At 41.6% G+C, this 70,720-nt stretch overlaps 6 protein-coding genes across 7 annotated transcripts in view; 3 read left to right on the forward strand and 3 right to left on the reverse strand.

Moving 5' to 3' along the window:
- Window positions 1-914: 914 nt before the first annotated feature.
- Window positions 915-10,388, forward strand: LOC139376753 (ras-related C3 botulinum toxin substrate 1). Its single transcript, XM_071119650.1, has 6 exons — window positions 915-1,258; window positions 3,331-3,402; window positions 3,650-3,767; window positions 6,465-6,527; window positions 8,102-8,261; window positions 8,591-10,388. The coding sequence occupies exons 1-6, from the start codon at window positions 1,224-1,226 to the stop codon at window positions 8,719-8,721; spliced, it is 579 nt and encodes a 192-aa protein (XP_070975751.1). The 5' UTR covers window positions 915-1,223; the 3' UTR covers window positions 8,722-10,388.
- Window positions 10,297-15,285, reverse strand: LOC139376752 (crystallin, mu). Its single transcript, XM_071119649.1, has 8 exons — window positions 14,784-15,285; window positions 14,557-14,707; window positions 14,332-14,394; window positions 14,102-14,203; window positions 13,769-13,952; window positions 10,931-11,052; window positions 10,687-10,771; window positions 10,297-10,595 (listed from the first exon to the last, which is right to left on the reverse strand). The coding sequence occupies exons 1-8, from the start codon at window positions 14,948-14,950 to the stop codon at window positions 10,531-10,533; spliced, it is 939 nt and encodes a 312-aa protein (XP_070975750.1). The 5' UTR covers window positions 14,951-15,285; the 3' UTR covers window positions 10,297-10,530.
- Window positions 15,286-16,109: 824 nt separating this feature from the next.
- Window positions 16,110-17,354, reverse strand: LOC139376756 (NHP2-like protein 1). The gene is made up of 3 exons (XM_071119654.1): window positions 17,114-17,354; window positions 16,826-16,946; window positions 16,110-16,555 (listed from the first exon to the last, which is right to left on the reverse strand). The coding sequence occupies exons 1-3, from the start codon at window positions 17,114-17,116 to the stop codon at window positions 16,293-16,295; spliced, it is 387 nt and encodes a 128-aa protein (XP_070975755.1). The 5' UTR covers window positions 17,117-17,354; the 3' UTR covers window positions 16,110-16,292.
- Window positions 17,355-17,527: 173 nt separating this feature from the next.
- Window positions 17,528-26,435, forward strand: LOC139376755 (ubiquinol-cytochrome c reductase core protein 2b). Its single transcript, XM_071119653.1, has 14 exons — window positions 17,528-17,666; window positions 19,344-19,424; window positions 22,098-22,247; window positions 22,381-22,445; window positions 23,589-23,645; window positions 23,751-23,875; window positions 24,036-24,133; window positions 24,296-24,353; window positions 24,487-24,582; window positions 24,747-24,946; window positions 25,152-25,232; window positions 25,491-25,564; window positions 25,674-25,827; window positions 26,064-26,435. Exons 1-14 carry the CDS (start codon window positions 17,634-17,636, stop codon window positions 26,145-26,147), a joined length of 1,356 nt encoding a protein of 451 aa, XP_070975754.1. The 5' UTR covers window positions 17,528-17,633; the 3' UTR covers window positions 26,148-26,435.
- Window positions 26,436-42,258: 15,823 nt separating this feature from the next.
- On the forward strand, window positions 42,259-52,610 carry LOC139375655 (uncharacterized protein C16orf52 homolog B-like). Of its 2 annotated transcripts, none has more exons than XM_071117460.1 (3): window positions 42,259-43,136; window positions 50,539-50,751; window positions 51,766-52,610. In XM_071117460.1, the coding sequence occupies exons 1-3, from the start codon at window positions 43,031-43,033 to the stop codon at window positions 51,948-51,950; spliced, it is 504 nt and encodes a 167-aa protein (XP_070973561.1). In that variant the 5' UTR covers window positions 42,259-43,030; the 3' UTR covers window positions 51,951-52,610. The 2 variants fall into 2 exon arrangements, with proteins under 2 accessions (XP_070973561.1, XP_070973560.1); XM_071117459.1 differs by having other exon boundaries at window positions 42,274-43,145.
- Window positions 52,611-58,114: 5,504 nt separating this feature from the next.
- The window catches only part of LOC139375656 (transmembrane protein 235-like), a 13,772-nt gene continuing 1,166 nt past the window's right edge, over window positions 58,115-70,720 (reverse strand). The window contains exon 4 of the mRNA XM_071117461.1: window positions 58,115-58,368. Within this exon, the coding sequence (XP_070973562.1) occupies window positions 58,115-58,368 (254 nt within the window). The remainder of the gene's footprint in view (window positions 58,369-70,720) is intronic.

Raw genomic sequence — 70,720 nt, forward strand, 5'->3', positions numbered from 1 at the left:
TTGAATTTTCATTCATTTTAGAGAATTTGGCAGTGTGTCCAACCAGCCTCACAACTGCAGACCAAGTGCAACCACGCCAGCCCAGGACCTCCACAGTTCTGCATACTCACGAGACCCATTGAGCATGTTTGTGATGCTCTGGATTGATGTGTACGACAGCGTGTCCCAGTTCCCATCAATATCCAGCAACTTCGCACAGCCCTTGAAGAGGAGTGAGACAACATTACACAGGCCACAATCAACAGCCTGATCAATTCTATGCGAAGGGAATGTGTCGCCTAATGAATTTATTTCAATTGACTGATAACTCAGTAGAATCTTTCAAATTGTTGCATATTGCCTTTATATTTTTGTTTTTTGTTCAGTGTACATGGGCATGGGGAGACAGGGTTTGAGTTACCATGAAGACACTGATTAATTAAAGATGAACTCAAGCCACTTTAATAGTTTTGTTGAGAAGGGGATAATGGGGGAGGGGTGGGGGGTGGGGGGGACAGGGGCGGGAGAGAGAGAGAGCTCAAAATTACAGCTTAACTGGTTTTATACTGTCTTACTCAGATGTCTTACAACATGGATCCACAGTCAGCAGGGGATAAACTCCCTTTTAATCTGTTCATTTAGATAAGATGCAAATTTTCATCTATATAAATGTGGATAAACACATCCTTTTTCTTAGGATAAAACACAGGACAACTATGACAAAGTTCCGGAGTGATGTAATCATAACACCCAAGGTATTGCATCTGGACTTGTCTTGACTGTCTCGTCTCATGCCTGCCTCCCTGAAATCTTTACAATATTAAATGATGAGGAAATACTGCCCTCTAACGTTAAGGACCTAAAGGTGGCTGTAGAAATATTAAATGTACCGCTAGGTGGCGTCTCTTGACAGTCCTTTGAAAATTCCTCTATCCAATCTACAGTAAACGGAAATGACTTGCATGGAATGGGAGTTACAGCTTCCGTTGTCTGAGGGCGTTTTTTCAAGTTTAGCACCAGAGATTTTCTGGGTGGTGGCTGCTTGTTTTACAAGTTTAGAATTCCACCAAGTTATTGTTGAGGACACTGATTTGAAGGAATTATACTAATTTCCAAACTTTTGTAACTTGGGCCCTCTAATCGAGGCTTCAAACCTTGTTTTTCCCCGTTGGGGCAACTAACGAGTGGTTTACCAGCTAACCGATCAGCTCAAATTTTATCTAGCTAGCTGAGAGAGGCGTCAGATGCAGGCCATCAAGTGTGTTGTAGTGGGGGACGGGTAAGTTTAACCTACATTTGTCTAGTTAGCTATGTTTATAAAATGTCTTACAATATAAGTTATGATGTAGAATATAAATTATAATATCAAAATTGTTTCTAGTAGCCCTTAGTTTGCTTGGTACTTTGCTAGCTAACTGGTGACAACTGTTGTCACTGTTTCCAGCTTGCTAACGACACATTTGTCTGTAAACTTGTGGCATGTTGTAATTTAGCTTAGCTAGCGTAATTGCTACCTACTGCTAACTGTTCAGCATTCTCGTTTGCTGTTTATGGTTACGCAGCTATATGCACTATTTTCTCAGACAGGGATATGCAAAAAAACACATTTCCAATTCACACATCCGTATCAATACGCACCCACCTTAGCTATTAAATTGTGCTTAGCAAGCTAGCAATCCTTTAGGGTGGGTTGCCCAAACATGGTTTAAATGAATCTTAGATTAGACCTCATTTAGATTTTGTATATCTAGGTTTATAGCTAGCAACTTTGCCTAATTTCAGTTTGTGACAAAACAAGCAAGTGTAGTGTAGAGAATCATTGTACCATATTAACAGCTGTGAATATATATTTTACATAACCAGAAATTCTGTATTTTCAGCTGGTTGAAGCTGGTGAACAAAACAAAGTGAAAGACAAATGTCATTTAAGAATGGGCAGCATACAAATAGTGCACACAGAACATATTTTTAGACTTGCTTACAATGAGAATGACATCTATAACTCACATCTATGTACATTTGGTCAGATCGCCCAAGAGGTTACATACTGCAACTAACTTTTTGGGAGACCTGACCAAATGTACGTAGTAGATATGTGAGTTGTACATCTGTCATTTGCACGGTTTGCCAATATATCCTCCAAACACCGGCTTCTTGGGCGTTATCACTTAATTAAATAACTATACTATGATTAGTGACACGTGTCATAATACATTCAACATAGCAATATGTTCTAATTTTATTCATATGGAAACAAACCAGCACTGGTCATTGCTAGTTTGCTAGATAGCTAGCAAAGTGAGTTTTCGAGCTTTTTGAAATTTGTGAAATTAGTTAATGTTACCTGGCTAGTTGAGTTTTACAAACATAAGCCGCAGGGGCTGAAATTGGTAATCGCTCTGAAAACACAGCACATACACTGACATGATAAACTTAAACATCCTCCAGTGGCAGTTTAGATTTAATCCCTAACCTACTTTTACATTTGACTTTAAAACAGTGGAGCAACATGATTACATTTGATTTTTGTTTATAAAAGGATTACATTTAACTAGGATTAATTTAAGCCTACTGAGTGGCGCAGTGGTCTAAGGCACTGCATCGCAGTGCTAGCTGTGCCATTAGAGATTCTGGGTTCGAGTCCATGTTCTTTTGCCAGCCGGCCGCGACCCGGAGACCCATGGGGCGGCGCACAATTGGCCCAGTGTCGTCCAGGTTAGGGGAGGGTTTGTCCACCAGGGATGTCCTTGTCCCATTGCGCACTAGCGGCTACTGTGGCAGGCCGGGCACGCTGACACGGTCGCCAGGTGTTACTGTTTCCCTCGACACACTGGTGCGGCTGACTTCCGGGTTAAGTGGGCATTGTGTCAAGAAGCAGTGCGGCTTTGTTGGGTTGTTTCGGAGGACGCGTGGCTCTCTGCCTTCGCCTATCCCGAGTCCATACGGGAGTTTTAGTGACGAGACCAGACTGTAACAGCCAATTGGATAACACAACATTTTGGGGAAATAGGGAGTAATTTAAAACTAGGTTTCAAGTTTGGTGCAACAAGATTTATAGATAAACTGGGTTAAATCAAGGTTTAAGAGTATCCATGATGGTGCAACCCAACCTAAATGTCTGCTGCATGTTCTTATTGAGCTACACCACCCAATCTTATTTAGGACATTGTGATTGGGACTCAAATGTGTCATTCTGCAGACATTTTTCAGTTGAACTCATTGTCTTAAGTTTGCCAGTTACACCCCATTCAAGTTCTCCTTTCAGTTTTGAAATTGACAAAAACAAAACTGAAGCCAGGTGGCTTATTTCTCCTCTTCATTCCTCCATCTCTTTATGCTTCTCTCCTCCAGAGCTGTGGGTAAAACATGCCTGCTCATCAGCTACACCACCAACGCGTTCCCCGGGGAATACATCCCCACAGTGTAAGTACACTCTCACTCTATCCCCCCACTCCCTCATCGTAGCATGTGCCCCACACGAGAAACATAGAATGCCAACATTAACATTCAGAACTGTTATATTTTATAGTCAGATGTGGGGGTTTTTCTCCTGATGATCAGGAAATTCTATATTTGGCCTGTCGAATCATTGAAATTAACTCGTTGCCTTTATTTCTTGGTGGTGTGCTGATCACATCCATTGATGTCAATGTGGTGTATCTCTCTCTAGCTTTGACAACTACTCTGCCAATGTGATGGTAGATGGGAAACCAGTGAATCTGGGTCTATGGGATACAGCAGGACAGGAAGACTACGACAGACTCAGACCACTGTCCTATCCACAGACGGTAAAACAACAGGATAAATGTACTGTGTCCTCTAGGTCACTAGTGTCAGCAATGAAGACAGTCAAGCGACTTTACTGCGTCTCAAAGTATCAAACAAATTTTCAGATGTTTCTATGGGTACAGCCAAACAACGGAAGTGATGTGACTTTCGCTTTACTTCCTTACTGCAGTGTGCCAGTTCGCCGGTTGCAAACTTGGTGCGGTAAATTATTTGGAGTCAATTTATAGAGCATAAAAGTAAAGTAAACAAGTTTAATTTTGTATTTATTTCCTTCAAGTTCGCTAACGTTAGCTAGACCTACTAGTTGTACTGTTGTGATAACGTTAGTTGTGTCAGAGTTAAGGGCCATCCACAAAGCCAATAACGATAAACTATAGGCTACATAACTATAAAACCTTGGTGAGCATCCACACTAGGGGAAGGTTTATCGTTCTACAGTCCTACAGATGTCAATCAACTGATCAACGCATCGTGCTGCCTATTAAAAAATGGTAACTCGACCATTCAGTAATTTCAGGGTGTGTTCGTTGTCATGGTGACAACTGCAAATAATACTTCAATGTACATGTAGGCCTAATAAAAAATAATATAGTAACTCATATTTTAAATGTAGCAATTCATCAACAAACGCTGTTGAGCCTGCATATTTTTTACAGTATGTCATTGGCATGTTCCTCAAGTAGTTTGCAAGTGATTTATGATTTTCTAATGGTTGTCAATTCCTTTCGGTTGTCTTTTTCACTGTGCTCATCTGTCTGTCCTATGCAACTATTTGCATGCGTCAGTGTAACAATGTTATCATAACCGGCCGAATGTGATAACCCCAACGCGCTTTCTCGCCTCAACTGTAGGCCTGTTTTACATTCAGCAATTGAATGTTATAGGCTGTTAAGCCCAGTATAAAAAAAATATCAAGATAAATATTCTAGAGCTTTTTTCCCTGGAAGAGGAATGGCTATCATGGAGAAGCTTGCGTAGTCTATAGCCTAAACAGCTGGAAAAGACAGGCTAGTGATGTCTGATGTGTAGCTGAAGTAAGAAGCTAGATATTAGGCTATTCATTAGCTAAATATTAGGGCTGTAGGCTAAATAATAACCAGTCAAAGTGCAAGAAAAATAAGTTAACAGATTATGAAATGTCAGATCTGTGGGTTCCTCCAGGCTACGCTCTGTTCCCCGCGAATGCAAAGCTCCACTATTGATTAGGGCTACATTTTTAGACAAGACAATTATTCTACCTGTGCTACAACAGTGCAATGAGGAATTCATTTTTGTTACCAAGTCAGTACACAATTGTCTATAAGGCTGTAAACTACAGTGAAATAGGCTAGTTTGAATAAACGCTCAAACGTCCTGTTTTGTTTCATGCCGAAATAACTGCATACAGCCTATGCCTGATTATGCAACCATTTGGATCAGTTGGGGTACATTCTCGACAATTTAGAATGGCTAGAAAGGTACATTAGCAGGCGACTCATATGGTGTATTTTGGCAGGATGTAGCCTATCGGTGTTAAGATGGGCCTACAAGGAAAATATGGGCTTCTCCTTTCCCACTCCCTGTGTGTTCTTAATGCTGTAGCTTATTTTACATTCAGCGAGCAAGTGTGCATCTCTCTTCCAATAGACCATTTTCTTTACTAATAGCCTAAGTTAGAAGCCCTTAATTCATCAGCTCAATGTTAGGCTTCATACTGCAGTGAATATATCCAGTCAATTTACACAGTGAAAGAAAACACAGTTCTAAGAAATGGAAATCATAGGTAGCCTACACTGTGCGGCCCCGAGGCTGAGCTCCCAGTCCCCGGGCACGCAGCTCGAAAAGCTACTCTATGGATTCTGTTTTTTTTAGGGACCAGAAATGTATCCAACCTAGGCTACAACAATGTAATTAATAATTTTCTTGTTTTCAAGTGAGTATAAAACTCTAGACTGCAAACTGCTGTGAATTGCCATTGTTATTTCAATAATCGCTCAAAAGCCTGGCGTTTTTCATGCATATTCATTTAGAAAAATAACTGCATCTAGCCTGCCTTATTGGGCAATCATTTGGATCGGTTATGGGTCTTTTCTCTGCAGTTTAGCCTACAAGGTCCAGGCACATTAGCAGGTCAGTAATATGGTGTATTTTGTCAGGATGTATTGGCTAACAGAAACATGCTAATGCGGGGATTTCTAGTGGCGCGCATATGGATTATCATAATAGGTGAGCACAGAAGAAGTTGTTTTAAAATTGCTGTCAGCTCTGCATAAAGAATCAATCCCTACAACATTGTGAATAATATAACAAGATAATCAGGGCGTTAGGGAAAGGCGTATTGAGCGTTTCTTATGACTCAGAGGTCTGTATGAGGAGGAGAGTACAGCCTGCTTTCCACAGTACTGAAACAATGTCTGGAGCAGACATTAAGGAAGTGAAAGAGTGCTCTGTTTGCCCCACATTCTGGGCTCTGACTCCTCCCGGCAATTGAGTGTTCAGGGAAACTTTGTCCTCCTAGATAACAGTAAAGTTGTATCGCAGTGAATTGAGGATGTTCATGAACTCTGTTGTCTGTGTCATGTATGTTTTTGTTGTACCATTCATAGCTACAAAACATTAATCTCCATAAATTGTAAGTGTCAATTTTTCGTGTTTGATCTTGTAATGCTGTACTCGTATGACCAAATAAATAATGCTGGTTGTTTCCTCCCCAACAGGATGTGTTTTTGATCTGTTTCTCTCTCGTGAGTCCTGCCTCCTTTGAAAACGTCCGTGCCAAGGTGAGTCATAGTCTCCGCTTTGTTTCTGTTAAGTATTAAGTTAACAGAAAAACTCATCTTGAAAATAAAAGAGAGCCGCACACTCTAGGAGCTCAGATGCAAAAATGTAATTACCGACGTTTCGACAACAAAGCTGTCTTCATCAGGGTATAATCACAAACACTGCGGGATGACTCGTTTATATAGTGTCAAAAGACACAGGTGTCTGTAATCATGGCCAAGAGTGGCCTAATATCATTGGTTAATTCTCAAATATAAAAATGTCATACAAAGAACAGCATACAAACAACAAATGGATAGCATACGATCATAGATGAATTTGACTACACAAGCTTACAAACAATTACAATGGCAAAGTCACAATAATCACAAGAATGGCTTCAGATCAAAGTCTACGTTGAGACCGAAGGGCGCAAGGGTCTTTAAGTTAAAGATCGAGGCAGCCTCTCGTTTTAACAATAAATTATCAAGGTCACCCCCTCTCCTAGGGAGGGTGACATGTTCGATGCCAATATAACGCAGAGACGAAATCGAGTGGCCTGCCTCCAAGAAGTGGGCCGCAACTGGATAAGTAAAGTTTTTACACCTAATGGTGCTACGATGCTCTGCGATACGTACTTTTAATTCGCGCTTTGTTTTACCCACATCATTTTTACCAGAAGGACAAGTTATAAGATAAATAACTGCCTTAGTGGAGCACGTAATAACACCTTTTATTGGGATCGATTTCTCTGTTTGTGGGTGTTTGAAGGATCTACATTTATAAGTGCCATTACATTGAGCACAGCCATTACATTTGTAATTTCCATCCAGTAGGGGCGCAAATAGACGTTGTTCAGGAATATCTTGGAGTGGTAAATCAGTGTATCAATTGGTCTCTGAGATTTCTGCCCCGCGAGAATACGACCAAGGGAAGGTCCGAAAACACATTACCGAGACTACCATCGGATTTTAGGATGTGCCAATGTTTGTGAACAATCCCTCAATTTGTTCAGGGCACTTTGAATAGCGGGTAGTTAGAACACAAGAATGTGTCTTTTTGCGAGACTGACCTTGAAAAAGGTTTTGTTTTGAATTTTCTCAAAGGCAATATTAATCTGATCATTCTTGTAGCCCCTCTCCTTGAACTTTCTTTGCGTCTCAGCCATATTTCTGTCGAAATCGGATTGTTTTTTGCAAATTCTTTTGATTCGATAGAATTGGCTGTAGGGCAAACTGTTTTTCAAGGGAAGTGGGTGACAACTATCAGCCCTCAACAAACTGTTACGATCAGCAGGCTTCCTGTAAAGATCAGTGTATAGAACATTATCTTCACACAAGATCAGAAGATCAAGAAAACTGATTTGACGTGTGTCAGATTGCATTACATCTCAGATGCTCAGAACAGGAGTTAAGAAAAGCATAAAATGCCTGGAGCTGTATTAACTTAAGTATTAAGTTATCAACATGGTCATTGCTTGACAGGGTGGATTTTATCCACATTCTCAAAACAACTGATGTACTTGATAGATAGGCCTCTAGTCTACAGTAACATCCTGATCCTATCCTGACTGTCTTGGCCCTGTCCTCCATAGTGGTACCCAGAGGTGAGACACCACTGCCCCAACACCCCAATCATCCTGGTGGGCACCAAGCTGGATCTGAGAGATGACAAGGACACCATCGAGAAGCTGAAGGAGAAGAAACTCACCCCCATTACCTACCCCCAGGGTCTGGCCATGGCAAAAGAGATTGGTTAGTATGCTAATAGTACTTTAGTGTCCTGTCCAGGGGGTGTACTTGTACATCAAGCTGCATCACGCTACAAAAACATCAGATAACAAATAACAGATATGAGCTGTTCTGGCTCGGACAAGGCTTACTTCTTAGTAATACTTGAGGGCCCGGTATCCCGGACGTAGAGCGAACTTTTTACTGGACAACACAGCAAGGTCAATGGAGTTTCTCCATAGCTTCATTTGCAACCGGATGGGGTAGTCTTAGCTATTATTCAATTCAGGATTTGAATGAATGAAATCCCTGTTTGCTGTGACGTTGAATGCCGGCCTGTCTCCCCTCTACAGGAGCAGTAAAGTACCTGGAATGCTCAGCCTTGACACAGCGTGGCCTTAAGACAGTGTTTGACGAAGCCATCCGGGCGGTCTTGTGTCCCCCGCCCGTCAAGAAGAGGAAGAGAAAGTGTTCACTACTCTAAACGCCGCAGACAGGAAGTAGGAAGTCACACTGCAGTCTGAGCTCACCTATTGGTTGGGGGGAGGAAGAAGAGGGTGGGGGAGTGTCTTAAGAGGGAAGATTCTACAGATGTCATTTTTTTCTCTCTCGGATTGTAATTAGTACATAGTACTTAAATATGATTTTTATTATACAAATCCTAGAATTAGAGCTTTGTGAAATTCCTGCTGCCTTCTAAAAAGAACTTTTTTTTTCATGTTCTTGGAAGATACTAATTGCTCTTTTCAATTTCAGTCTCTTTCCACTCTTCTCGAGTCCATATTGTTTGTTTACAGACTTCAATTGTGTAGAATTGAGGTGTTGCCAAAATTCCTACCACGTATAACGGTCATCACTTTCTTGTAGCACCATGTACACTAAATGTAATGATTTCTTCTTGTTTTTTTCTTTTGTACCATATGTGCGACCATAATTAGCAAAATCTTAAAATATCCTTTAAATGGTTCAAGAGAAATTGAAGTAAACTCTTAAAAAAACAAAAAAAAAGTGTTGTAGTGTCTTCTATGTTCTATAATCATACTCTATGTAGATCAAGTAAATTTAGATCAATTGTTTCTCGTCAGGTAGATTTTATCTATCCATCCAATACATCGTCAAAATAACTGTCAATAATGGATAATAGCGATCACTTTATACCTAGGTGGATTAAATGCTTATTAGATCAATCTAAATATCAACTTACAGTACTTGCCCCTTGATCTGATAAAATAGTATTTTACATTCTACAGGTGTCTATACAGATGCACCTGAACAGGTGAATAGGAGAACCTGTTAGAGAGTGGATGGAGAATGGTTCTTTATCAGACCAATTTAGATGGATCCCTCTTGTTGGATTAAACAACGGTTTCACAAACTGTGTTTTCTGTACATAAACACAAAATACATCCATTGTACGAGTATTGTCAGTAATGGAACTGTACTGTGTAGTCTGCCAGATGTACACTCCAAACACCTGCGTGTGCCAACCTTTTTGTTATAGGCCTTCTTTGTTATAAGGTAGAATTCAACCTCATTCCCTTTAAGAACGTATTCTGTCAGCAGATGCCATCTATCCAGTCCTTTACAGAAGGTCTAGTTCTTGTGTGAAGAATCTGGACTTTGTTTGCTACTCGAAACAACATAGTTGTGAACTCATTTTAACATTAAGCTTTATCATCACTAACATCATGATGCTATGTAAACATTACCTTGGTGTTTTGTCATCAGAGCTGCCTATTACTAGTCTGGGTACCAGTCTTTCTAGCTAACATTCCACTCCTTGCCACTCCTTTCATTTGGCCAATGGCAGGAATGTAATAGCTGAACAGGGACTACATCCAGGCTAACCTATTACTGTATCACTAAAAACTGAGCAATTTAAAATAATTCAGAAGTTGTAACTGACCATGTTGTCTTTGTCTTATTGTAGCTTCTAATTGCTGTATTTAAAATATACAGTAGTTCACCTACCAGTGAATTTTCAAAGTACTCTTTTTAATTTGAACTGAGTGAGGCTGTTCTGAGCTGTTAACAGCACAATGAAAGAAATTATACCTGATTTTTCTTTGGCTAAATGTGGTTTTATTTTGACAATAGTAGTTTTAATCTGCTGATTTTTTTTTTAAAGCCAATAAATTCATTTAAAATCTCTGCCTGTCATTTTTTACTTTCTGTTGTGCAGATGTAGGAATAACACAGTAACTCCCACTATCTTTCCACCAACTCCCTTTAATATAGAACTGGTGGGAATGTAAGTGATCACATCCATGGCCATCCCATTATCCTCAGGTCTTCAGTGTTTGTTCTTCCACTGTTCAAACACAAGCTTGGCAGAGACTGCATCTTGAATCCCCATTCCTGTGTATACAAACAGGGTCAATAAAACTATGGAAAAAGTACAATGAAGGAACATGTTACAGGATTTGAATAGAGGATAAAGACAATCTACCAAGGGATTTGAACACAGTGGTCTTCTCTCTAAGGGCAGGTCTTGTTCCATTGAGAACCTCTCCAAGCTCTGCAAACACTTTGGCCTGGAGATTAAGTATTCATTAGCACACCAAATCATGTTAAACATGTTTATCCTTTAATTGGGATTACCCACTTGTATAACTTCCATAAACCAAGATTGCATTCAGTAGGCACAGCCAGAAGAAACCCATATACAGAGTACTAATAGTCTCACAACATACCCCAGACAGGATGATGTCACCTGACTCTGCCACAGCTCCCTCTCTGCTGTCTACATACACCTCAGCCTGCCTCATCAACACATCATCCAGCTCCCTCCAGTCTGGCCTGCAGGCTCCCACAGCTGATGCGCGCACACACACACACACACAACAATGATACATTACATTAAGAACAAAGAGAGATGTCCTGTCTTTCTGATGTCCAGCACAAGCGACATGACTCAATTCATTATTTTAGGAGATTTGAACTGGGGCGTGCATACATCTGTATCGGACTCTTTTAAATAACTCTGAATCTCGCTCTAATTAATGCGCCGACAAGACCGAATCCCAGAGCACCTAACAAATCAACGCTATTGGACATTATTCTAACGAATACCCCTCACAAGTACACATCAACTGGGATATTCTGCAATGTCTGTGATCACTGTGCAATTGCTTGTGTTAGAAATACAAAAATGACCAAAGCCAAATCCCATTATATTTTTAAAAGACATTTTAGACAGTTTGATGAGCAAGCGTTCTTACATGATCTGTACCATAATATTGACAGAGTAAGTCTGATTCCCGATGTTGACACTGCCTGGGACTATTTGTATATGAAATTTGTGTCGATTTGCGATAAACATGCCCCTGTGAAGAAATTTAGAATCAGTGGAAGGGACAATCCCTGGTTTTCAGATAACTTGGCAGAATTTATTAGAAAGAGAAATGTCTTTTGGGCTCAAGCTAGACATACAAATGCTCCTGTTGACTGGGCCTCCTTCAGAGCACAAAGAAACAAATGCACAGGATTGATCAGGAAGTCCAAATCAGATTACTATCTAAATGCAGTCACAGAGAACCTAAACAACCCTACCAAGTTCTGGAAGCTAATCAAATCAGTATCAGGTTCTAATGTATCCTCTGGCCTTCCTGCCCATTTAATGATGGATTCTAATGAAGTGAAAGATAAAGCCGATATTGTAGGGTTTTTTAACAAGCACTTCATATCTGCTGGTTCAGTGTTTGATAATGGTGGGGCCCAGGCCTCTAATGTAAGCTCTGTTACAGTAAACTATGATATAGGCCCTCACGTGAACCATTTTAACGTTGAGCCTGTTTCTTATACTGAGGTCTATAAAACACTAGAGGCAATAGACACTAAAAAGTCTGCAGGTTCAGACAACCTTGACCCCTACCTCTTAAAGATAGTAGCTGGTATTATTACTGAACCTGTGGCTCACATGTTCAACTTGACCAATTCCATACCAGCATTTGAAAAGCGGCTTATGTCCCCCACTGCTAAAGAGTGGAGATCCCTCAGATGCCAATAACAATCGTCCTATCTCCAAACTCCCTATCATGGCCAAAGTCTATGAATCCCTAGTGAACTCACAGTTAAAAAGCATCTTAATTGAAAAGAACATACTGAGCGGGGTTCAGTCTGGCTTTAGATCGGGGCACAGCACCACAACTGCAGCTATGGCTGTGGCAAATTACATAATAAATGCACTTGATAAAAAGCAACATTGTGCTGCTCTGCTTGTGGATTTATCAAAGGCCTTTGATTCAGTTGACCATGAATTGTTGCTAGCTAGACTCATAAACACTGGTCTCAGTGAAGGGGCAGTAAATAGGTTTAGGAACTATCTTTCTGACAGAACACAACGTGTATAACTGACAATCACAAGGCTGGCATTCTTGAGATTAATAGAGGTGTGCCCCAGGGTTCCATTTTATTTCCTGTGTTGTTCTCAATGTTTATTAATGATTTGGGAAATGGGATGCAACCAGCAAAGTTACATCTATATGCAGATGATACAGTCATATATTCATGTGCTCCTTCTCTGGTTAAGGCTGTTGAAGAGCTCCAGACTGCTTTTCAGTCACTGCAGGCCTGCCTTTATGGCCTCAAACTGGTCTTGAAAGAAAATTCAATTCATGACCTTTACCAGAGCTAGAACTCTGCCAGAGAACGTTAGCATTGTCACATCTGGTGGCTTATCCATTGAAAAGGTGTCATCCTACAAATACCATGGTATTTAGTTGGATGACAAGTTGTCCTTCAAAGTTCATGTGGATAATATTGTGACAAAGCTTATTTTGAAATTGGGTTTTTATTTTCGTAATAAGGCTTGCTTCCCGCTTATGGCTAGAAAGAAGCTTGTTCAGGCCACTTTTCTCTCTGTAATTGATTATGGTGACTTGTTGTATATGCATGCAGCCTCCTCCGTCTTACAGAGACTGGACTCTGTTTATCATGCATCCTTGCACTTTATTACAAATGCCAAGTCACTCACCCACCATTGCACATTGTACCAAATGGTAGGTTGGTACACTTTACTTTATATGTGCAGAAAGATACATTTGTATGTGTTCACCTACAAAGCCGTTTTGGGTAAACTCCCTCTTTACCTCTGTAGTGTGGTCTCCTTCACCACTAGCAGTTACCATACCCGGTCTGCTAGGTGGTTGCTACTTAAGGTCCCCAGGACATTCACAGTATTAGGCAAGACTGCCTTCTCTTCTTATGCACCAGAGGCATGGAATAGTCTATAACCCATGCTTCATCTAGATATGTTAGTGCCACTGAATTCATTTAAAATAATGATGGGAGACTGTTACGGAGGAGTGTAAATGCTTTTTTTAGGCTGGATCATGTTGTTGTATGTTTTAATTCTGAAATGTTTTGATTGTTGCTGCCTTTTTGGCCAGGCCTCCCTTGAAAAAGAGACTCTGGGTCTCAATGGGCTTTTCCTGGTTAAATAAATGTTAAATAAAAAATTAAATATACAGTATGTTATCTTCACACATCAAAGTCTTAAGGCATGGCACTATCATCTTCAGTTTCCTCACCTGCTACATGGGCACCTGGCTTGACCCACTGACCAAAGAGCACTGGTTCACTGGCCCCAGTCACAGTGACTATGACGTCTGCACCGTTCACTGCCTCCTCCACTGACTCCCATACTGTAACGTGACCCTGGGTGGACTGGGCAAACCTCTCCGCCGTCTCTTTCCTCCTGCTCCACACGCGGACCTGTAATGACGTGATCCCTCAATGGTCTTTCATATTTTCTCATGACCCACAAGATATTTCTAACCAGAACCCAGTTTTATGTCTGGAGGATATAGCCACAACACACCAGCTCTAATCACCCATTCAGAAACACGGAATCACTCTGGTACCTCTTTAATGGAGAAGGTTTCTGTGAAGACGTTGTAGTGGCTGAGGGCCTGATGGCCAGCTCCCAGTATGGTCAACACCTCCGACTTGGCTGGCATCAACAGCTGGACAGTTCCAAGGGGGGTTCCAAACATTCCAAAGTTAGAACAGCATAATGTTATTGACAGGTAGTGAGGAATCACCAATAAAGAGAGTATGCATGCCCGCCTAGGCCACAAAGAGAGGGCCTTACTTTGGCAGAAATAGCAGACACTGCTGCTGTCCTTTTGGCTGTGATGACCTCCCCATCCATGATCTGCAGATGTCAACCACACTGAGACAGATGTTATTACTGAATTGACCTCTATTATAACCAGCTGTGCTAAATCCTTGAAGTATTTAACTTTACTTGTATTGCTAATCACAAATGATAAATAACATCTAATGGCCACTGTTCAATGATCATAGGCATACTCACAGCTTTGACATTCCCATACTCAGGATCAAACAGCAACACTGTGGCTTGAGTTGATGGCAGAGTTGACCCACTCTCCCTCTTGTAGAAGCACACCAATTTTGTGCACAGGATGTCTTCATGCACCAAATACGCAGGCATCAGCCCCAGAAATCTGTCCGGAACATTTTTGGAACAGTATTGTTACTAAATTACCGACCAATGATAAATAGGGGAATGAATAAACATACCCATTGTATTTTTGTAACGGGACCGTAGTACGAACGGGCTGGATCACTTCTGCGCTGTCCAGTTTGGAAAACTTCCCCAGTGCAACTTCAAGTCGCGGGATCAAATCTTTATAATGCAACAAACCTTCAACCTCATCTTGTCGTATAAGAACGGGTGGCTCAGCCATGGTGGCTAAAGCTTTTGCTCAACTCAAGCGTACAGACAGTTTATGATCAGTGATGCGAGTCCAAAAGTTCAACTTGGTTGAAATGTGACCTCGGTATTGGGTAAATTATTCCAGCTCAGACGCTGCGTTCAAGACACCAAACGGTTGCGTGAACGCTAGGATATGTTCTAAAAACGCCCTACAAGAAGATCAAATGGGCACATATTGATTCTGCCAAGGTAGTTCTATGAGGTTTCTGTGTTATGCACTATAGCCCATTACCATATATATGATTGAATATTATCTGCTGTTAGCTTGTGTGGATGTATGTATGTGTTATGCAACATAGCTGACTTGAAACATTGTTAACAGTTTCAAGGCCATGGGACTTTCTCATGATGGAAAAATACAGAGAAGCATGAAGACAGGAAGTGTTCAATGAGTTGGGAGGGGGGCACATTCAGAGCGGGGTGTTGCGAGAACAAGCGGTATTTTGTTAGATAACAGGTGCCAGGTGCGAGATAACGGTATGAGCGCATGGATGTTCTTCGCAGCAACAGTTACATCTATCAACAGAAGCGCCAAGAGGCGGGGACCCGCCTGAGCGCCTGCAATAGGCTGAGCAAGTTTAAACCACGCCCAGTCTCTGTGATAGGCCAACAGACGGGTTAGAACTGTCTATCACAGTATACAGAATATTGTTTACATACATCTTGTCAGTTCTCTGTTTTGCCCTGCGAGGTGGGACAGAGCCCGTATATCCGAAAATTGCATTTACCACTTATTGCTTAGCTAATAAAAAATACATAGTATATAATCGGTGACTCATTGTCATATGTATCCTGATACCAGATTCGAATTGACGCAACTCTAACAGTTCGAGGGACCCTTCATATTTTTTATTACCCTTGCTGTTCCGCAACAGACATGTGGTAATTACTCATCATCCAACACAATACTGTATGCAAGATAAATTGGTTGAGAACTCGAGTGATGAACCAACTAGAAAAATAAGTTTATCAATGATCAGATCCTGTTCATAACGAACTAATAATTTTCTAGTTGGTTCAACCCTCCATCAAAAGTACTCATCTAATTTCTCTTGTATAAAGTATTATTTTATACTGTAATAGTCTTATGGCACTTACAAAATTGAACACAATTACATATCACACATTAGTAAAAAGAAATGTTTTATTATCACAAAACAAGAGTAAATTACATAACATAGTATGTCCCTGACAAAATACAATGTATCTTCCAAAGACAATTCAATTCAACTATCCAAGAGAACACACAATTAAATTGCCTGACATAGTCCTTTAGACTATCCAATACTATAGAGAGCAGAGCAGCAACCAGATCAGACCAGCAGTCTCTCAATGGCCATCTGGGTAGACTGGATCTGGGGCTTCAGCTGAGATCCCTCCTTGATGGTGATTGAGGTGGCGATGACGGGGCGGGAGACCCCACAGGCACGCCCCAGGGCCTGCTTAGAGCGCACAAACACGTAGGGGACATTCTTGTCCTCGCAAAGCAGCGGCAGGTGGAGGATGATCTCCAGTGGCTCAGCATCAGCAGCCATCACAATGAACTCAGAGATACCACGGTTCAATGTCTTGGTGGCTGGAAGAGGGCAGACAAGAGTTAAGGGTTAGTGATATATGTCTTTGATAGATTAGAACTCCATAGATAAGTGTTTGAAGTGGTAATCTGAGCAGGATTTGAACCAGCTAATCTGTGGTCAGATATCAAGCACACTCAACCTCATGTACTGTGCAATTGGGCCAGATGTCTTAGAAGCTGGTATAATGATTCTTGCAGTAAGGAGTATATTTCCAGTACATTACTTATATATTATCAAATTGGGTATTCATCAATGTCAGATTCTCTCACCCTCATTGGCCCCTTTCCTCAACTGTTTGTAGTTGGAGGCTTGCTGCACAAGGTCCAGGATGGTTTTGGAAAGTGTGGCGTCGGCCAGGGGGTAGGCCTTGGGATTCACTTCGGCTTCAGTCTGAGAACAAACAAAAACTGTTAGAAGATGTAGAGACTAGATGAGAACGAAATAACGTTATCCTTATCAATTAGGTAACGTTAGCTAGTTACGTTATTACCGGTATTCAGGTAGTTAGCTAACGGTAGCTAGAAATGCTAACTGGAGCGGTCCATTAAAATACTCACCATGCTTGCTTCCGTTTATTTCTGATATTTCTCCTCTCGGCGAATGCTTCACGGAGGACTATACGTCTACGATTGAGGTTTTGGGAAATTCAAAAATAAATCGTTATGTAGCTAAAACAGCTTGTTTCGATTCTCAAAAGCTAGAGGAACTTCAACACGCAGCTACTCTAACAACACGTGTTTAGGACTGAGCGTGGAACGAATGGGGGCTTTGGATGCTAAACTGGGCAGGAAGTGAATTGTTTGACCCGCCCATGTTCTTCTTTTTGCTTCGTTTTGTTACCAGTTATTTCCCATTGATGCATGTTGTGCATTTTCACAAAATGTGGACAATATTTGTAGAATCCTACAGGGTAGATAAAAAGTTGTTTAGCACATTTAAAAACAGTGGTGGTAAATACACTTGTTAGTGCACGTTTTTAAACCCCAGAAGAAGAAGTTGGTGCGCTAGGAATTCTGGGTACGACATTCCCGTGTCAGCCATATTGTTTCATCGTTCTGGTGTAAGGTTAAAGGGGAGATGAAGGGGATTCGCGGAATAAGTCAGTTATCGGTAAGAACTCCTTTACCGTTTTCATAAATTGAATAGTTGATTATTCAGGAGACGTTTTTGATACCCACTTATAGATTGTGGGGCTTGGTTGGCGAGGATCGCAATCGGGCCAGTATCTGAAAGGTTGCTGGAACAAATCCCCGAGGTGACAATGTAAAAATCTGTCCTTCTGCCCCTGAGCAAGGCAGTTAACCCACTGTTCCCGGGGCGCCGAAGACGTGGATGTCGATTATTGCAGCCGCCCGCTCTTTTCTGCCTCAGAGGGGTTGGGTTAAATGCGGAAGGCACATTTCAGTTGAATGCATTAATTTGTACAACTGACTGGGTATCCCCTTTCACCACAAATTGTGATGACACTAGGGTAGCTAACGTAAACATACTAGCGAGGAAGCGAACGTTAACACAATGATGATAAACCCAGCCTAAACGTTTGATAGTGGGTCGAAAATGTGGTTATTAAGCTAACGTTACAATTTGTGGAATATTTGATCTACTCTTTACCCGCTGTCAATGCGTTGTCAAATTTGTCCCTCGCGGTCTGTCCAATCAGAAGATCGGATCATGCAGAGGCTAATCGTTCCGTAGTTTATCAGTCTCACCGGGGGTCGCTATAGGGTTTAACAGCTGTTGGTTTGACATCAAGCCTTCTGTGTGATTCTCCCTTGAAAGTCAAATGTAGTTCATAGCAGGTGGTCATGTGTCCTGGACTGTGCACTATGATGCAAATAGCTGACACACACTGTCGTGTCATTCAATGAATCAGGACATAACGTTATTCAGTTGGCTACAACTTGATGTTTTAAAAGTTCCAATATCAATGAATACCGTAACATTCGCACAAGTTTGCTTTCCTATCTAGCTAATGCATAAGTAAACTTTGCTGTCACGCTCTCACATACATTAACTGGGTTACATAATACCCCCTTTTACAAGTAGGAATTGACTGGGTGACTTTTACTTAAGTCATTTTCTATTAAGGTACTTTTTCCACCAATGGTTAACATTAGTTAATCCAGAGATTCTTACCTTTGCCTCGATTCAGTAGCCTCGTCCAGATCATCATTGGATTTGTAGTTCTTTATGATAGCCACATTTGCAGCTAATTATCATTACATTTTTGGGGGGCAAATACAGGTGAATATATTGATAAGTCACCTTTCCCTGTAATTTAACATTTTGTTTTATGAAAAGGATTTCTCTTAACAAAATTCCCCTGGCCAGAAGATACTATCGTCAATAGGCGCTAAAGGTAGTTAGCGTCTATGAATGAGTTGAACTGGAGACAGAATTTCTAGGTAGCTAATTTCCCCCTTACAGCCATGTTTATCCCGGCTCAAGCTTCATCATGGTCCAGCATGGTGAATAATTCTTTGATTTTGCACGTTCCATGATCCTCCTCCACAGTCCTCCAAAACCAAAACAAACAAGTGACCGGGCTGCACTGTTGAATGGAAACAGAAAAGACGGAATGTGCCTTTTTTCTTAAACATGAAACATTTGAATATTATTATACCACTGTGCCACCATAAGGTCCATCCACATCTGTCCAGTCTGCATTCAACCATCATTCTGTTTCTGATTCTCAATCATCTAATTGTCTCTCTCTATCCAGAGTCCAGACCCACCATAAAACCCTAGTAGGATATTAAGTCACCTTGTATCTTTTCTCTATTACAGACAAGGCTTTACTCAGCCCAGGCTGCCCGTAAGTTGGATGTCGCTGCAGAGCATGTCAAGTTTCAGCCTCAGGATGTGCAGGTCAGTGGGTGTTGACATGTTTCTCTCTCCTCACAAAGACGTTTCTTTGTAGCCACCCGGACAGACCAAGGCCCAGTTTCCCAAACGTATCTTAAGGCTCAGTTCATCGTTAGAACCATTGAAGGAGTATCATGAAATCTCAGAGCTGTTTCCCAAAACCATCGTTATTAACGTTGCACTTGAAAATGCTTGTAATCTAACGCCTGCCTCAGACCACAGCTACGTGCCTAATTAGATGCTTTTTTGCCCTCCCGTGTCACTTTATGCACAGAAGAAACAGAAGATCTCAGCCTAACATAGAATCACATGGTTTATCAGAGTCTCTCTGACCGCTAATAACTTCAGAACAAAGTTCACTACAAATACAAAGTTGCCAATGTTTTTTTTTTTTTTTTTTTGACATTTTACCTTTATTTAACTAAGCAAATTCTTATTTTCAATGACGGCCTAGGAACAGTGGGTTAACTGCCTTGTTCGGGGGCAGAATGACAGAGTTATACCTTGTCAGCTCGGCGATTCGATCTTGCAACCTTTCGGTTACTAGTCCGACGTCCAATGTCTTTCCAATTGATACAAACAAGCAACGTATAAACAGATGCTTCAAATTAAAACTGAGATGATTGCATTAAATCATATTGAAACAGGCTACATTTCATTTTCAATCAATTTGGTTATGTTTTGGTACTTGTGCTCTACTGTCTGTAATTTGTCTCAATATATTACATGATATGTCGCCTAACGTGCACAATGATAGCATTTTTATTGGTCAAGCCGTAGAATAAGCCGCCTCAATATATGCAGCCGTAGGTGGTAGGACTAATATAGGAGCTGCTTCGTCGTCAGTATTGTGGAATAATTATAATGTTACGGTAAGATTTGAATGGAGAATGCTGATCCGAGAGCAGCGCTCCCTTTCTTTTCGATCCTATCAGTATCGGAAACACGTACCAATGGTGCACTTAGCAACTGTTCTCTTGGCGTAGTGTTTTGGGAAACGCAAGTTTTATCTCCGGATGTTGTAGAAAAGATGCATTGTTTAAACACTCAGAAGCCTAAATTCCATCACTATCGGGAAACCGGGCCCAGCCTCTGCCAGGCCTCAAATTCTCCACAGGGGCTGCCCTCATACCAAGATGTTCATGTATGTGGTGGTCTGAGGGAGCTACTTAGGAGGTGGAGATTGTCATCTGTCTTACTCTTAACTCCATTGTATTTACACAGGCCTTTTTTCCTTTGAGATATTGGTCTGCTTTTATTATACCACATAGAATCTCTATGTACTAGGAAAACAGACATGCTATCTTGTGATGGGAATACTACTTATCGTGATGGATTCACGGCTGAATTCCCCCATACTCTTTATAAGGGTGTGTAACAGAGCAATAACCATATTGAAGACTATTTTCTTCTTTCAGTGAAATGTTGTGCTGATTATATTTGTAATAGTTGAAGTAAAACTAGCAAAGTCATTTCAGATTTGTAATGCGATGCTTTCCACCCATTTGTTGCCTTTTATGTGAACATGCTACAACAGAACCTAGAGCTAAGACGTGTTGCACTGCTCTGTTAACATTTTGTGACGTCGTAACTGCATAAAACACATGTTCAGGGCCTTCAGGAAGTATCCATTCCCCTGGACTTTTTCCACATTTTGTTTTGTTACAGCCTGAATTAAAAATGGATTCAATTGAGATGTCACTGGGCTGCATATAACACTCCACAATGTCAAAGTGGAATTATGTCAAGACATTTTTACTAATTAATAAAAAATGAAAAGTTGAAATGTCTTGAGTCTAAGTATTATGTTATGTTATGGCAAACCTAAACCAGTTCACCTAAATCAGTTCAGGAGAAAACATTTGCTTAAGAAGCCACTTCATTTGCAAGGACTCACTCTGTGTGCAATAATAGGCAGGATAGAGAGCGTACTGCTACCAGACATACATCAGCAGAAGAGACTGCCTAGAGTGTAGCCTGTTTTCCAGATGATCAGTGGAGAGAGAGGACAAGACACACCATATGACCACAAGTCACAGCACAGGGGTAACCCCACCAATAATACCTCATACATTAATAATTCATAGAACAACTCAGAGGCAATTTCATAGAGGCACCAGAAAATAACAAGCATAGTTAATTAGATTATTTGTCAATATCTGTATTCCTTATAGAGTGAAAAGGGAGTTGGGTACATTAATGGGAGAGTGTGTTGTTCAAAACAGTTGCTTACCGAGATGACATTGAATGTTCTTGAGAGGCCTAGTTACAGTTTTGACATAAATCGTCTTGAAAAGCTATGGCAAGACTTGAATGGCTGTCTAACAATGATCAATAACCAACATGACAGAGCTTGAAGAAATATAAATATAAACAATTATAATGTGCAATCCAGGTTTGCAAAGCTCTTAGAGACTTACCCAGAAATACTCACAGCTATAATCACTGCCAAAGGTAATTCTAACACTCAGGGGTGTGAATACTTATTTAAATGAGATATTTCTGTATTTCCTTTTCACAAAAAAAAGGTTTTCACTTTGTCGTTGTGTGTAGATGGGGGAGATTTTTGTATTTATTATTCAGGCTGTAACACAGCTAAATGTGGAATAAGTCAAGGGGTATGAATACTTCCTGAAGGCACTGTAGGTGTGATGCTAACTGATATTTCTCCTCCAGGTGACTAAACTGCCCAGCGGTCTGGTGATAGCCTCGTTGGACAACTACTCCCCGGCTTCCAGGATCGGTGTGTTTGTGAAAGCTGGCTGTCGATATGAGTCCCCGGACAACCAGGGGGTCACCCACCTGCTCCGTCTGGCTGCCAACCTGGTACGCCTGGTTCTGGTTCATTAACCCTCCATGAACATGATGTATCCAGGAGCTCGAGTGATTGTTCAATGTACTCAATACTGCTTAGGAACTAGTGATGTGGTTCATCCCAATCTCTGCTGCTCTTTTCCAGACTACCAAAGGTGCTTCAGCCTTCAGGATCTGTCGTGGTGTGGAAGCTGTTGGAGGAAGTCTAGGGTCAGTGTCTGTGATTTAGTGTACATCCTCATACAAACATAAAGAGAACTAAACATACCTTTGATTTAGATTGTTTGGGATACTTAATTAAAGACATGTTCCGTTACTTTGATGACTAACAACGTATTTTTTTAAACCTCCAGCTTTGGGCTGGATGTGTCAATGTGTAGTTCATGCATCATCATCTGAGAATAATTACTGTTTTACCTCAATTTGCCACGAAATCCCTAGTTTGAAAGTGACTGTTTTCTTGAAGCTGTGCCGTGCCATTTTCCCCCAAGTGGGCCAGCTCCCTAGCAGTTTGAGTTCTAGCCAATGATCTTCAGCCCCTCGCATTTGAGTGGCAGCTAGCAAGGGGCCTGCCCAGCATTATCCAATGAGGTTGCAGGATGGGCCTGATTGTTCTGTGGACACAGCAGAGAGAGAGAACAATGCCGCGGTGCACATACGTATGTGACTTTTGGTTCATGAGTACTACTTTCACAACTACTGGCTAAAAAGTATACAAAAGTACCAGAGAATCTCTTTAGCATATTTTCTGACTAGCTGTACCACTGCCATGGATGTCATACTTACACGATATATACGAAAGTATGTGGACATCCCTTCAAATTAGTGGATTCTGATATTTCAGCCACACCTGTTGCTGACAGGTGTATAAAATCGAGCACACAGCCATGCGATCTCCATAGACAAACATTGGCAGTAGAATGGTCTTACTGAAGTGCACAGTGACTTTCAATGTGGCACCGTCATAGGATGCCACCTTTCCAACAAGTCAGTTTGTAAAATTTCTGCCCTGCTAGAGCTGCCCTGGTCAACTGTAAGTGCTGTTATTGTGAAGTGGAAATGTCTAAGAGCAACAACGGCTCAGCCGCGAAGTGGTAGGCCACACAAGCTCATCGCTCAACATCAGTACCTGACCTCACTAATGCTCTTGTGGCTGAATGGAAAGCAAGTCCCCGCAGCAATGTTCCAACATCTAGTAGAACACCTTCCCAGAAGAGACGAGGCTGTTAAAGCAGCAATGGGGGGACCAACTCCATATTAATGCCCACGATTTTAGAAAGAGATGTTCGACGAGCAGGTGTCCATATACTTTTGGTCATGTAGTGTATCTGTGTGTGTGTATTTTCTATGCAGCGTGACGTCATCCAGAGAGAACATGATCTACTCTGTTGACTGTCTCAGAGACCACATGTAAGTGTTGCTTGCCTCACGTATACATATATGTACACAAACATAGATCTAATATATGGTGAATAAATAATTGTTATTCTCATTTCTGTGTGTTGTCTAATGCAGTGACACAGTGATGGAGTACCTGATCAATGTGACCACAGCACCAGAGTTCAGGCCGTGGGAGGTGTCTGACCTCACCTCCAGGGTCAAGATGGACAGGGCCCTGGCTGCACAGTCCCCCCAGATGGGTTAGCACACACATACACACTCAGTCAGTCATGTGGTTGTTTGTTTCTTTATTTGAATGTACTTTCTGTTAACGGCTCTAGATTACATTATGCTGAATGTCAAAAGATTGCAAATTGTCATCACACTGCGTCTGAAGGGCCTTGCGGTTATTTTCCTCAGGTGTGATTGAGGGTCTACATGGAGCTGCTTACAAGAACACGCTGTCCAACTCCCTCTACTGCCCAGACTACATGGTTGGCCACGTCGACGCTGACCATGTAAGACACTCAACATCCTGGTCCCTGCATTATCATCGAGTTGGGACTAATGCTATGGACGTTCATCTTCCTCTCCTGATGCACAACCCAGCATGCTCTACTTCACGAAGTACAGCATTACGTTTATGTTTTTGATTAACCCTCTGATGTTTGCCTCTCCAGATGCACAATTTTATCCAGAACAATTTCACAAGTGCAAGAATGGCTCTGGTTGGGCTTGGTAAGTGTTAAACATGTATATTTAATAAAACATATTTTTTTATCAAATTATTTTTCTCCAGGTAGCTGTGCGTTAATGGTAATATTTAAAAAATATATATTATTGTATTCTTACATGCATTCTATGTGTTCAGGTGTGGACCACGATGTTCTGAAGCAGGTAGGAGAACAGTTCCTCAACATCCGCAGTGGGATGGGCACCGCTGGGACAAAGGCTCAGTACCGAGGCGGTAAGACTCTTATTCCACTATCTGCTAAAAGCATGAAACCTCATTATCCTCTGGCACGGAAAATTCCCTGAATTCTACGTTTCTTGCTGCCTTTCTCTCTCCTCTCTCTCTGCGTCTCCCTCTCTCCTCTCTCTCTGTGTCTCCCTCTCTCCCTTCCTCTCTAGGTGAGGTGAGGGTGCAGAATGGGTCCAGCCTGGTGCACTCTGCAGTGGTGTCTGAGGGGGCGGCGGTGGGCACAGATGAGGTCATGGCCTTCTCTGTACTTCAGCACGTCCTGGGGGCGGGGCCACACATCAAGAGAGGCTCCAATTCCACCTCCAAACTCATCCAGGGCGTTGCTAAGGCTACTGCAGACCCCTTCGATGTGAGTGGCATAATCACCAGATTGGATTGTGTTTGTGTTTTCATAGCTGGGCTATATACAAGAGGAGAATGCAATATGTGGAGGAATCTTTTGATAGAAGTGTTTTGTGCAGAATAGATATTGTATTCTATCATGCAGAATTTCATATTGTTTTATTAGAGTGGCAAAACAAATGTCATTCTCCTTTGGTGTCCCCTCCTTTTAGGCCTCTGCTTTCAATGTCAACTACTCTGACTCTGGCCTGTTTGGAGTCTACACCATCTCCCAGTCTGCAGCAGCTGGTGATGTGAGTATTATGTCTCTTAAATTTCCACTGCATTCTGATAAGGTAATTTTTATGAGAATTCATAAAGCTTAATTCAAACTCTTCACAACAGCTTTCTGAATCAGTTGCTAAGTAGTCCTATGAACCCTGTGAGTGATAGTTTTTACATAGAATGTAATGTAAGATCATTCATTTAGGATGAGGAAAGAGCATAATGAAGATTAACTTTGACCTCCCATTGATTAATTTACTGACCTATCCCTGTCCTCCTTTCTACAGGTGATCAAGGCAGCTATTGGCCAGGTGAAGGCTGTTGCAAGTGGGGTCTCAGAAGCTGACCTGACCCGCGCCAAGTAAGCTAACATGCACACAGACTTCAGTATAGAATTTGAGTACATATAATCGAGAAAAGTATTGCAAATAGAAGGGAATTAAGTTGTGCCTGTTTCTTTACCCCTTTAGGACCCAGCTAAAGGCTGAGTACCTGATGTCGTTGGAGAGCTCAGAGGGTTTGTTAGATGCCATGGGTTCACAGGCTCTGGCCAGAGGGGCCTACCACTCCCCCGAGGCCATCGCACAGAAGATCGACTCGGTCTCAGCAACTGATGTTGCCAATGTACGTTTATTCAGTTTTAGGCGAATATTAACTTCCACTTAAGTTGAATTTTGATTTAGTCATGCATTGATGTGAATTGGACAGGAAGTGAACATTTGAGTGGAAGTGAATATATTTCTATATTACCGTCTTTGCTGCAGCTCACTCTCAACGTGCACAGTATATTCTGAGTGTTTCCTAGTTTGTTTGTTTGTTTGTTTATTTTGTGCTTAGATGTGTTTTCTTTCTTCTCTCAGGCTGCAAATAAGTTTGTGTCGGGCAAGAAGTCCATGGCTTCAAGTGGAAACCTCGTCAAGACGCCCTTCGTAGACGAGATCTAAACCCTTCCAACTTTTTTTCACCTGTGATTTTAAAATGCACAACAAAAGCCCATCTTTCCATTCAAAACAAACCGACTGAAACAGTCATTATCCCCATTTCACCATTGTTCTTCTGAGGAATAATGTTGTCCCACCAACCCTCAATATTTATAGTTGTTGCTGTTTTTAAGTTGATCTTGATTGTTTGTGCATAAGGAAATAAGATCCACATTTGTTCACTTCTTGAACTGTATAGATTATATAAATTAATTAATAAAGTATATCTACCTTCATGTAAAGATTCACCCATTTTGGATGTTATATTGTTTTTGTACATCTGAGTGCTGTTCTATCGATTCCCTGGGTCATTTCATGTTTTCATGTGTAGCTGCGCAATTGCCATTATACAGCAATTCGGCCGGGATAACGTAGCATTGCGATAAAGCCTGTCACTAGACTGGATACCTTACGGAAAAATCAGCGTGACCGACGTTTCGTGTCTGTTTTGACTTTTTTAAAATGCGTTGTGTCCGCCTACGTCCTGGCGGTAACACCAGCCCTTCCTCCAAGGACATCAATACCATTTTGGGGAGTGTAAAAAGAATCGAGGCCGAAGAGGCAATGTTGGCAATTAATTGAATGGAAAAGACTTCAATGAAGTCCTGAACTCTGGTCTCTCTAAATTGGCCTCCGTGCCAGTAGGTGGTGCTGTGGTGGATCATTTTGCAGCTGGGGTTGGTCCTGCTGCGGAAGAGAAAAAGGAGGAGGAAGAGGGATCTGATAATGACATGGGATTCGGACCCGTTGATTAATCTTCCTTCTGTTAGAGGTTGAAAAAACAGTTATACATCGAAATCGTTACAAGAAAAAAAATTGAGGTTAACGACTTTTAGATCGCGAAAACGTCTATCATATAGTACATGTCAAATGTCATGACGCGGGAGGTTGTCTTCTCGAATGAGCCATTTTATCATATCATATTTTTGCAATATTCTTGGAGGGTCTCTAACACATTTCTCCTATTTGTTTGCCTCTTCAGTTCATGTTACATGCATGGTGCTGTTGTGAATGTCAGACGGCATGTTGAACATTGTGACTAAATTGATAGGGCCGTTTGTTTAGGAGATTTTACAGCTAACTACAGCTACATCAGATGCTGATATTGATTTAGGATTATTGTGGGTAGCTACTTAGCTAGCCAGCCAGCCCATAGAGAGCACTGCATTGTCGGTTTTGTAGTCGATTTGAGCTGCAACAGATTTCCACTACGATTTTCATGTTACCAACATTATGACGACAAAATAAAACGGTTGTAAACAAAAACATGTTGTTCTCACATATTAGTGCAATGTAACACTGAAAATTATAGGAATGGGTGGTTTTGGTTGGGTTTTTCCTTTTAAGGCGGAATAAGACAATAATTCCCTCTAAATAGACCAGGTGATAATAAAGTAAAAGTTTTAATACATTGCCCATAGTGTGAAATTATTGCTTTCATGAAAAAGTGTTCGATTCCATCATATCATGTTGAACAACTACGTCAACATCGTTCATCGGTTGATTCGTTAATTGTTCCCAGAAATTAGTGACTCGTAGCCCGGTGGGTTTATTGTGACGTTTTCTAATGAGAAAAACACCTAGCATTTTTGTTCCAAACGGTTTACACTTGAGGTTTAAGCAAGAGTTCGTACGTATGGTCCCCACATGTCCGACCTTAATGAAGTACTTATAAAACATTTTCGTTAATGAAATAACATGCTAATTTCCTGCCAGTGCCAGCACTTTGCATATCTGTGCACTTTACCTCCATTTTTGTTGTCATTAACCCATTTAATCCCATTGGCCACAGCACAAAACGTATGTACTGTATGCATTATCAACGTGTCATTTAGAGAAGATTCATATGCTTTCTTCAAAATGGTCTTTTACAGACAGATTTGGCACCAGAAGTCTCCATTCAACAGCTTTAAAATCAATACATTGTTGACGTTTAACAATATTTTCCTTTATAACATAATGTTTAAAGGCTCTAGTTTACATATGTGCTTTCATATTCAATACATTGAATTCATGATGCTTGTGGTATATGAAAATATCTTTCTGGTCCCAATTGTGACCAATGGGACAATAGTGACTCTAATCTATTATATAAATTTAATCATAGTAGATCATTTTTTTCAGTAGATTAAGATTGTTCGGTTATGGATACTTGATACATTAGCCTTAACCTATGCTTAAATCAGAGATTAATTTGTAAAATATATATATTACATTTTTGACTGTAAAACGTTTAATTTTGTTATTTCAAGGGGAATTGGTGATGTATAGACCCCTAAACGCAATAACCTGTAATATAATAACATTAATAGTTGATGTCAATAGCTTTGTTCAGTGTCTCTTGAACAAGGGTAGACTTGGTTTATGTGAGTTTTGCTAAATAGTTACAAGCGCAGATGTGTTTTTATCAGAATATTGGACATGGCCACTGTACAAAAGGCTGTGAAGTATTTGTAGTTAATCTTATCAGTAATGTTAGTTCATCATATCAGAGCTGTAGTTCCGCCCACCAGTGAAGTGGAGCAGAGCATGCTGGGCAATCTCCAGCTCAGAAAAGATCAGCTTGAGAGATGTTAAGTGAGAGAAAGTTCTGTCCATCCTTGTGTTTTCTCACCAGTTAGCTTTCATTGTGTTAGCCAAGGCCAGTGTGCATCCTTGTTGATATACCACACACACACTTTGTTTGAAACAAGTTGCCAGGCCACTAATTGCCTTAGCCCATCCATACTACATATACTGTGCAGTGCTGTTCCATGCTTATCCATCTTCAACGTTATTAAACCACCTCAACTGGAATCCTACCTGTCTGTCATTTGTACCCTTACCAGCACACTGGAACAAACACATGAAGTAAAACCTAACCTAAAGAATATACAGTCCACCAAGTCCTCACTTACAGCCACAGCTCATAGGTGTTAACCTTGTTCGTATGGGTATATTAGGGCTGAAGTGCAGGTGTAGACATGCATGGTTTGTATGAATGAGGAGGCTTGGACACTGGGGTAGACCTGCTTTATATGAGTATCAAGCTTTATGCCCATGAATAAACCTGGTTTATATGAGTTATGGGATGTAGAGATTTACCAGGCTCATTCAGGTAATGGGTCTAAATGGACGTCTATAGCCCCTTCAAATCCTTTCTGGCAGTGACATAGTCAAGTCACTAAACTTCAAGTTGAGTCCCGAGTGCCTAGCATTCAAGTCTAATTCTGAGTCCTTTATACTTGAGTCATGAGTCCCTTGGTAGTGCTTAAAACTATATTTTGTAAGGTAGAAAGCTATGCAATGCTGTTTATAGTAACTATGTGTGCAGGGGGATAGCTGGATATAGGTAAATGTTGGTGACTTGGGGGAATACCTTGACAAACTGGGTATCAGGGCTAAGATCAGCACGTAACAGGGCTGAGGTGTTTTGGCAAAGGAACTGGAGTCTATTGGTAACAAATGGGGCAAGGATATAGGTGTATTGGGACTTGATTGGATCAATATTGGGGTATTGGCATGTGGGTGTTGGATAGGGCATTGGGGTAACAGGGATGTGTGAGTCATTGGGCTGAGGTATATATACAGTTGAAGTCGAAAGTTTACATACACTTAGGTTGGAGTCATTAAAACTCGTTTTTCAACCACAAATTTCTTGTTACAAACTATAGTGTTGTCAAGTCGGTTAAGACATCTACTTTGTGCATGACACAAGTCATTTTTCCAACAATTGTTTACAGACAGATTATTTCACTTATAATTCACTGTATCACAATTCCAGTGGGTCACAAGTTTGCATACACTAAATTGACTGTGCCTTTAAACAGCTTGGAAAATTCCAGAAAATGATGTCATGGCTTTCGAAGCTTCTGATAGGCTAATTGACATCATTTGAGTCAATTGGAGGTGTACCTGTGGATGTATTTCGAGGCCTACCTTCAAACTCAGTGCCTCTTTGCTTGACATCATGGGAAAATCAAAAGAAATCAGCCAAGACCTCAGAAAATAAATTGTAGACCTCCACAAGTCTGGTTCATCCTTGGGAGCAATTTCCAAACGCCTGAAGGTACCATGTTCATCTGTACAAACAATAGTACGCAAGTATAAACACCACACAGCTGTCATACCGCTCAGGAAGGAGACGCGTTCTGTCTCCTAGAGATGAACATACCTTGGTGCAAAAAGTGCAAATCAATCCCAGAACAACAGCAAAGGACCTTGTGAAGATGTTGGAGGAAACAGGTACAAAAGTATCTATATACACAGTATAACGAGTCCTATATCGACATAACCTGAAAGGCCGCTCAGCAAGGAAGAAGCCACTGCTCCAAAACCACCATAAAAAAGCCAGACTACGGTTTGCAACTGCACATGGGGACAAAGATCGTACTTTTTGGAGAAATGTCCTCTGGTCCGATGAAACAAAAATAGAACTATTTGGCCATAACGACCATCATTTTGTTTGGAGGAAAAAGGGGGAGGCTTGCAAGCCGAAGAACACCATCCCAACCGTGAAGCACGGGGGTGGCAGCATCATGTTGTGGGGGTGCTTTGCTGCAGGAGGGACTGGACAATGACTCCAAGCATACTTCCAAAGTTGTGGCAAAATGGCTTAAGGACAACCAAGTCAAGGTATTGGAGTGGCCATCACAAACCCTGACCTCAATCCTATAGAAAATTTGTAGGCAGAACTGAAAAAGTGTGTGCGAGCAAGGAGGCATACAAACCTGACTCCGTTACACCAACTCTGTCAGGAGGAATGGGCCAAAATTCACCCAACTTATTCTGGGAAGCTTGTGGAAGGCTACCTGAAATGTTTGACCCAAGCTAAACAATTTAAAGGCAATGCTACCAAATACTAATTGAGTGTATGTAAACTTCTAACCCACTGGGAATGTGATGAAAGAAATAAAAGCTGAAATAAATAATTCTCTCTACTATTATTCTGGCATTTCACATTCTTAAAAGAAAGTGGTGATCCTAACTGACCTAAGACAGTTTTTTACTAGGATTAAATGTCAGGAATTGTGAAAAACTGAGTTTAAATGTATTTGGCTAAGGTGTATGTAAACTTCTGACTTCAACTGTACATGTTGTGGCTGGGGAATAGGCATAAATGATTGGTAATTATAGGCAGAGCGCTTATTCTCATCGGTCACAATTGTGGCTGAAAATAAAACAGCTTACTTTTTCAAATTCTTTTCACTCAAATAATAAATAAAAATCAGCATGTTTTGCATGTAAGGGTTTCTAATGGCATTAGATTTGCATAGTGGCATGTCTGGGAATTTTTTGGGAACAAATGGGTAGAAGGCCAAAATAATTGCATTTACTTGTTAGGCAACCAGCTGCAATTGGATTCTGGATTTGCTTAACATTCGGGCAGTGTATTGTAGTTACCACCCATGACTCTTATTTGTTAGCAACAGACACATGGTTGTTGTATTCAATGGCTTTCAGTCCTGCAGCTTTCACCAAGTGAGTATCTAAGTGTATATGTTATCTTTAAAATGAAACTCTTTATGACAAGGGTAAGTATAAGGAATTGGAGACTATGCTATAGGACTGCTTAGCTAGTGCTGAATGGACTTTGTTCCGGGACTCCACCGATAGCATCGATGAGCTAACCACCTCTGTCACTGGCTTTCGATAGGAAATGCATCTCTGACGTTGTCCCCACAGTGAAGGTTTGCTGCTTCCCCAATCAAAAGCCCTGGATTAACACTAAGGTTGGTGCTAAGCTAAAGGACAGGGCTACCGCACACAGGGCTATCGCAGCCAACCCCGAGGCTATGGCTGAGGACACGAACAAGTGCAAGAAGTTCTGCTACGACCTCCGCAGAGCCATCAAACAAGCAAGAGTTAAATATATAGGAACAAGGTGGAATCCTATTACACAGGCTCAGACACCCGTCGCATGTGGCAGGGGCTACAGTAAATTATAGATTACAAAGGATGACCCAGCCGTAATATGCATAACGGTGCTTCTTTACCAGACAAACTCAATGCATTTTATGAACGCTTCGACAAAAACAACACCAAGCCATGCATGAGGTTCCCAACCGATCCAGGGGACTGGGTGGTCTCGCTGGGTGGCCAACGTGAGTTAATCAGGTCAACACTTGCAAAGCAGCTGAGCCGGACGGAATTCCAGAGCGTGTTCTTTGAGCATGCGCAGAACAGCTGGCAGGTATATTCACTGTCATTTTCAAGCTCTTCTTGTCCCAGTCTGTAATCCCTACATCTCAAGCTGACCAACATCATTCCTGTTCCCAAGAACTCTAATGCTACCTGTCACAATGACTACCGCCCTGTTGCACTCACATCTGTAATCATGAAGTGCTGGTTATGGCACACATCAACTTCATCATCCCAGGTGGTGAGGGTAGGCAACATCACTTCCGCCACGCTGACCCTCAACACAGGGGCCCCACAGGGGTGTGTGCTTAGTCCCCGCCTGTACTCCCTGTTCACCCATGACTGCATGGCCACGCACGATTCCAACACCATCATCAAGTTTGCTGACGACAACCTGGTAGGCCTGATCCCCGGTGACGAAGACAGCCTACAGGGAGGAGGCCAGTGACCTGGAAGTGTGGTGCCAGGACAACAGCCTCTCCCTCAATGTTAGTAAGACCAAGGAGTTGGTCGTGGACTACGGGAAATGAGGGGGGAGCAGGCCCCCATCCACATCGACAAGGTTGCAGTAGAGCGGGTCCAGAGCTTCAAGTTCCTCGGTGTCCAAATCAATAAGGACTTGAAGCTGCAATATGTAACTTTTTGGGCGACCCGACCAAATTCACATACAGTGCCTTCAAAAGTATTCATCCCCCTTGGTGTTTTTACTATTTTGTTGCATTACAACCTGTAATTTAAATGGATTTTTATTTGGATTTCATGTAATGGACATTCACAAAATAGTCCAAATTGGTGAAGTGAAATGAAAAAAAAAACTTGTTTCATGAAATAAAAAAATAAAAAACGGAAAAGTGGTGCGTGCATATGTATTCACCCCCTTTACTATGGAAGCCCCTAAATAAGATCTGGTGCAACCAATTACCTTCAGAAGTCACATAATTAGTTAAATAAAGTCCACCTGTGTGCAATCTAAGTGTCACATGATCTGTCACATGATCTCAGTATATATATATATATATATATATACCTGTTCTGAAAGGCCCCAATGCATAGTGCAAACTGTAAAGTTTGGTGGAGGAGGAATAATGATCTTCACGAACCCTGGCTAACAAGTTGAATCAGCAATACAAAATTGTGTTTAATTATTTATTTACTAAATACCTAACTAATCACACAGAATTACATATACAAAGAATGAATCATACCTTGATTACAAATTATGTCATAAAGGAAAACGTCCCTAGCGGGCGGAACAGATATGACAGTTGGTTACACAAAATAAAAGGGGCTGGATTTGAGTGAAAGAGCGGAAAGACTGCGGGACAAAGGGAGAAGCTGTGCTATCGTAAATACAGCATCTTATGCATTCTAAATTACCGCCCATTTGGAAAGGGAAAATGCAATAAATATTTACTCTGAGCTGTGCTTCGGTAAGTTGGTGGTAGATGGAAGGCCGTGTTGCCAAACCGAGTCCTTTGAAGAATGTCTCTGGTGGTCTATTGGATAAGTTGTAGTAACGTTGTTGTGTAGTAGACGGGATACTCTGTCTGTTCTATCCTAGCCCGAGTTTGCTGTTGCTAACTCAACGGCTATGAGGTATCACTTCTGTAGTGAATAAGAGTTCAAAGTTCATACCATTCGCAACCAAAGCTCACGTTGAGGTTGGCTTAGTTCTGTAGGTGACATGTTAGTCCTTTTAACGCAGAGGCTGCAGACCTCACGTACTTGGAACAGGAGGTTACATTTTCGTCAAGGCTTATAGTGGAGCGAGAAGGGTGTTTCTGAAAAGTTTTATAACCCATGTCTCTTCACAGGGGCGGGCCACTGATCGAGCAGAGCCCTAACCTTATGAAAACCCAAATCTCTCATTTGGAAGCTAAAATTACATTTAATCTCTTCACCAATAATTTTATATTCAAGCATTTCAATTGAACAACAATTCCATGTGACTCCGATAACTACAATGTGCAGACTTTCCACGGTAGAGTTTATGTCATCCTATCATTGATGAGAATGTCCCAGATGACAACCGAACTGACATCATATTCATTTGGTCGGATTACCCGAATATAGTTAATTTCCCCCCACCTTCTGATGTTCCCAGAATCTCTATGTTAACCAAGGGGTTTTCAAATTTCACATCAGTAGAGTAGAGAGAGGAAAAAGGGGGAAGAGTTATTTCTGACTGTCATAAACCTACCCCCAGGCCAACGTCATGACAGTGACTAGAGGGACGTTGCAAGTTTCAGCCAACTTTCCAGGACATAGCCATGTCTTATATGCTTCAATATTGTTTTGAAATTTGACTTGATTTGATTTATGGGCAGAAAGCTTACATTCTTGTTAATCTAACTGCACTTTCCAATTTACAGTAGCTATTACAGTGAAAAAATACCATGTTATTGTTTGAGGAGAGTGCACAACAACAAAACACTTTTATCACGGCAACTGGTTTGATAGATTCACCTCTGAAGGAAAATAATGTTCTTACATTCAGAAATCTTGCTCTGATTTGTCATCCTGAGGGTCCCAGAGATAAAAGGTAGCATAGTTTTGTTTGTTTGTTCTAACGTTAAGCATCAGCTGTCAGAGGAGCTTATCACTGTACCTGTACACAGCCAATCTGTAAATAGCACACCCAACTACCTCATCCCCATATTGTTATTTATCCTCTTGCTCTTTTGCACCCCAGAATCTCTACTTGCACATCATCACTCCAGTGTTAATGCTATATTGTAATTATTTCACCTCTATGGCCTATTTATTGCCTTACCTCCCTACTCTTCTACATTTGCACACACTGTATATAGATTTTTCCATTGTGTTATTGACTGTACGTTTGTTTATGTGTAACTCTGTGTTGTTTTTGTCGCACTGCTTTGTTTTATCTTGGCCAGGTCACAGTTGTAAATGAGAACTTGGTCTCAACTGGCCTACCTGGTTAAATAAAGGTGAAATAAAATGAAATAAATACATAAAATGTAAAAAAGAATTACATTTTTATATTCAAATGTAGGAACTGGGTTCTATAGTTTGAACCCCTGCTGTCTCTGTCTATATTCTCCTACATTCATTTCACATTTCCACAAACTTCAAAGTGTTTCCTTTCAAATCGTATGAATAATATGCTAAGCCTTACTTCAGGCCCTGAGTTACAGGCAGTTAGATTTGGGTATGTCATTTTATACAAAAATGTGAGAAAAAAAAGGGTACGATCCTCAAGAGGTTTTAATTCCCATGATTTTTGGAATGAGATGTTCGACGAGCAGGTATCCACATACTTTGGTCACGTAATGTAGGAATGAATGGTGTCACGGTGATCGATGGCTTTGCCCATTCATACATTCAACAGTCTTGTTCGACATTGCAGCCCACAGTGCAGGCAACTGCCAGACTGAGTGATCTACAAATCACCTTGAATTACCTACAAATGACCTTGAGTGATCTACAAATCACCTTGCATCATAAATAAAGACTCATTATGATTTGTAGATCAGTCAGCCACAATTGACCCATGATACATCACGATTTTGATGCTCTAGACACAGCCATTGGGCGCGTTCTACAGACGTAACACAGGATGTGGTTAGCTGATACTTAAAATACCTATCCAGGAGTTGTAAGTTCTAATGGTTCTTTCAAGACAGCTGGGAACTACGATTCTTTGGGGAGTCAAATAATGAAGTCAGTGATCTTTGAAAAGTTTGAAAGTCTGAGCTCTAGAACAATGCCAGAGTTTCCTATTTGGTATTTCGAGTTGAATTACAGTTTTTTCCAGTCGGAACTCATTTTTTCCTTAATTCCCAGTTGTCTTAAATTAACTGAGGTTGGAAGTCCGAGATTTCTCGAGTTCCCAGTTGTTTTGAACGCGGCATATGCATAGGAATGTGCTCATTGAATCTGTCAGTTTATTTCAAAGTCGATGACGTTGCTCGCAACCATTGGGTGATGGATGCAACCTCTGACCTTTGTGTGACGGAGTTGAACCGAATCTCGCGAGAGCTGAGGTTTGCTAAACATTTGAGAACAAAGCTCCGTGAAATCAGCAGCATTTAGCGTTACGAACAGGTCCAAATCGCGCAAAAATAAAAGTCATTCGTTTACTTGAACACAATATCACAAAAAGTTTTGTATTTTGCATGTTTCAAGATTCGTTCTGTTTCTCTGATCCTACCCTCTCAGGTTCATGCTATTTTAGGAGGTATTGAGGCATATGTTTGCGTTCTAGTGGTTATATAGGTACTCTGCCAAGTTGGGTAAATTAAATAAAAAAATGCAATCAGTACATGTTCAAAAACGTAATCAGCGTTATGTTAATGAGCGGACATCAACATGTTAATTATACAACCATGTTAAATATTGATGAGTAGAAAAGGAATTAATGATTGATAGTTCAATATTCTATATATTAAATCATATCTGGAATAATAGTTTAATTTTCATTCCAGTAGATGGCAATGTCCCCATGCTGATCCAAGTCTGGGGTCTAAAGAGTCAGAAACAAAAAAGTGTATGATCTTGAAATGCATCCTTGCATTGGTAGATGTGCTGCACATTGTTATAAACAGTTATGTTACACTGCTATAAACTGTTATTATCGCTGTTGTTGACTGTTATAGACACGAATAACATTATACTGTTATTACGTTGTTATAACAACAGACATACTGTGAAGGTCTTTATTTAAAAAATATATATATATTTGGAAAGTTTACATCAATTGGACAGGCAGCACATCTATCTGTTTAATTATTACTTGATTCAAAAGTTATGGACAGAAATGTTGGTTGAAATAAGGGAAGGGTGTAGTCTGTACAGTGCATTCAGAAAGTATTCAGACTCCTTCCCCTTTTCCACATTTTGTTATGTTACAGCCTTATTCTAAAATTGATTAAATAATTTTTTCCCTCCTAATTCTACGCCCAATAACCTATAATGACCAAGCGAAAACATGTTTTTAGAAATTTTAGCAAATGTATTAAAAATAAAAAACAAAAATACCTTATTTACAGAAGTATTCAGACCCTTTGTTATGAGACTCGAAATTGAGATCAGGTGCATCCTGTTTCCATTGATCATCCTTGAGATGTTTCTACAACTTGATTGGAGTCCACCTGTGGTAAATTCAAATGATTGGATATGATTTGGAAAGCCACACACCTGTCTATCTAAGGTCTCACAGTTGACAGTGCATGTCAGAGCAAAAACCAAGCCATGAAGTCTGTAGAGCTCTGAGACAGGATTGTGTCCAGGCACAGATATGAGGAAGGGTACCAAAAAAATTCTGCAGCATTGAAGTTCCCCAAGAACACAGTGGTCTCCATCATTCTTAAATGGAAGAAGTTTGGAACCACGAAACCTCTTCCGAGAACTGGCCGCCTGGCCAAACTGAGCAATCAGGGGAGAAGGGCCTTGGTCAGGGAGGTGACCAAGAACCTGATGGTCACTCTAACAGCTCGAGTTCTAATGTGGAGATGGGAAAACCTTCCAGAAGGACAACCATCTCTGCAGTACTCCACCAATCAGGCCTTTATGGTAGTGGCCAGACGGAAGCCACTCCTCAGTAAAAGGCACATGACAGCCCGCTTGGAGTTTGCCAAAAGGCACCTAAAGGATTCTCAGACCACGAGAAACAATATTCTCTGGTCTGATGAAACCAAGATTGAACTCTTTGGCCTAAATGCCAATTGTCACGTCTGGAGGAAACCTGGCACAATCCCTACAGTAAAGCACGGTGGTGGCAGCATCATACTGTTTTTCAGCGGCAGGGACTGGGAGACCAGTCAGGATCGAGGGACAGATCAAAGTACAGAGAGATCCTTGATGAAAACATGCTCCAGAGCGCTCAGAACCTCAGACTGGGGCGAAAGTTTACCTTCCAACAGGACAACGACCCTAATCACACAGCCAAGACAACACAGGAGTGTCTTCGGGACAAGTCTCTGAATGTCTTTGAGTGGCTCAGCCATCTCTGGAGAGACCTGAAAATCGGCATGCAGCGACACTCCCCATCCAAACTAACAGAGCTTGAGAGGATCTGCAGAAAAGAATGGGAGAAACTCCCCAAATACAGGTGTGCCAAGCTTGTAGTGTCATACCCGAGAAGACTCGAGGCTGTAATCACTGCCAAAGATGCTTCAACAAAGTACTAAGTAAAGGGTCTAAATACTAATGTAAATGTGATATTTCTAAAGACCAGATTTTGCTTTGTCATTATGGTGTACTGTGTGTAGATTAATGAGGTGAAAAAAACAATTTAATCAATTTTAGAATAAGGTTGTAACGTAGCAAAATGTGGAAAAGGTCAAGGGGGTCTGAATACTTTCCAAATGCACTGTATTAACGAGTGATCTGCTACTGTATAGTACAGGGTTGGTATAATGTAAAGTTAAAGTAAAAACATTACAAGCAAATCTTATTTTTTAACTCAGGTTTTATTCAAAGAATAAATATTTTTTTCTATTAATTTAATTAAGAATGAATGTATACAGAATTGATTTATTAATGGTAACTTGGTTATCATGTTACCATTAACAGCATTGAGAACCCCTCTGGGACCAGAACTGACTTCACTATTACTGAACCGATATACTAACTATTATATACCCAACTGAGAGACAGCAATACATATCAAGACTGTTTCAAGGACAGCTTTTTTCCATCTACGTAACATTGCAAAAATCAGAAACTTTCTGTCCAAAAATGATGCAGAAAAATTAATCCATGCTTTTGTTACTTCTAGGTTAGACTACTGCAATGTTTTACTTTCCGGCTACCCGGATAAAGCACTAAATAAAGTTAGTTAGTGCTAAATACGGCTGCTAGAATCCTGACTAGAACCCAAAACATTGATCATATTATTCCAGTGCTAGCCTCACTACACTGGCTTCCTGTTAAGGCAAGGGCTGATTTCAAGGTTTCACTGCTAACCTGCAAAGCATTACATGGGCTTGCTCCTACCTATCTTTCTGATTTGGTCCTTATTTTGTGTGTTAATGCCTTAACGTTCAGAAAAGTAACACGATCAATATGATTCCCTTTGTAATTTTTGTTAATTGCAAATGTACATGATGATTTTGGAAGAGCACCAGTAAGCCAGTTACTTAGCCCCTGTAATAGGGTTTGAGGCAGAGAATCCCAGTGGAGAGAGGGGAACCGGCCAGGCAGAGACAGCAAGGGCGGTTCGTTGCTCCAGTGCCTTTCTGGTCACCTTCACACTCCTGAGCCAGACTACACAACAACAAAGACTTAATGTTCAAGACCGAGTTTGCGTCTCTCACATGGATAGGCAGTCCATTTCATAAAAATGAAGCTCTATAGGAGAAAGCCCTGCCTCCAGCTGTTTGCTTAGAAATTCTAGGAACTTGCGTCTTGTGAACGTAGCGTACGTGTAGGTATGTATGGCAGGATCAAATCGGAAAGATAGGTAGGAGCAAGCCCATGTAATGCTTTATAGGCTAGCAGTAAAACCTTGAAATCAGCACCAGCCTTAACAGGAATCCAGAGTAGAGAGGCTACCACTGGAGTAATATGATCTATTTTTTTTGTTCTAGTCAAGATTCTAGCAGCCGTGTTTAGCACTAACTGAAGTTAATTAACAGTTGACAACTTATATAGAATTAACAATATGCTAGCAACACGAATGAAGACAGTTGGTGGGGAAAGAGAGAGAGAGAGAGAGAGAAAGTGAGAGAGAGAGAGAGAGAGAGAGAGAGAGAGAGAGAGAGGAAGCATGCCTAAGATCACATAGTACACCAGGTAAGACATCCAGTTCCTAGCCCCTAGGCACATAGGTTATTGCAGCATACATATTGGGGACTGAGACAGTTGGAATGGGCCAATGTGAAAATGTTATCTTCAAAACATGTTTAAATCGTGTTCTGTTAAGAGTTGACAGTAGTTATCTGCCGCAATTGTTGCACCCCCTATTACTAGCCTGTTCAACCTCTCCTTCGTATCGTCTGAGATCCCCAAAGATTGGAAAGGTGCCGCAGTCATCACCCTCTTCAAAAGGGGAGACACTCTAGAACCAAACTGTTACAGACCTATATCTATTCTACCCTGCCTTTCTAAGGTCTTCGAAAGCCAAGTTAACAAACAGATCACCGACCATTTCGAATCCCACCGTACCTTCTCCGCTATGCAATCTGGTTTCAGAGCTTTCAGAGTCATGGGTGCACCTCAGACACGCTCAAGGTCCTAAACGATATCATAACCGCCATCGATAAAAGACAATACTGTGCAGCCATATTCATTCACCTGGCCAAGGCTTTCAACTCTGTCAATCACCACATTCTTATCGGCAGACTCAACAGCCTTGGTTTCTCAAATGACTGCCTCGCCTGGTTCACCGACTACTTCTCAGACAGAGTTCAGTGTGTCAAATCGGAGGGCCTGTTGTCCGGACCTCTGGCAGTCTCTATGGGGGTGCCACAGGGTTCAATTCTCAGGCCTACTCTTTTCTCTGTCTACATTAATCGATGTTGCTCCTGCTGCTGGCTCCTCCTGCTGCCATAATTCTCTGATCCACCTCTACGCAGACGACACCATTCTGTATACTTCTGGCCCTTCTTTGGACACTGTGTTAACTAACTTTCAGATGAGCATCAATGCCATACAACTCTCCTTCCGTGGCCTCCAACTGCTCTTAAATGCAAATTAAACTAAATGCATCCTCTTCAACCGATCGCTGCCTGCACCTGCCCAACCATCCAGCATCACTACTCTGGACGGTTCTGACTTAGAGTATGGACAATTACAAATACCTAGGTGTCTGGTTAGACTGTAAACTCTCCTTCCAGACTCACATTTAGCATCTCCAATTCAAAATTAAATCTAGAACCGGCTTCCTATTTCGCAACAAAGCATCCTTGACTCATGCTGCCAAACATACCCTCGTAAAACTGACAACCCACCAATCCTTGACTTCGGCGATGTCATTTTCAAAATAGCCTCCAACACTCTACTCAGCAAATTGGATGCAGTCTATCACAGTGCCATCCGTTTTGTCACCAAAGCCCCATATGCTACCCACCACTGCAACCTGTAGGCTCTCGTTGGCTGGTCCTCACTTCATATTTGTCGCCAAACCCACTGGCTCCAGGTCATCTACCCATCATCTATCCACCCGTAGCACGTGCTCCAGCAGGTATATTTCACTGGTCACCCCCATAGCTTATTCCTCTTTGGCCACCTTCCTTCCAGTTCTCTGCTGCCAATGACTGGAACGAATTGCAAAAGTCACTGAAGCTCGAAACTCATGTCTCCCTCTCTAACTTTAAGCATCAGCTGTCAGAGCAGCTCACAGATCATTGCACCTGTACATAGCCCATCTGTAAATAGCCCATCCAACTACCTCATCCCCATATAGTTTTTTTGCTCCTTTGTACCCCAGTATCTCTACTTGCACATTCATCTTCTGCACATCTATCACTCCAGTGTTTAGTTTCTAAATTGTAATTACTTCGCCACTACAACCTATTTATTGCCTTACTTCCCTAATCTTACCTCATTTGCACACACTGTATATCGATTTTTTTTCTATTGTGTTATTTATTGAATGTACGCTTGTTTATTCCATGTGTAACTAACTATGTGTTGTTGTTTGTGTCGCACTGCTTTGCTTTATCTTGGCCAGGTCGCAGTTGTAAATGAGAACTTGTTCTCAACTGGTCTACCTGGTTAAATAAAGGTGAAATAAAAAATAAATAGTTTAAAACGATTAAAACTTCCAGCAACAGTGATGTTATTGTTGTGTCATTATAGTAAAAAATATAGACAGAAAATAGATATTTGTTCATTTATTTCGTTAATATATTGTTAGTTTTTTAAAATTAATAAATACATTTTTAAGTCACTTTAAACTATAAATCAGAAAAACATCTTGTAACAGTCGTGTTACATTTTTTCAGGGGGACTTTTATTTAGACATTTTGCCGAATGAGCACGTCACCTTAATGTCGCTTGTTTCACATTGCCAGAGAACAGCGAGTTTTGTTACCGCTGATTCCATTGAGCTGATTCCCCCTTCACTACATTGCTAGGCTACATTATAACCTCGAATGGATACATCTGACGGGCATTACAGGCTACATTGTAACCTCGAATGGATACATCTGACGGGCATTGCAGGAGGGACAAATAACGGTATTTCTATTGAAGGGAGTATTGGCAGATTATGAAATCTGACCATTGCATACAATATATGTATTTTATGGAATTTCCATTTGTTTGCAATGAAGACATCTCAGATGGAGAAGATAAACGGACACAGGAAAGAAGCGGTATAATATGCACTCTTGCAAGCATCTCTTAAATAACATAATTTCGGCGAAAATGGTCGCAGAACTTTTGAGTTTTCCTTTAACTCATCTTTCAAATATATTTTCCTGACACCATAAGCTACCCTGTTGCGATACTGAGCTATGGTAATGGGTGAAACAGTGGGCGTTCATAGCCAGGGCCATAGTCGATAGTTATAAGGCAATGAAAGGAAACGGCTTTGCATAAATCCTACACCAGGACTGCTGCGTGAAGATGAGAGGCTTGCCCTTCTACCAAGAGGACGATGACAATACATCCACTGGGCATGACCAAAACATTGATATGGGACCTTGAAATCAATGCCTGAATCTCTTTTGTCCTATCTGCCCTTGGAGGGGGCGAGATAGAGGAGACTTTCCTCTTTGACTCAATATAAAGGAGAAGAGAGCATCCACGTCTGAGAAATGGATAAACTCTCCGTCATATCAGGATGTCTCTTTCTAGCAGCTGATATCTTTGCCATCGCCAGTATTGCCAATCCGGACTGGATCAACACAGGAGATGCAGCTGGTAAGTTAGGTGAGCTAATTTAACTCAATTGACTATTTACTTGACAGCCATGCACACACCATCTGTCTACCATTGGCGTCTAGGCTGCTACAGCTGACTGTCAATAATGTGCATTGACACCCTATTCCTGTAGAAATTCACTTCACATTGGCCAAACTTTTTGAATCACACTTTTTCCAAATATAACACTTTGGCATTCTGGTGTCCTTTCTCTTGACAGGTCAAGGGAGCTTCAGAATGTACCGAGGCCTCATCTAAGACCTTCTAAATGTTGTGTTACACTTATAGCCTTCCTGCTCTCTTTCTCCCTACATCCACATCATCACTCTCCAAAATACAGCTGCTGATAAATGATCTGCCCTCTACTTTTCCACCCCACCATGCTCCTATACCCCATGTCCCTTCAAGGCATATACGCCTTCCTGTACCAGCTACTCACCTCCGTTGACAAATAGTGTGTCAGACTGAGCGATGTGAAGTGAGTGCCACTTATCCAGCTATGCCCTTGGAGGTCTGTTCAGCTCTCCACTCACTCTCTGTCTGTTATATGCATCTGACACAGACAGACTGAGGCATTGGCATTTCATCTACAGTCACCAGTCTGAGGGCATGTTAAAGTGAAGTGCAGTAGCAAAGGTAGGCTACTGCTTTTTTTGCTGTTGTTGCTACAGCTACAAAACAGGCTACTTGGAATGAGCTGGTGACCTTTAGCTACAGCTGTAGTCAGCAGATTGTAGTTCTGTGCTGTGGCCTACTGCATAAACGATGGGGTGACATTTTCCCCTGGTTGGTGTGAGGTAGGAAGATGTAACTTATTGAGTCCTGTGTTTAGATTTTAACGGTATCATTTGTGATCATACTTTTTTATGTTTTTATACATCATGTACACCGGGACAAAGAATTAAAACATAGGAAGGACCAAACTAGAGATAATATCCCACTTCCCTCCCACAAGACCACCAACATCACATAATGATGATGAGGTTTTAAAACATGGTTATAACATGTCTTATGTGCCCAGCACATTGAGAATTTATGCAAACCTGAAAATGTACAATTTATAGCAGTCCATTAGCATTCAGGTAGAACATACAATGCACAGAAGGAACAGAAACATGCTTGACTTCCCTTGTGAGACTTCCTCCTTTCATCCCACACAACAGAGAAGGTATGAAATCAAGCAGGGTTAAGCCTTTTGTTCCAGCCTAATTTGCCTGCTAGTAATTACCAGGTGGAGAGAAGCATTGTTTGTAAATGGAGAAGGGTGGAGTCTTTCCTGATGAGGTCCGCTGGGAGGTAGAATTCTTTCAGATGAAGCACTCACAACTCAATTATCAAGGAAATTGCCTTGACTGGAAGGCCCTGTTTGTATATCTGAGGTCCAAACATATTGTTTTGTTCATGTGAAATGGATAAATGCATAGATCTAGTTGTTCCTGCCAATTAAGTTAATTTGCCAGTCTAGCATTTTGGCAGCACCCAGATGTTGATGCTCATTGCTCACAGATAAGAAGATGTTGACAATGACATCATCAGATTGGAAAATGTTATTATAAATCCAAAAGTCTCTCTTTCATCCCCTGAACTTTATCCTGGAAAGTCAGCATTATGGTTTATTTGTTGACAGCAAACCTCTCTCTAAGTAGTTATCCAGGAGGTGAAGCTTTGAACAAGTTTATAGAGGTGTGTGAGTTATACTAACGTGCCTCCTGGTTGTTACGCAGGTATTCTGTAGTGAAGTCTGTAGCAGCAGGGGACTGACTGGGGCTGCATGGGGAAGTGTTTACTAACTACAGACATTGGCCCACAATCACACACAGTCACACACACCTCCCTGTGTCTCAAAGCCCTGGCAATCAGACAAGCCTGATGTGTTACGCATCTAAAACAGTCCCAAGAATTAGAAATGGCCTCCAAGAGTGCCAAGGAACAAAAAGTAGCATTTAGATCATTGACAAGCTATGGAATGGGTGTGTAAGCTTGCTAAAGAGAGGGAAATATTGTGTCATGACAGGATATAGTTAGAATAATAGTAGAGATAATGATTTATTTCAGCTTTTGTTTATTTCATCACATTCCCAGTGGGTCAGAAGTTTACATGCACTCAATTAGTATTTGGTAGCATTGCCTTTAAATTGTTTAACTTGGGTCAAACGTTTCGGGTAGCCTTCCACAAGCTTCCCACAATAATTTTGGCCCATTCCTCTTGACAGAGCTGGTGTAACTGAGTCAGGTTTGTATGCTTCCTTGCTCGCACACGCTTTTTCAGTTCTGCCCACACATTTTCTATAGGATTGAGGTCAGGGCTTTGTGATGGCCGCTCCAATATCTGGACTTTGTTGTCCTTTAGCCATTTTTCCACAACTTTGGAAGTATGCTTGGGGTCATTGTCCATTTGGAAGACCCATTTGCGACTAAGCATTAACTTCCTAACTGATGTCTTGAGATGTTGCTCCAATATATCCACATAATTTTCCTTGCTCATGAAGCCATCTGTTTTGTGAAGTGCACCAGTCCCTCCTGCAGCAAAGCACCCCACAACATGATGCTGCCACCCCCATACTTCACGATTTGGAGGGTGCTCTTCAGCTTGCAAGCCTCCCATATCGATGGTCATTATGGCCAAACAGTTATATTTTTATTCTATTTTTTATCAGACCAGAGGACATTTCTACAAAAAGTATGATCTTTGTCCCCGCGTGCAGTTGCAAACCATAGTCTGGCTTTTTAATGGTGGTTTTGGAGCAGTGGCCGCTTCATATCCTTGCTGAGCGGCCTTTTAGGTTATGTTATGTTATGTTAGGTTACAATATAGGACTCGTTTTACTGTGGATATAGATACTTTTGTACCTGTTTCCTCCAGCATCTTCACAAGGTCCTTTGCTGTTGTTCTGGGATTGATTTGCACTTTTCGCACCAAAGTACATTCATATCTAGGATACAGAACGCGTCACCTTCTTGAGCGGTATGACGGCTGCATGGTCCCATTGTGTTTATACTTGCGTACTATTGTTTGTACAGATGAACGTGGTACCTTCAGGCGTTTGGAAATTGCTCCCAAGGATGAACCAGACTTGTGGAGGTCTACAATTTATTTTCTGAGGTCTTGGCTGATTTATTTTGATTTTCCCATGATGTCAAGCAGAGAGGCACTGCGTTTGAAGGTAGGCCTCAAAATACATCCACAGGTACACCTCCAATTGATTCAAATGATGTCAATTAGTCTATCAGAAGCTTCTAAAGCCATGACATAATTTTCTGGAATTTTCCAAGCTGTTTAAAGGCACAGTAAACTTCTGACCCACTAGAAATGTGGTACAGTGAATTATAAGTTAAATAATCTGTCTGGGGGCCTCCCGGGTGGCGCAGTGGTTAAGGGCGCTGTACTGCAGCGCCAGCTGTGCCATCAGAGTCCCTGGGTTCGCGCCCAGGCTCTGTCGTAACCGGCCGCGACCGGGAGGTCCGTGGGGCGACGCACAATTGGCCTAGCGTCGCCCGGGTTAGGGAGGGCTTGGTCAGTAGGGGTGTCCTTGTCTCATCGCGCACCAGCGACTCCTGTGGCGGGCTGGGCGCAGTGCGCGCTAACCAAGGTGGCCAGGTGCACGGTGTTTCCTCCGGCGCATTGGTGCGGCTGGCTTCCGGGTTGGATGTGCGCTGTGTTAAAGAAGCAGCGGCTTGGTTGGTTGTGTATCGGAGGACGCATGACTTTCAACCTTCGTCTCTCCCGAGCCCGTACGGGAGTTGTAGCGATGAGACAAGATAGGTAGTACTACAACAATTGGATACTACGAAATTGGGGAGAAAAAGGGGTAAAATTCAAAAAAAATTAAATAAAATAAAATTAAAAAATTAAAAAATAATCTGTCTGTAAACAATTGTTGGCAAAATTACAATTGTTGAAACAATTGTTGGAAAAATTAACCGACTTGCCAAAACTATAGTTTGTTAACAAGAAATTTGTGGAGTGGTTTAAAAATGAGTTTGAATGATATGTAAACTTCCAACTTCAACTGTATCTAAACTAATGAAAGGGTTTATCTTCAAAACAAATCAGCTAAAGTAAAAAAACACAATTGATGGGAAGTTTTCCACTCAGATCTCTGTCCGGTACTATAACATGATCTGTATCAGGGCTGTTCATATATTATTCATCTTCCATTCATTTGTGATTCTGGTCATTGGGAAGCAAACTGGACCACTATAATGAGTGAGGAAACATGACACATTAGTTTAGTTTAGTAATGATTAATTATATTCATTAGGATGCTATGTCAATAGCCATGGCATAACAGCTGTGGTCAACATTACATACATTTACACTGTGTCTTGACATCACAGGCGGCTGGTGGCACCTTAATTGGGGAGGATTTTCTTATAGTAATAGCTGGAACTGAATAAATGGAATATAGAATATATCAAACAGATGGTTTCTATGTGTTTGATAACATTCCATTCAAGCCATTATTATGAGCCGTCCTCCCCTCAGGAGCGTCCTGTGCTTTACATACTGAGCACCGAATGGCAAATCACTAAATTGCTATTACTAAGCCTCAGTGCTGGCATCTAAGGACAAAGTTCCAATCTTTGGCAGCATACTCACATCAAGGGCAGTATACTATGTCCTTAAACCTTTGAGGGATGCTCATCATATAAGTCCATACTCATTCTCTCCCTCCCCTCCCCTCCCCTCTTTAGTGATGTACAGTATGTTCTTGTTTCAGAGCCATAATGGGGTATTTGTAAGTCTCAGCAGGACTGGACCGATCTGTCCAATTACTAAATTCATCTCCATCCATCTCTCTAATCCAATAGATAAAAAATGGTTGTGCCAAGGCCACTGTTAGTTCCTCTCTCCTCTAGCCGCTCTTTCTCCATCCTCTGTTCTTCTCTCCGCTCTGCCAAAGCCTCTGTTCCTCTCTTCGCTTCGTCCCGAGCCACTGGAAATGACAAGGTGCTGGCAAACTGCTCGCCTCATGAGAAACAATTATTTAATTTTACATTTCTCTCTTAAAAATCTATACTGGTGAATTGTCCTTAATAGCTGACGAGGGGGTTGAGTGTTGCTGAGTTGACATACAGTGGCAAGTCAAAGTATGTGAACCATTTGTAATTACCTGGATTTCTACATAAATTGGTCATAAAATTTGATCTGATCTTCTTTAAGTCACAACAATAGATAAACGCAGTTTGTTTAAACTAATAACACACAATCAATCATACATTTTCATGTCTTTATAGAACACACCGTGTAAACATTCACAGTGTAGGGTGGAAAAGTATAAGAACCCTTGGATTTAATAACTGGTTGACCCTCCTTTGGCAGCAATAAACTCAACCAAACATTTTCTGTAGTTGCGGATCAGACCTGTACAACAGTCAGGAGGAATTTTGGACCGTTCATCTTTACAAAACTGTTTCAGTTCGGCAATATTCTTAGGATGTCCGGTGTGAACCGCTCACAAGGTCATGCCACGGCATTTTAAATGGGGTTGAGGTCAGGACTCTGACTGGGCCACTCCAGGAGGCGTATTTTCTTCTGTTGAAGCCACTCTGTTATTGATTTGACTTTTACTTACTGTGTTTTGCGTCGTTGTCCTGTTGCATCACCTAACTTCTGTTGAGCTTCAATTGGCAGACAGATAACCTTACATTCTCCTGCAAAATGTCTTGATAAATTTAATTCATTTTTCCATCGATGATAGCAAGTTGTCCAGGCCCTGAGGCAGCAAAACAGCCCCAAAACATGATGCTCCCTCCACCATACTTTACAGTTTGGATGAGGTTTTGATGTTGGTGTGCTGTGCCTTTTTTCCCCACCAATAGTGTTGTGTGCTCCTTCCAAACAACTCCACAGAATGTCCACAGAATATTTTGCCAGAAGCGCTGTGGAACATCCAGGTGCTCTTTTGCGAACTTCAGACGTGCAGCAATGTTTTTTTCTGGACAGCAGTGGCTTCTTCTGTGGTGTCCTCCCATGAACACCATTCTGGTTTAGTGTTTTAGGAATCGTAGTCTCGTCAACAGAGATGCTAGCATGTTCCATAGATTTCTGTAAGTCTTTAGCTGACACTCTAGGATTCTTCTTAACCTCATTGAGCATTATGCGCTATGCTCTTGCAATCTTCTTTGCAGGACGGCTACTCCTAGGGAGAGTAGCAACAGTGGACGGATGAACATCCAGGCTTTTAGAGATACTTTTGTAACCCTTTCCAGCTTTATGCAGGCCAACAATTCTTAATCTTAGGTCTTCTGATATCTCTTTTGTTCGAGGCATGGTTTAGATCAGGCAATGCTTCTTGTGAATAGCAAACTCAAATTTTGTGAGTGTTTTTTATAGGGCAAGGCAGCTCTAACCAACATCTCTAATCTCATCTCATTGATTGGACTCCAGGTTAGCTGACTCCTGATTCCAATTAGCTTTTGGAGAAGTCATTAGCCTAGGGGTTCACATACTTTTCCAACCTACACTGTGAATGTTTAAATCATGTATTCAATATAGACAAGAAAAATACAATAATAGGTGTGTTATTAGTTTAAGCACATTGTCTATTGTTGTGACTAAGATGAAGATCAAATCAAATTTTATGACCAATTTATTCAGAAATCCAGGTAATTCCAAAGGGTTCACATACCTTTTCTTGCCACTGTATTCTGAGTTGGGTCAGGGACAGACAGGAAGGGTGGAGTTCGTATACAATCTTGTTGTTGTCGAAAGCGTTATGTCTTCACAGGCCTAACTAACTGACATAATTGGACCCACCAGGCTTTGGGGCAGGAGAGCAGAGGCTCTTAGGCAGTAAGTTACTTTCTGATGTAAGGCCTCTCTTCCCTCTCTCTTCTCTCTCTCTCCTTTATCTTATCTCTCTCTGTGGTGTCAGGGGCTCTGGTCCTAAGCCATCTGAGTCTTACGCCATTGATTGATTCCTCAGGGACCCCTGGCATTGGTTCAGGGCCTAGGAGTCCCACTCTTCAGCCTTGTTATTATACCAACCCTCCTTGAGCTCTACTTTGTGTGGTCACAGGGGACCGGAAGTGGAAACCGGTGTCACCAGGGAGGTCATTAGTCCAGTCGTGTTGTAATGCCGTCATGCCTCATACAGATCTTAGCTTATCTAATGGTGACACCATCACAAGTTGATATTTGGGATATTGGGATATTTCACAACTGATGCAATCTGCTTCTCTGGGTTATGCTTCTTCTAATAAAACAATGTGTACATCTTGTGGTGGGACAGCACAGTTGACCAGTGAGAGTATGCTCTGTGTGTGATGAAAGATACTCTCCCGCTGTGTGTCTATGTGATTAAGAACTCTCTCTGTAGGTGCTCTGACAGCGGGACTGCTGGTCGTGTGTGATCTAACCCTGACTGATCTCTGTCTCTCTCTCCCTCTCTCTCCCTAGGTTCCCTGACGGTAGGCCTGGTGCGGCAGTGCCAGACCATCCACGGTCGTGACCGGACCTGTATCCCCCCGCGGCTGCCCCCAGAGTGGGTCACCACCCTCTTCTTCATCATCCTGGGCATCATCTCCCTCACGGTGACCTGCGGCCTGCTAGTGTTATCACACTGGTACCGTGAAGCCACTCGTTACGCCCGCTGGATTGCCTTCACTGGGAGTATGTTTCATTTTGACTTATGTAACGGTTATTCAACCAGGCTGGTCAATGGAGAACCAGTTCTTGTTTACAGTGACGGCAAAGAGACAAAAACCACAATAGGATAAATACAGAAACTAGCCAACAACCCTTTCATTCATGAGTGGGGCCAGACATAACCCCCCATTATCCCCTATGTGGGCTCTGGTTAAAGTAGTACAGACTAGGGAATAGGCCAGGGTCATTTGAGGCATAGCCATTAGTTGGTCTACAGCTTCAAAGCACCTTAAGATTCTTGTTATATCACTAATGGATGTTAGCGAATGGATTTGAGATTAATGTCACTTGGGTTTCATTTTAGGAAAAGCTTTTGTGTGGTAACTGTGTCTGTGCTGAGTGGCTCCTTGAACACGTAGGCTACAGTAAATGGGTCTGTTGCTATTTTAAGAGGGAAAGAGACCATGGGGCTGCTATTAGCAGACCTAAAATCAGTAGGAGGGATTTTAGTGGTCCAAGGGATATGACGGAATAACATTCTTTGTTATTATTATACTCCGATAGGTTATTTTAGCTGAATCTTTATTGGGCAAAAGTGACCTTGAGGTATAATAATAAAGTATTGACAATGTAATATGACAATGTAAATTGATTTTGTTGAGCGCTCAGGTGTAAAGATATATATTGTTAAATATCTATGGTCTATTTTGATATTATGGTCTATTTTGATATCAGAGGGGTGAGTAATGTCTGAATTAGTTTATTCTGGGAGTTATTGATCATAATGACTAGACATAACTGTGTGGTTTTAGGTATTCAGACTATTCACACTACATGATAACATGACATACAGTATGTCACTTAGATCAGGCTACAATGCCGATGAAAACGCAATATAGAATTTAGCCTGACATTGTGTACACTGTTGCTGCCTATTTTTTCAATGTTGTAAGAGATATTGCTCCCTAAATTGTATGCATTGTGAATAGTGTTTTTAAGACGACTGTGTTTCTAAAATGTTTTCTCTCTCCTCCACAGTGATCCTGTTTTGTATGGCGGCTCTTATATTTCCTATAGGATTTTACATCGATGAGGTTGGGGGACAGCCTTATAAACTACCCAACAACACAGTGGTGGGGTCCTCATATGTACTCTTTGTTCTATCTATATTTTTCACTATAGTGGGACTACTGTTTGCAGGAAAGGTCTGCTTGCCTGGGTGACATATTGGACACTTAAGTGTCCCGCTTGCGTCGCCTCATTAGCTAGCTTTTGAGGTGGCGCCATCGGCTAAGACGCTTAAGGAGGGCGGCTACGTGTGTTTTGTAAGGCAGAGGTCCTGAGTTCACGCCAGGTATGGGCCAAATCGTGAGGAAGTGGTACTGGCTAAGCAAGCAGCGTGACAGCATGACGTTTGAAAATGGATGCCTGGAAGGGAAAAATAGGAACTGTGAGAAACACACTTTCTCTGTGTTTGTGGAACTCTCTGATGCACCTTTGGATGACAGGTCTCTACAGCCCCTAGCCTTGGTCCCATAGGACAGGTAGTAGGCACTAGCCTGTCTGTGGTCATAGATATGGGAGGAATGGACACCTATCCAGTCCCTTCACAGATCAGTGAACACAGAAGTTTTGTTCCACGAATAGAGTGCCTTTTTGGGTAGTGTAACTTTTTATTTCACCTAATTTTAACATTTTGTCATAAAAAGCACGTTTTAACGTCATAAGAAACATGTTTCTCCAACTCCTTTTGAAAAAAATAATTTAAAAAGGAATCATTTCACCATATTTAAAGGAGAGTTCAGTTGACGTAACAGGGTTGACCTTAAACCTGAAGGACATGAATCACTAATCAAATGAAATAAATAATACACCTTCAGAAATCACTTTGTCAAAGCAACAAATGTTATTAGGGCTTTACATTGGTTGTGAACACTTGGGGAAAGTTGGGGATGTTAAGTGGGTTCAAATCTTTAAGTCGGACAAAAATGACATGGGACATGCCAAAATTATCACAACTCAGGATAAGACCCAGATGCACAGTTCGAATCACAGATGTTTATTAACAAAACAGGACAGGCAGACGACAGGTCAAGGGCAGGCAGAGGTCGGTAATCCAGGGCAGAGACAGTAAGGTACAGAACGGCAGGCAGGCTCAGGGTCAGGGCAGGCAGAGGGGTCAAAACTGGAAAAACAAGAAAAACGGGGTAGAGAGAGAAAAACAGGAGTATGGGGAAAACACGCTGGTAGGCTTGACGAGACAAGACGTACTGGCAACAGACAAACAGAAAACACAGGTATGAATGCACAGGGGATAATGGGGAAGATGGGCAACACCTGGAGGGGCTGGATACAAGCACAAGACAGGTGAAACAGATCAGGGTGACAAAAATTGGGATTTTCTGAGAAAACCAATGTATTTTAATTTAAAACACACTACAAATATTTTTTTAAATGTTTAGTTAGAGTGTAGATGTATATAGTGCCTTTATACCTCTTGATTTATTCCACATTTTGTTGATACATACAGCCTGAATTCAAAATGGATACACACAATAGCCCATAATGATGAAGTGAAAACATGTTTTTAGAATTTTTTGCAAATTCATAGAAAATGTCATACAGAAATATACATTTTACAGAAGTATTCACACACCTGAGTCAATACTTTCTAGAAGCACCTTTGGCAGCTGTGAGTTTTTCTGGGTAAGTCTCTAAGAGCTTGCCATACCTGGATCGTGCAACTTTTTCACATTATTATTTTGAAAATTCTTCAAGCTCAGTCAAATTGGTTCTTGACAAATCATACTAAAATGAGTGTCTCGGATTTACGTAAAGAATAATACGAAATGCTCTGAGACCAGGTTGGTTATAGAGCAGCAAAGCACAGCTCAGAGCCAGCTACTGGCAAGCAGGGACAAGGTTGGGCTGCTGAGAAGGTTACCTCTCTCTCCCACTGGCCCACTGTTGATAAAGGTCAAACAGCAGTCATTCAAAAGCCTTTCTGCTCTGACCTTCCCTCCACGCACAGCGCACCACAACCACTGCTATTATCAGCCCTGCGGAACACTTAAATCTTGGATTATTATTTTTGTTGTGTACTGTATGTAGGCTGCTGTGTCCTTGGCTGGGATTAATTCCATTTGCGTTTTGCCAGCTATGCACCTTTTAAAAGCTTATTTATTTCAGCGTCCACGGAGATCACATTCACAGTAAGCACGGCATAGGTCTGCTCAATCAGAAATGTAGGGCAGGGCCCCTTCTGATTTGAGCCCCACCTGTTTAGCAAACATTTTTGCTGTTGCCTGCTTTGCATGTTATTTTGTCACATATCAGTTTGCAATGTAAAAAAAAAAAATCATTGAGTTAATAACGCCACATACAAACATGGTCTCTTTTTTGTTTTCTTGAGTAAGGCAGCTCCAAAATGCTGGTGTTTCAGTCTAGCTCAGTGCCTTCTGTGGTGGTGGGGCAGCCAGCGAAAAATAAAGAGAGTAGGGGTTTGTAATGTTTGCTAGTTGCGCCGTGATTGGCTCAGTGTTCTGTCACTCATGGGAACACTACGTCGCCGCAAAATTTGAATAGGGGAGCTCGAACATTTAAGCCCCTTGGGTGCTGCCATGGAGTTACATTATACGTGCCCATCCAAGAAGGCTCAAGGTCATTGGCCACAGATAAAAGTACGTAAAATAACGTTATATCTACCGTAGCTTTGATTGGACTGATCATGTCAACATCATACTTTCAAAATCTTAGCTAGCAAGCGACGAACAAGCATGAATCACGTCGAACATCTACTGGCAAATCCTTTTCAAATTATAGATAAAAATGATCGGTGCTCATCGGATATTGGACATAAACATTACACAACAAGTTGGAAATCGCAAATTCAACATTGAGTGGTTTGGAAGGAATCAGTGGCTAACTGCAAGTGTTGCAAAGCAATCACTAGCCTGCTATTCAGTGGAGAGGGTGTGTGGTCCATGTCTGGGTTTAAGGGTCTCGTTTACAAGCTTAAAAGGATAAACATTCACATGCAACACCATGGGCCAGAAAAGGTTGAATACATTGGCCATGCTGTTAATCCAGCATGACTTTGCCACATTCAAAACAACTGGGAAGATGCGTTTTGAACGGTCATCCAACTCGGAATTCTAAGTCAGGAACTCAGGCCTCTTTCTAGAGCTCCAACCTGAAGATCACTGATGTCATGATTCAACCTTGTTTTTATCCTCTGAGTTCCCAGTTGTCTTAAAAACCCCATAAATCCAAAGAATGACAGGTTTTGATGACAAAATTTGCCCACAAGAAAGACCACCAACACCACCTTCCTGTTCATGTAAGCACAGCACAACAAAGTGAGTCCAAATATGTCTTGTATGCTGCTGCATAAATTATGTAAGATGCCAGGAAGATATGTATACTGTAGCTAAGAAAGTATTACTAAGTGTATGTTGTGTAGTAAACTGTTAGTAGGCCATGTGCCTCACCCTAATAATTTGGTCCCTTTCCCCCTCATAACTTAGATTACTGTTGTGACTTGGTGGTGCACATGTAGCCTATAGCCAGTTTCAGAGAAATTCCATCATCGAATATTGTAAGAGTTTATATTGTCTGCTTATATGCCTCCTTTATTCCCTTTATTTATCCTACAGTCCTGACTTGGTGTACAGGGAGAATACTGTAAGAACGGGTTCTGAATTCTGTCACTGCACATTTCAAAAGTGCCGAACAAATTGTTATATTGACTACGTCCGTTTTAGCATGCTCATTTGGTATTTTATTAGGATCCCCATTAGCTGTTGCAAAAGCAGCTGCTACCCTTCCTGGGGTCCACACAAAACATGAAACATGACATAATACAGAACATTAATAGACAAGAACAGCTCAAAGACAGAACTACAGTTGAAGTCGGAAGTTTACATACACCTTATCCAAATACATTTCAACTCCGTTATTCACAATTACTGACATGTAATCCTAGTAAAAATTCCCTGTCTTAGGCCAGTTAGGATCACCACTTTATTTTAAGAATGTGAAATGTCAGAATAGTAGAGAGAATTATTTATTTCAGCTTTAATTTCTTTCCAGTGGGTCAGAGGTTTACATACACTCAATTAGTATTTGGTTGCATTGCCTTTAAATTGTTTAACTTGGGTTAAACGTAGCCTTCCACAAGCTTCCCAGAATAAGTTGGGTGAATTTTGGCCCATTCCTCCTGACAGAGTTGGTGTAACTGAGTCAGGTTTGTAGGCCTCCTTGCTCGCACATGCTTTTTTAGTTCTGCCCACAAATCTTCTATAGGATTGAGGTCACTCCAATACCTTGACTTTGTTGTTCTTAAGCCATTTTGCCACAACTTTGGAAGTATGCTTAGGGTCATTGTCCATTTGAAAGACCCATTTGCGACCAAGCTTTAACTTCCTGACTGATGTCTGGAGATCAATATATGCACATAATTTTGCTGCCTAATGATGCCATCTATTTTGTGAAGTGCACCAGTCCCTCCTGCAACAAAGCACACCCACAACATGATGCTGCCACCCCCGTTCTTCACGGTTGGGATGGTTTTGAAATTACTCCCAAGGATGAACCAGATTTGTGGTCTACAATTTTTCTTGGCTGATTGGCTGATTTCTTTTGATTTTCCCATGATGTCAAGCAAAGAGGCATGGAGTTTGAAGGTAGGTCTTGAAATACATCCACAGGTACACCTTCAATAGGCTAATTGACATCATTTGAGTCAATCAGAAGCTTCTAAAGCCATGACATCATTTTCTGGAATTTTCAAAGCTGTTTAAAGGCACAGTCAACTTAGCGTATGTTAACTTCTGACCCACTGGAACTGTGATACAGTGAATGAGTGAAATAATCTGTCTGTCTGTAAACAGTTGTTGGAAAAATGACTTGTGTCATGCACAAAGTAGATGTCCTAACCGACTTGCCAAAAGTATAGTTTGTTAACAAGAAATTTGTTTTAATGACTCCAACCTAAGTGTATGTAAACTGCCGACTTCAACTGTACATACATTTCTTAAAAAGGTACACGTAGCCTACATATCAATGCATACACAAACTATCTCGGTCAAACAGGGGAGAGGCGTTGTGTGGTGTTGCTTTATCCTTTAAAAAAAACAAAAAACTGATTCTGTTTATTTGAGCAATACGAGATGGAACAGAGTTCCATGCAATAATGGCTCTAAATAATACTGTACGCTTTCTTGAATTTGTTCTGGATTTGGGGTCTGTGAAAATGGCATGTCTGATGGGGTAAGTGTGTCAGAGTTTTGTGTATGTTGACTATGCAAACAATTGGGGGTTTGACACGGTAATGTTTCTTATAAAAATAAGTGGTGCAGTCAGTCTCTCCTCAACTCTTAGCTAAGAGAGACTGGCATGCATGGTATTTATATCAGGCCTCTGATTACAGTGAAGAGCAATATGTGTCGCTCTGTTCTGGGCCAGCTGCAGCTTAACTAGGTATTTCCTTGCAGCACTGGACCACACAATAATCAAGATTAGACAAAACTAGAGCCTGCAGAACTTAATTTTTGGAGTGTGGTGTCAAAACAATCAGAGCATCTCTTTATTACGGCCAGATCTCTCCCCATCTTTACAACCATTGAATCGATATGTTTTGACCATGACAGTTTACAATCTAAGGTAACGCCAAGTTATTTAGTCTCCTAATTTCTTAATCAGAATTACAGATGGCCTCTTATCCACTCATCACTCCCTAATGCCATAGTTTGTACATCTCAATTGTCAGTAGAAACCACCTTTGTTTAGGCAAGTCAGCCATGTCAGATGTTTTTTTTTTTTTAAACAGGCAGTAAATGAGTCTGAATGAACTGTTTTTCTGCCAGACAAGGCTCCGCTGATACCACTGCTACATCTGGCTAAAGACTCACTTGAGATGCACCCTCAGTCTGCTCTGAGCATTTCTACTATGGCTTTTGCTTTGAGTACATCCACTCATGATACATACTTCTTTCCTATAGCCCTTCACTTGCCCAAGTTCCAAAATGAAACCCATTGACCGCTAACAGCCATTCAGAGTGACTTGTGGTTGAGGCCTGTAGTTCTAGTACGTTTAATTTCTCATCCTATAGGACCACAATAATACAATTTGCTATTTGGGGGCATTTGTCAATTGAAATGTAGTGACTTATCACACCAAAAGATGGCACTACATCTCAACTGTTTTGCCCATAGACTAAACCACATATGGCATTTTGGATGGAAAAAATAAATACTTAAAGAACAATTTTTCCAGAGAGAACTTAATTTGTGGTGCCAGATATGAGCACATACAAATCATTAGAAAATTGAAAGTACAGTTCAGGGCCAGTTGGTTATCCAGTTCTTGTGACATCTGCCTCTTGGGTTAGGTTACAACATGGAGAGGCCAGCCGTGGCCTTGTGGTCCGTGCTGCAGGGTGGCTAGGCGGGCAGCTAGCAGCAGCAGCAGGCCAGCGAGGACCTCCAGGCAGAAGGAGAGCCAGGCCAGGCCGAGGGACCAGCCAAAAGAGGTGCTGACCACCTGGGCCAAACGCTCAGCCCCCACCAGCCTCTCAGTCTCAGCCATCGCCTGTTGGGAGTAACTGATGTACAGGCTGACACCAGAGAGGGTCAGAACACCTGAGGAAACACACACACACACACACACACACGTAATTGATGTAGCTGGGGCTCACTTTGAAGCATGTCAGCAAACCTGGGGAGACAATAACAGTAAGTCATTGCTAATATACCAAATGCGCACACAAGCAGTTGGAGAGGGAGATTGAACATTATTTTAATGTAAGCACAAGTATGTACAAGTGCTAACAGGGTACACTTGGCTTGGAGAGAAGGATCACCTGAAAGGCGGTAGCATTGGAGGACAATGACGCCACAGTCACAGACAGCTTCTTACACATAAAAGAATAGGATCAAAGGGACAGCCAGTGAAAGAGAGGAACACTTGAATGGTGTATTTGGTTTTGTCTTTACAACCCACATATTACAATGAGAGAAACAAGAAGTAGACTGAAGCATGCACCATCTGATGATATCGGAGTTTAAGAGCCATCAGAGTCCTGTTATGTTGCCATGGAGGAAACTCCTGTCTTTCGTTCCGGCGGAATAGGAAAAGTCAATAAACTATAACGTCTTTGTATCCAGCTCCCTGCACCCAGCAGCCCAAATCACCACGTATTGTTGGCAGGGGGGCTAGGTGGGCATAATTTTAATTTATCCCTATGTCACCCAAGGGTGTCAAGAGCTGAGAGGGAGGAAGGAGTGGAAGGTGTGTGAGTGAGAGAGTCAGTTATTATTGAGTTGACCTACAATCCTCAAATGGACCATCAGACAGCCTTACTTTTCCCTCAGACTCCATCTACACTGGACTGACTGGCGACTAATACAAAGATACTCATAAAATTCCAGAAAACCATAGAGCCATCAAGCCAGGAACATTAGAAAGAACATCAGTGACAATTACACAGAGGGCTTATTCACACAGGACTGAAATAATAAAAGTGATCCGAATGACTTACAATGAGAAAACCAGAGACAGCACCAAATCAAATCAAATCAAATTCACCACAGGGAGTATAATCAACTACCCATCAGCCTGCTCAATGATTGGTGGATATGGTTGCTGGCTACGACAGAGACATCGTTTGTTAGCAGAAATTAACAGGAAATTGAAATAAACAAGTTCTGGATATTCCCTATTGACACGGACCCCAGATGACAGAGGCTCGCCTCGTAAGAGACTGCTCCTGATTACTTCCGAGGTGTGGTAGCCTTGTGGTTCGTACGAGGCTAGAGGTGTGGGTCTCTCAGACACTTATAGATTCCAAGCATCACCCAGGTGGAGTCTACACTTTCGCTGGTGGATGTTCCAGCCTACCGACAGAGGATGAGTAGTTGTGAACTTCAGAGACAGAGATGCCTGATAAAGAGCTCCAGTCCTGCTTGTCTGACTAATGTTTCTCCCTACCTGGCTGTACCATCTCCACTCAAGCTATTCCTTTATTTAACTGCATTCTCATCTAGCCATAGTTATGACCTGTTAAATCTACTCAGCTCCGTTCAGAATCACTAGAAGGAAATCCAATTTCACCTTTGCTATTCTTACTCATGGAAACCCTGGCTCAGGCAATTCATCAAATCGAAGGAAATAACACAAATTTCCCCAAAATCTACTGATCACTTAATATCATTACACGCTCGATTATACACTGCTCGAAAAAATAAAGGGAACACTAAAATAACACATCCTAGATCTGAATGAATGAAATATTATTAAATACTTTTTTCTTTACATACAGTGCCTTGCGAAAGTATTCGGCCCCCTTGAACTTTGCGACCTTTTGCCACATTTCAGGCTTCAAACAAAGATATAAAACTGTATTTTTTTGTGAAGAATCAACAAGAAGTGGGACACAATCATGAAGTGGAACGACATTTATTGGAAATTTCAAACTTTTTTAACAAATCAAAAACTGAAAAATTGGGCGTGCAAAATTATTCAGCCCCTTTACTTTCAGTGCAGCAAACTCTCTCCAGAAGTTCAGTGAGGATCTCTGAATGATCCAATGTTGACCTAAATGACTAATGATGATAAATACAATCCACCTGTGTGTAATCAAGTCTCCGTATAAATGCACCTGCACTGTGATAGTCTCAGAGGTCCGTTAAAAGCGCAGAGAGCATCATGAAGAACAAGGAACACACCAGGCAGGTCCGAGATACTGTTGCGAAGAAGTTTAAAGCCGGATTTGGATACAAAAAGATTTCCCAAGCTTTAAACATCCCAAGGAGCACTGTGCAAGCGATAATATTGAAATGGAAGGAGTATCAGACCACTGCAAATCTACCAAGACCTGGCCGTCCCTCTAAACTTTCAGCTCATACAAGGAGAAGACTGATCAGAGATGCAGCCAAGAGGCCCATGATCACTCTGGATGAACTGCAGAGATCTACAGCTGAGGTGGGAGACTGTCCATAGGACAACAATCAGTCGTATATTGCACAAATCTGGCCTTCATGGAAGAGTGGCAAGAAGAAAGCCATTTCTTAAAGATATCCATAAAAAGTGTAGTTTAAAGTTTGCCACAAGCCACCTGGGGGAGACACCAAACATGGAAGAAGGTGCTCTGGTCAGATGAAACCAAAATTGAACTTTTTGGCAACAATGCAAGACGTTATGTTTGGCGTAAAAGCAACACAGCTGAACACACCATCCCCACTGTCAAACATGGTGGTGGCAGCATCATGGTTTGGGCCTGCTTTTCTTCAGCAGGGACAGGGAAGATGGTTAAAATTGATGGGAAAATGGATGGAGCCAAATACAGGACCATTCTGGAAGAAAACCTGATGGAGTCTGCAAAAGACCTGAGACTGGGACGGAGATTTGTCTTCCAACAAGACAATGATCCAAAACATAAAGCAAAATCTACAATGGAATGGTTCAAAAATAAACATATCCAGGTGTTAGAATGGCCAAGTCAAAGTCCAGACCTGAATCCAATCGAGAATCTGTGGAAAGAACTGAAAACTGCTGTTCACAAATGCTCTCCATCCAACCTCACTGAGCTCGAGCTGTTTTGCAAGGAGGAATGGGAAAAAATGTCAGTCTCTCGATGTGCAAAACTGATAGACATACCCCAAGCGACTTACAACTGTAATCGCAGCAAAAGGTGGCGCTACAAAGTATTAACTTAAAGGGGCTGAATAATTTTGCACGCCCAATTTTTCAGTTTTTGATTTGTTAAAAAAGTTTGAAATATCCAATAAATGTCGTTCCACTTCATGATTGTGTCCCACTTGTTGTTGATTCTTCACAAAAAAATACAGTTTTATATCTTTATGTTTGAAGCCTGAAATGTGGCAAAAGGTCGCAAAGTTCAAGGGGGCCGAATACTTTCGCAAGGCACTGTAGTTGAATGTGCTGACAACAAAATCACACAAAAATTATCAATGGAAATCAAATTTATCAACCCATGGAGGTCTGGATTTGGAGTCACACTCAAAATTAAAGTGGAAAACCACACTACAGGCTGATCCAACTTTGATGTAATGTCCTTAAAACAAGTCAAAATTGAGGCTCAGTAGTGTGTGTGGCCTCCACGTGCCTGTATGACCTCCCTACAAAGCCTGGGTATGCTCCTGATGAGGTGGCGGATGGTCTCCTGAGGGATCTCCTCCCAGACCTGGACTAAAGCATCCGCCAACTCCTGGACAGTCTGTGGTGCAACGTGGCGTTGGTGGATGGAGCGAGACATGATGTCCCAGATGTGCTCAATTGGATTCAGGTCTGGGGAACGGGCGGGCCAGTCCATAGCATTAATGCCTTCCTCTTGCAGGAACTGCTGACACACTCCAGCCACATGAGGTCTAGCATTGTCTTGCATTAGGAGGAACCCAGGGCCAACCGCACCAGCATATGGTCTCACAAGGGGTCTGAGGATCTCATCTCGGTACCTAATGGCAGTCAGGCTACCTCTGGCGAACACATTGAGGGCTGTGCATCCCCCCCAAAGAAATGCCACCCCACACCATGACTGACCCACCGCCAAACCGGTCATGCTGGAGGATGTTGCAGGCAGCAGAACGTTCTCCACGGCGTCTCCAGACTGTCACGTCTGTCACATGTGCTCAGTGTGAACCTGCTTTCATCTGTGAAGAGCACAGGGCACCAGTGGCAAATTTGCCAATCTTGGTGTTCTCTGGCAAATGCCAAATGTCCTGCACGGTGTTGGGCTGTAAGCACTTGTGGACGTCGGGCCCTCATACCACCCTCATGGAGACTGTTTCTGACCGTTTGAGCAGACACATGCACATTTGTGGCCTGCTGGAGGTCATTTTGCAGGACTCTGGCAGTGCTCCTCCTGCTCCTCCTTGCACAAAGGCGGAGGTAGCGGTCCTGCTGCTGGGTTGTTGCCCTCCTACGGCCTCCTCCACGTCTCCTGATGTACTGGCCTGTCTCCCGGTAGCGCCTCCATGCTCTGGACACTACGCCGACAGACACAGCAAACCTTCTTGCCACAGCTCGCATTGATGTGCCATCCTGGATGAGCTGCACTACCTGAGCCACTTGTGTGGGTTGTAGACTCCGTCTCATGCTACCATTAGAGTGAAAGCACCGCCAGCATTCAAAAGTGACCAAAACATCAGCCAGTAAGCATAGGAACTGAAAAGTGGTCTGCGGTCACCACCTGCAGGACCACTCCTTTATAGGGGGTGTCTTGCTAATTGCCTATAATTTCCACCTGTTGTCTATTCCATTTGCACAACAGCATGTGAAATGTATTGTCAATCAGTGTTGCTTCCTAAGTGGACAGTTTGATTTCACAGAACTGTGATTGACTTGGAGTTACATTATTGTGTTTAAGTGTTCCCTTTATTTTTTTGAGCAGTGTATATTTACCATATCTAGACAAAGTAGCTCTATGGCTCCCAAACACTGAATGTATCTATGATATGCAATGCTTCATCTCAAGCTATAAAAGGTATCTAACCAAATCAGCCCTACTGCCTCTCAAGACGCCGATGGTGGACTCCATCTCTACTTAAGTAATACCAATTGTTTCCCAATTTAAATAATTGGGAGTAGATATAGTTCCTTCCTTAGATTAAAACCTTGCCAGAAACTTTAACAGAACGCTCAAATCAATTCAATCCGACCTCAGTAAATGAAATAATAATATCTATTATCAAAATGAATATATTTCTGTAGTTCAATGATACCCATTGACCTGGAAGAGGTGGTCTACACTGAGATCTCCAGATATCCCTTAATGTAAACTAGAGAAGATTAGTTCTGCAAAATGGCAACCATCTCACTCTCTCCCATTTAACCAGTGGGAGGGGGGTGTTGGCGGGTGTATGGTTACTAAGGGAGGAATGCGTTGGGGTTGTCCTTGTATGCATTTCTTTGATAGTTTTTCTTTTACACCTGTAATCCCCCCCCCCCCCCCCCCACCCGCTGTCTAAGGGGTGTACTTGTACATCAATCTGACTCAAGCTACAGAAAAAAAACAGATAGTCCTACCCCATGAGCTGTTCTGGCTCGGGCAAGCCAATGCTCATCCAAGGCTACTTACTGCTGCAGAAGCACTTTGGGTCAGTCTGACCCGGAGTCCCTCTTCCTGAGGGGATTGAAAGGACCTTTGTGTTGTGAGGCTTTAGGGCCCCCTTAGCCATAAATTTCACTGATGGTGGTGTGTATTTAACATTTTTATTAAGCTCATGGAATTTGTTAAATTGAGCATTTGGCAGATGATACAAGACCCTCACATAAATACAAATAGACAAGTTTTCCAGTAAATTGGAGACGTTTACAAGAAAACATGCTTGATGGAGGAATTGAAGAAGATAAAATCAAAGATAAGAATGACCGGGAGAAGACAAAAGAAGGATGGAGAGAAGGCACAAACACAATAGCGCCACACGTAGAGTGACCACAACAGAGCGAGGAAGACACAAGGCACACAGACCAAATTCACAAGGAGTCAGTAGAAAGCCAAATCCCTGAACAAAAATATAAAACGCAACATGTAAAGTGTTGGTCTCATGTTTAATGAGCTGAAATAAAAGATCCAAGAAATGTTTCATATGCACAAAAAGCATATTTGTTTACATACCTGTCAGTGAGCACTTCTCCTTTGCCAAGATAATCCATCCACCTGACAGGTGGCACATCAAGAAGCGGATTAAACATCATTACACAGGTGCACCTTGTGCCAGGGACAATAAAAGGCCACTAAAATGTGAAGTTTTGTCACACAACATAAAGCCACAGATGTGAAGTTTGAGACAGGCATGTTCATTTCTCTACTATAAACTACCTCCAACTTCGTTTTAGTGAATTTAGCAGTACGCCCAACCGGCCTCAAAACCGCAGACCACATGTATGGCGTCGTGCAGGCGAGCGGTTTTCTGATGTCAACATTGTGAACAGAGTGCCCCATGGTGGCAGTGGGTTTATGGTATGGGCAGGCATAAGCTACAGACAATGAACACAACTGCATTTTATTGATGGCAGTTTGAATGCACAGAGATACCGTGAAGAGATCCTGAGGTCCATTGTCGTGCTATTCATCCCCACCATTACCTCATGTTTCAGCATAATAATGCACAGCCCCAAGTCGCAAGGATCTTTATACAATTCCCGAAAGCTGAAAATGTCCCAGTTCTTCCATGGCCTGCATTCTCACCAGACATGTCACCCATTGAGCATGTTTGGGATGCTCTGGATCGACAGCGTGTTCCAGTTCTCGCCAATATCCAGCAACTTCGCACAGCCAATGAAGAGGAGTGGGACAACATTCCACAATCCATAGCTGGATCACCTCTATATCATTCATTGAATCAGATGGCTCATTCATCAAAATCCACTGATATTGCCAACTCCTTTAATGTTTTTTTTTCATTGGCAAGATTAGCAAACTTAGGCATGACATGCCAGCAACAAATGCTGACACTGCACATCCAAGTATATCTGACCAAATTATGAAAGACAAGCATTGTAATTTTGAATTCCGTAAAGTAAAATATTGTTTATCAACAATGACAAGCCACAACTTGTCTGACAACTTGGATGGAATATTACTGAGGATAATAGCAGATGAAATTGCCACTCCTATTTCCATATATTACATTTAAGCCTACTAGAAAGTGTGTGCCCTCCTACCTGGAGGGAACACAAGTTATTCCCCTACCTAAGAATAGTAAAAAAACCTTAACTGGCTCAAATAGCCGACCAATCAGCCTGTTACCAAGCCTTAATAAACTTTTGGAAAAAAATGTTGTTTGACCAGATACAATGCTATTTTACAGTAAACAAATTGACAAGACTTTTAGCACGCTTATAGGGAAGGCCATTCAACAAGCACAGCACTTACACAAATTACTGATGACTGGCTGAGAGAAAATAATGGGGGGAGCTGTTTTGTTAGATTCAGTGCGGCTTTTGACATTATCAATCAAAGTCTGTTGCTGTAAAAACTTATGCGTTATGGCTTTACACCCAATGCTGTATGGTGGATAAAGAGTTGCCTGTCTAACAGAATAGAGGATGTTCTTTAATGGAAGCCTCTCCAACAAAACCCAGGTAGAAATCAGGAATTCCCCAGGGCAGCCGTCTAGGCCACTTACCTTTTTCAATCTTTACTAACATGCTTTCAGCAAAGCAGCAGGGTAGCCTAGTGGTTAGAGAGTTGGACTAGTAACCAAAAGGTTGCAAATTCAAATCCCCGAGCTGACAAGGTACAAATCTGTCGTTCTGCCCCTGAACAGGCCGTCATTGAAAATAAGAATTTGTTCTTAACTGACTTTAAAAGGTTTAAAAAATTGTTTTTTTTCAATGTGCTGATGACGCAACACTATACACGTCAGCTACCACAGCGACTGAAATGACTGCAACACTTAAAAAAGAGCTGCAGTTTCAGAATGGGTGAAACTACAGTTCTAAATATTTCTAAAACTAAAAGCACTGTATTTGGGACATAATGTGGAAAGACCAAACTGCTTGGAGTAACCCTGGATTGTAAACTGCTATGGTCAAAACAAATGTATACAACAGTAGCTAGGATGGGGAGAAGTCGGTCTATAATAAAGCGCATTCTAAACAGCACTATCCACAAGGCAGGTCCTACAGGCCCTAGTTTTCTTGCACCTGGACTACTGTTCAGTCGTGTGTTCAGGTGCCACAAAGAGGGACTTGCAATTGTCTCAGAACAGGGCAGCACGGCTAACAATAATATGCATGTCAATCTCGCCTGGCTCAAAGTGGAGGAGAGATTGACTTCATCACTACTTGTATTTGTGAGAGGTATTGACATGTTGAGTGCACCGAGCTGTCTGTCTGAACTACTGGCACAACTCGGACACCCATGCATACACCACAAGACATGCCACCAGAGGTCTCTTCACAGTCCCCAAGTCCAGAACAGACTATGGGAGGCGCACAGTACTACATGGAATTCTATTCCACACCAAGTAACTCATTGCTAGCAGTAAAATTAGATTTACAAAACAGATACACCTTATGGAACAGCAGGGACTGATGCAACACAAACATCGACAGATGCACACAAACACACGATAACATACGCACTATGTATGCGTATGTATGCGCACTATGTACTATGTATCCATGTATCGCACACACATGTACACATGGATTTTATATAATAAATATGTGGTAATAGAGGCCTGAGGGCACACTTTTAAAATGTTGTATAATCTGTTATGACTGTATTGTAATGTTTTTAAAATGTATTACTGCCTTCATTTCGCTGGACCCCGGGAAGAGTAGCTTCTGCCAAGGCAGCAGCTAATGGAGATCCATAATAACTACAAATAGGAAGGAGGTGTCATACTGCATGAGGCAAGGTGGTCACACCAGATACTGACCAGTTTTCTGATCCACGCCTACTTAAAAAAAAAGGTATATGACCAATAGATGCATCAGTATTCCCAGTCAAGTGAAATCCATAGATTAGTGTCTAATGAAGGTATTTCAATTGAGTGATTTCCTTATTTGAACTGTAATCAGTTGAAATTGTTGCATGCTGCGTTTATATTTTTTTGTTCAGTGTAATTCCAGCCTTGATTCCATTTCACACATTGCCATGTGCTGTTGATTAGGTCTGAAGGCATTTAGAGTCTTGTTCCTTAACTCAGTTCTCCTGCATCACAAGGCTTTCTTTATCAGGGTTATTCTAGGCCTAACTGGCAGTGTCACGGGGAGAGAAAGGGCACCAGTAGAGTTAGAATTAGTAGAATCTAGAATGTTCGTTCCACTCATTCAATTTGTGTGGGGACGCCCATCGGTCAAGAGCGGCGTGTTGGCTGAAGCTGCTGCATTGGTCACTCTTGATTAAGTAAAACAGTAAACAACGCTCTACCCTCAAGTTCATAATCTATTAGGGCCCTTTTCTGACCAGAGTTAAGCGCACGTAAAACTAACGTAATTCCCATTTTAGGCACTTCTCTCGCTGTGTATTCTGACCTTGAATCTAAGCAGGAGAACAGCATGAGTATTCTGACCTTGAACCTAAGCAGGATAGCAGGATGCTATTCACCCGCTATTTGTTCGGTGTGGAGATCTAAGAAATTAAGTTGTAACGGAGGTGTGTCTACAGATAAACCTTAGTCTGACCTTGGTTTAGTCGCCTCATTATTCCACTTTTACGCGCGAGGACGCCATGAATAAGGTCGAGCGAACCGGCCCGTTCCAAGAGGAAAAAGCATATATACTTTATTTTTTGCTTGGAGACGAATGTGAAACCAGCTATACGGAAGCAAACTGAAAATCAACATGACATGTATTGCGGCCCCTTTTCCACAGTGAAAGAGGCTACAAATAGCTGCGCCGTTGTTACGAATTTTAAATGTGTGCCCGTATAATTTGCGTGGATGAAATTTGGACACCCAAACTATAGGCTTCTGTAGGGCCGAACCTGCCGAGTTAATGCATGCTCATTAGAATGTCTTAATTATAGCCTATGCCCGGGCTTTTCTCAGGTTTTATTTTACAATGTGTGTAATGTTAAATATCAGCACTATCGGGGAGCCACCGTCAGTAATACCCACATACATGTATAACTCACTTCAGTGTTAGTTTTCTTCCATTTGTAGCTTATATTTTGCATCATTCCATTCCGTTTCCCTTTCATTCCTCTGTCACGTTCGTGTAAATGTTCCTGATGGTCGCTAGCATTTGTGGCTCATATTAGGCTAACGTTGTGCAATAATTTGGGTCACGTAGCCTTTTTAAATCATTGAGTAAATCAGATCACACGTAGCAGGTTAAGCCTGGAACCTTGCGCACGGTTCACGACGAGTGGACCGTTATGTTTCATGATTAGTGAGAATTAGGGTAAATTCATAGGACTATTGTTCAAACCCTATTGTACACTTTTTTCCACATTTGAATATTTTATGGATTATACTTGAATATGACAACTTTCAGGATTAATCAAACCACTTTTTTATTCATCAAGATATGTAGTGCGTAAAGGCTCTCTAAACCGGTTTATGATTCATAGATACTTTCCTAACCCTAAAATATACCGTATTAATCTACAAGATCAGAGTATTTTTTATATCTACCAGTTGGTGCTGAAACGGAGACGCATAGATGGCATTCTTTCATTGATCCCCATTTTCTGAACCCATTCTCTCAATGTATTCTAGTCTTTCGATAAAATTATAATTAAAAGGTATACAATATTTAAAGGGATGGCTTAAGATACATGTAGTGAAAAGTTGTTTTACATTTATTCAGCGCGCGCAAGGGAACCACTCCTGCAAATCCCGTTATGCACCTTCATAAGGTAAATCTGAATACCAACTGCTGAGAAGTGCGTCGGAAAGGCGTGTGCAATAGTTATTTCTTAAATCAGAATCGGGACCCTAAAGAATAAGGTGCTAAATCTTGGTAATGTTGTCCAACAATGAAAAGGAAAACACTTTCCAGTGTGCTGTCCAATTAATTGATATTCCTCTCAGAGGACATACAGTACTGTGTACTTGCACTTTCCATAGAGAAGGTCTTTACAACTCTAGCGCCAAGTGACTCTCGATAACGATAATAAAGGATATACTGTACGGTTGAGAAGGTAATCCTCATAACTGGATTGGTAATCAACAGGCTAGGCAGGGGTGCCATCAAGCCATCTGTGGTCTGTTCCTTCCCAGTGATATGGCCTTGTAATTGGGGGGGGGGGGGGGGGGGAAATCAGTGTACAGTGTAAGTCTATCATCATCCATCGCTCTCAACCTAGTTCTCTCTCTACAAACCTTTATTTTTACAATCTCTCCATACCCTAATTTCTCTTGTTTAAATCCCAAACACTAATCTCTTCATCTCCATCCAATTTAAAGCCCATAACTTCCACCTCTTTCTCCTCCTCTAAAGCTGGCTAAAGTCATTCCCATCCATATCTTGCTCTCCAGTACCTTCCCTCTTCAATTCTCTCCACCCCCCTCACTATTACTCAAATGCCTTATTTCAGTGGATATAACCAAATCATTGCTCTCCTCAGCAGCCCCCTTTCATCAAAATGAAATTAGGAAGTGAAAGTGTTTGAAAGCAGAGGGATATTGCAGTGTTGGCCATCCCCAAAGATCAGTAACAGATATACTAATACCGGTAATCCATCTACTATCTGGGAGGCAAACAAACTAACATTTCCACTAAGTACAGGAGAGAGATGTAGGGCTGAATAGACTTTGTTTTCTTTTTTTCCTACTGCATTATTGACTGTATGCTTTGTTCATTCCATGTGTAACTGTGTTGTTGTATGTGTCGAACTGCTATGCTTTATCTTGGCCAGGTCGCAGTTGCAAATGAGAACTTGTTCTCAACTAGCTTACCTGGTTAAATAAAGGTGAAATAAATAAATACAATTTTAAAAGATGGACTGGCGGGCAGTGGAGAGAACATCCATCTTAAAATATTCTTCCTTCCTCCGTGGTCAAATCAAACCCATTATTATCAGTCTAGCTCCAACCACATGGAGATAGTTTAGTGTGTGTGGAGACTGACATTGTGGTAAATAACATTGCAGACAATAACAAGACCTTTCCAAGTCGTTCTGTGATGCAGAGCCAGATGGTGTGAGACCTTCTGTATCTGTGCTCCAATTAACCACACCACCACCCTCTCACTTCAACTGTGAAACTACAGGGGTGAATCTCAATTATCTAAAATTACCCTGATGCCTCCAATTGTCCTCCTTTGTACGATTGAGATGCACACAACTCTAAGTGAATGGGCTGGCTCTAAAGCAGTCTTTCCCAACTCCAGTCCTCGAGCACACCCAACAGCACATATTTCTGTTGTAGCCTGAGACAAACTCACCTAAATCAACTCATTGAGGGCTTGATGATTAGTTGACTAGTTGAATCAGGTGTGCTTGTCCAGGGCTTCATCAAAAATGTGTACTGTTGGGGTTACTTGGTACTGGAGTTGGGAAACATTGCGCTAAAG

The sequence above is a fragment of the Oncorhynchus clarkii genome, chromosome 20 (assembly GCF_045791955.1).
Source record: "Oncorhynchus clarkii lewisi isolate Uvic-CL-2024 chromosome 20, UVic_Ocla_1.0, whole genome shotgun sequence".
NCBI classification, from domain to species: domain Eukaryota; kingdom Metazoa; phylum Chordata; class Actinopteri; order Salmoniformes; family Salmonidae; genus Oncorhynchus; species Oncorhynchus clarkii.

Excerpts from the sequence above, each read along its gene's own strand:
- LOC139376756 (XM_071119654.1), bottom strand. Across the intron at positions 16,556-16,825 it reads GAGGAAAGGGGCCAATGAGG|CCACCAAGACATTGAACCGT; the intron begins GTGAGAGAATCT and ends GCCCTCTTCCAG.
- LOC139376752 (XM_071119649.1), bottom strand. The coding sequence starts at position 14,950 with ATGGCTGAGCCACCCGTTCTTATACGACAAGATGAGGTTGAAGGTTTG. Across the intron at positions 14,708-14,783 it reads CCGTTACAAAAATACAATGG|ATTTCTGGGGCTGATGCCTG; the intron begins GTATGTTTATTC and ends TGTTCCGGACAG. Across the intron at positions 11,053-13,768 it reads GCCAGGTGCCCATGTAGCAG|CTGTGGGAGCCTGCAGGCCA; the intron begins GTGAGGAAACTG and ends TGCGCGCATCAG.
- LOC139376755 (XM_071119653.1), top strand. The coding sequence starts at position 17,634 with ATGAAGGGGATTCGCGGAATAAGTCAGTTATCG. Across the intron at positions 23,876-24,035 it reads TGCACAGTCCCCCCAGATGG|GTGTGATTGAGGGTCTACAT; the intron begins GTTAGCACACAC and ends TATTTTCCTCAG. Across the intron at positions 25,565-25,673 it reads GCTGACCTGACCCGCGCCAA|GACCCAGCTAAAGGCTGAGT; the intron begins GTAAGCTAACAT and ends TTACCCCTTTAG.
- LOC139375655 (XM_071117459.1), top strand. The coding sequence starts at position 43,031 with ATGGATAAACTCTCCGTCATATCAGGATGTCTCTTTCTAGCAGCTGAT. Across the intron at positions 43,146-50,538 it reads AGATGCAGCTGGTAAGTTAG|GTTCCCTGACGGTAGGCCTG; the intron begins GTGAGCTAATTT and ends CTCTCTCCCTAG. Across the intron at positions 50,752-51,765 it reads CTGGATTGCCTTCACTGGGA|TGATCCTGTTTTGTATGGCG; the intron begins GTATGTTTCATT and ends TCTCCTCCACAG.
- LOC139376753 (XM_071119650.1), top strand. The coding sequence starts at position 1,224 with ATGCAGGCCATCAAGTGTGTTGTAGTGGGGGACGG. Across the intron at positions 3,768-6,464 it reads CACTGTCCTATCCACAGACG|GATGTGTTTTTGATCTGTTT; the intron begins GTAAAACAACAG and ends CCTCCCCAACAG. Across the intron at positions 8,262-8,590 it reads GGCCATGGCAAAAGAGATTG|GAGCAGTAAAGTACCTGGAA; the intron begins GTTAGTATGCTA and ends TCCCCTCTACAG.